Genomic DNA, 72089 nt, shown 5'->3' with positions numbered 1-72089 from the left:
CACACGCTGCCAGCTCCGGGAACCACTGCGTCCGTCTCACAGAGCTTCCCCGGACTCCGCCCCCTCGCGTCATTAATCTACCGCCCCTAAACGTCACTTGTCAGTCACCTTCCAGCAATAACACTGGGCGTGGCCATGTTTTGAACGGGATTGGAACAAGATCTGCGTGACGTCACCCCTATAATTCTATGAATTAAACCACTTTAATGTGTGTGAGTGTAACTTGGTTCCAGCCATTTTGGGCTATTAATTTAAATCCTAGGTAATCCCAGTACAAACTAGCCAAGGTACGGATTTGGACTACTTTTTGGGCCTTTGGCTGTACTTTGGAAACCAGCCCTAATGTGCCAGTGTCTCCTAATGCATGTTGGGTAATGTAGTTTTTTTTAACAGTTTGCAGACTGCCAAGTTTAATGTTTTTAATGTAAGGACTACAATACCCAGCATGCAATGGGACTGACTTGTGTGGAAGTAGGGAGTTACCAACATTTTGGGCTCTGTACCCCAGTCTCCCATCACTCTTAAGCTTTTCTCAATTTCAGACAATTTTGGGGCAAAAATCTACTGGTCACCAAAATGTCTAGAGGTTGACCGGTTAGTTTTACCAATATTTATTGACATTGTATATGTATTAGGACCTTATGGGGCCCCTATACCTCCTGGGCCCCCCTCTGTAGTTATGCCCCTGATGACGGGCGAATCTGTCCCATTTTACATCATGGAAAAATTTGTAGCCGATTTTGGCCGGTTTTGAAAATTAGACCCGGCAACCCTGGTTTGTAGTTATTTGGTTGAATTTTTCTAGGCAGTGGATGCTGTTGTGGTTTTGAGGAGCGCAGTTACATTGTATGACAGGGTCGTGTGGGGAAAGCGATAAAACAGTGGGACTCACGAGTTATGATATTTGTATGTATAACTGTACTTATAAGTAAGGTTGCCACATTTTGGCCCTGTTAAATCCGGGCATGGGGCGGGGCCATGATGCAATGGGAGGCGAGTCATGACGTCAGGGGCTATGACGTATTGCCACGTCAATCATAGGGAATCCTGCCTGGTTTTCCTAATTTGAAAAACCGGGCAGGCAGTTTTAACCCGGGCAGCCCTTGAAAAAACCGGGCTGTCCAGCTCAATTTCGGACTAGTGATGGGCGAATCTGCCCCAGAAAAATTTGCGAAAAGCAATGGGCATTCAAAATAACTTTGATGCACGTCAATTTTGACACAAGCGACAATTTTTATACGCGCGACTATATTGTCCTAATGATGTCCAAATAATTTTGCCGCACGTCAGTTTTTATGCGCATGACAATTTTGACACTGCCCAAATTTTTTTCTTGTCGCTATGTGGGCAGCGAAACAGGGAAATTTGCCGCAAATCCATGACTGGCGAATTTATTCGCCCATCACTAGTGGCAACCCTACTTATAAAGCACTTCATGAAAACACAGTGCTGTACAATTTTGTAGCGTACAAACGTACACAGAGGCAAAGCATAATGATAAGTAACAGCCATTGTAATAATTATATAGTGAATAAAGTACCCCCTCTTTTAAAATATAAGGATATTATAAGTTACCGAGGAGTTTCACGACCATATAAAAACACAAGGCCAAAGACCAAGTGTTTTTATACAGGTCATGGAACTACAAGGTAACTTCTAATATCCTCATATTTTGCAACAGGGGGTACTTTATTTATTATAATTCACAAGTTTCAGTGAGTCATGTGACAGAAATGACATCAGAACTCACCGTTTATAACTGATGACATCAGAACTCACCGTTTATAAGTATATAATTTACAAGATATTCATGGCTTTTGTGTATTATATATATATATATATACATACATATATACAGAAATGACAAGCAGTGTGATAAAAGGCACAGTCGGAGGAAGTTTACTATCCCAAAGAGCTTACAATTGAAGCAGCTGGATAACATACAGACACAAACTGAAGGGAAAAGTGTAGAGAGGCAGTGACATAACTGCGGTCCAGCCTGCAGGGTCTGCTTCCTCTATAGTTACGTCACTGTCAGGGATAGCCTTCTAGAAAAGGGGTTGTTCAAGTTTAAACTAATGTGGGGAGGCCCATTTAGCAACATTCTGATTTAAGTACTTTTTGAGGTTTTAGAAACCATTTAAACTCATTTTCTGTAAAACCAAGAATGCCAAGTCATTTATTAAAACAAACTAATATTAAAAGCATGAAGAATAAATACACAGAACTAATCCGAACACTACTACAAAAACCAAATGCAAACAAAGAAAACTTAAAACCTCTAAAAGCTTGGATTAATATTATCCCCAACCAAAGGTTGAGCCCGCACTTTGGTTAGGGTAACAGTGTTTTTTTTTTTACTTCCCCCCCACCTACCAGCACTAGGCCACTCAATCCGTGAGGGAGCTACTGATACGAGCACCCGTTGTCGCCACTCAATCACCCACCCTCCATTGCCCAGCTGGTAAAATAATTTTCAAAAGTTGATTAAAAAAGTTGCCATTAATAGCGTTACAGGTGGTGGTCCAGCCAGTCCTCTACCAACCTCAAATAAATCACAGACCTATGCAGTATACAGCGGTCCCTCTAGTATTTAAATTTGAGGGAGTCCAGTGTACTATTGTGCAACATATTTAACGCATATGAACCAAACTGGGATCCTTTGTTACTAAGCTGTTGCCTCATATAGCATTTGTGCTAAGGGTGCTGTGGAGAGTGAAACACCCACCATACATGCAATGCTTAGTGGACAGGATTAGAAAAGTAGAATTTGGAATACCTTAAATCCGCTTTCCCTCTCATCTCATCAAAAAATGCACCAACACTCTGTTGTATTCAGTTTCAAACAAAAAAAACCTCTTTATTTCACATACCACTTGTGTCCAACGTTTCAGTCCACATTAGAACCTTTATCAAGAATATGAATACAAATCTTTTGGCCCTGTGGTTTTCCGGATAAGAGATATTTCCATCATTTGGATCACCATTCCTAAAGTTTTCTAAAAATCATTTAACCATATATTGAACCCATTAGGAATGTTTTGTTGCCAATATGGATTTATGCAGCCTAGTTACCATCAATTACAGAGTACTGCTTTTTTATTACAGAGGAAAGGGAAACCATTTTAAAACTTAGAATTAATTGCTTAAAATAGGCTCTATAGGAGATCCCACAATTCACAGATTTCTGCATAACTAGGTTTCACATAAAGGATCCCATATCTGTATGCATTATTTTTAAAATGCTTTTAAATTGGTGAATTAAGTATCAAGAAAGCTTTATCTCAACCCTTTTAATGACAAAGAACATGCACAAACAGGGTGCAATTACAAACCAACTCCTGCTACGTTAAAAGCCTTTGTTATAGTCAAAGGGTATACAGCAAGGCTCATTTATTAACCAAGTACATAAACTTACGTCCATAAGTGCAAGATGAGACAAGGAATGCAAGTAAATTATTTATAAGAATACTTGGCTCCCTTGTGTTTTCATCTATTTGCCTCTTTGTAAAGTGTTGTTGCCAAGCTGGCAAGGTCCGTGTATTGTCAGAATTTATGAAGAAACTCAGACAAAGGTCATAATAAGTAAACATGTCTGCTTCTGTTGTACACAGGGCTGCCATCAGAATCTTGGATCCCTATACAACTAGTGGTTGTTCCCCTCCATGAACACTTTAGTTTAGATGTAACTGCATAAAAAAGCATTGCAATATAGGCTCCCCTAAGCACCCTGCAGAAGTCCCATTTGATGACTTTGTTATAAATATACATGAAAAATAGCTTTTTCATGTACCTCCAGTGCCAGTATTCTCACATTCAGATGTGTTGTGCCCACAGGGGAGAGTGATTTCCTGCAGGGGACAAAATCAATACCCCCACTTAGTTTGCCCTAAAACCCCAACCTGAAGGTAATTTAGGGTGAGGTTTGGGCCTAGCAGATAATTATTGTCCCATATTTTTGTAACAGCGGTATTGTTATAGATCTGTAGCCCTGTTCTTATCTAGAGAAGGAAAGCTACCGAAGCAGTATATTGCCAATAGATTAGCCACAATAGTGTAAGTTATAACACTATATTTATTATGCAGAATGCTTTACCATACCTGAGTAAACAGCTCTAGATGCTCTCTCTGTTTGTTTAGATAACAGTTGCCATATTAGCTTGGTGTGACATCACTTCCTGACAAATACAAATACAATACAATATTTTGTGGTCACACCCTCATTGCACCCCCGCCTAATGATTTTAAAAACTAGTGGTGAGCACAACTTTCCCTTGTTTGTGACATCACTTCCTGCCTGAGTCTCTCCCTGCTCACTCTGGGTTTAGATTACAGCAGGGAGGGGAGGAGGAAGGGGGGAAAAGAGAGAGGGAGAGGAGCAAACTGAGCAGGCTCAAGCCCTAGCCTTGGAGGTTTATGATGAAACAGGAAGCCCATGTGTACACAATAGAAGGAAATAAATTATGTATTTATTTTGACAGAGGACTCGGAGCAACATTACTTTGAGGGTTTACTGGTGTATTTATATAGACCTTTCTGATAAATCTTACTTCATTTTAGCCTTTCCTTCTCCTTTAAACGGCAGCTTGAACCAGAAAAAGTACAAATGCCACATATCTAAGATGCTAGATTCTAGAGCAACTATCTGCAAATAAATAATATCTTGCACTCCCCTGCCTTGCACTTTTGGATTTTGTGATTTTAACGAGTTTCAATAAAGGATTATATTTTATACAGTCACTTTCATATGTCTATCCAAAGGAGTTCACCAACGTGTGCGCACTTACTCTTGAATCTGATATATCCACGTGGCCAGAGTGGAGTGTTTGGGAACCTGGATAGCATGCTCACCTGACCTCAATTGGGACTCCGTTCGTGTACTATTCAGAGCTGTCTGCAAATAAGTAATACATTTACACAGTTTGGCAGTGATACACATGTGATACACACTCACACAATCGCAATAGCATTCTAACATGCTCATACAAAATAGGTTGCATGATAATTATATCAGCCTGCCCACCAGAGCAATGATGAAAAAGGGAATACTTTTACTTCAGTTTTAATGAAACTTGTAAATACATTTTAGCCTATCCAATTTCATAATCTGGTCCTGAGCTGATCCCCAGCAACCCAGCTGTTTTCTGGCATAAACCTAAAAGGAATCAAGGCATGTAATTGGCTAAGTGGTATGTTTATAGGGGGGAGCATGGCAATTTGTGTAAGCAGAAAAGTGGAAAAGATCAGCCACAAGTCAAAATAGTTCCCCCCAAAAGTTTTGAAGAGTTTGTTTTAAAAATTGTTCAACTGATTAAGGGCAGTACCACACATGGATTTTAGCTTTCCAAGTGATTTGACAAACCTGCAGCAATAATTTCTATATGTAGCACATTTCCTTTTTATATGAATGGGATGTGGCTCATGCCTTACTTTTTCCTTATGACTGCAGTGTGTATCCCTTCTAAAACTTAAAAGGTGGCTGTATATTTCAATATATAATGCAAATCCAATTTCTAGTTTAAATTGAATGTGCAAAAAACATTATTGGTTTAGTTAAATACATGTATTTTGCTTTTTTCAGATGGCAAGGAACTCTTTAGTCTCAAAGCAAAGTGACTTACGGTCACCCCTAGAAGCTTCGGGAAAATAAAATTTAGAGGTCAAATGCCAAGGTAACGTTAACTATGAAATAGGACAATAAGCAACTGCAGCATTTTTCATAGCCAAAAACCCTTTGCTTCTCAAAGGAGCAGTATGTACCCATTTACACCTTTGCTTGACAAAAGCACAATGTCTTGAAAATATATTCTGCCTGCTATTTTAATAATGGACTTTTTCAGACAATTTACTATTTTCTCTGAACTCCGCCTCCTCCATCTACTCATCGGCAACCTGGGACTCTGCAGAACCAGGAAGTGAGACAGGAAGTTAAAGTGTTTTTTAATTTAAAGTTGTTAAGTGCATGAAATAATAGAAACATAGATGTTTATTAGCTCAAACAATAAACAAACTTCAGCACAAGCCCTATTCCTTGAGCTTTTGTTGAAAAGTAGAGATAAACTGCCCCTTGGAAAAGGCAAAGACCAGGCAGGCTGGGACACTTCAGTCTCCATGCCTGATATCAAAGCTTCCAGAGGACTGGAAGTAGATATGGCAGAACCTGCTTATCCTATTTACCTCCTTACCCCTTCAGTGGCCATTGGAATGATCTGCATTGGTGAAGGGAGTATAATTGGTAATGAACATTTCAGCCAGTGACAGGAGACTGGTATCTTGGGAGCATACGTTTAATAGTAATACGAAACAACACTCCTGGAAGTGAGGCCTGGTATCCTGTGGCTTGACTTTATCTATTTATAACAACTGCACTTGTTTAGTTCTGTGAGAGGAAAATATCCTGGCTCCTGTCTGAAATGTCAGTATGCCATTCTATTTCTGTTGAGAGATGAGTGCGTTGCCTTTTCATTATGCTATCTTTGTAGACTGAAAATAAAACATGTAGCACATTTATATTTTTTTGCCTGATTTATACACTCAGTCTGCTCTTCTAGACTACTGTCTTTTTGCGGGCAGAGTCACATTATAGTTTAAAGGACAAAGAAAAGCCCAACTCACAGTTTGTTATGCACCCACCCCCAGTGGCTAATCGCACTGTGAAATCCTGGATCATTGCTAGTATTGAAAATCTGAAACTTTAGACTTGTGCAATAAGTTCAGTATATAAAATATGGTAATTTTAACCAAATTCATTTTAGGGTTTAGTTCTCCTTTATGCCTTGTGACATGTAGTATTTAACAGGCACCACCAGGTGTCAAATCGAAAAAGTCGCGGGATTCTGTTTTGTTTTTTTTTCCACTATTTTATCGAGTTTTCCAACGCAAGAAACTTTTGGGAAATTTTAATGATAAATAAGGGGGGCAAAATCCGTGTCGATTTCGTCGGAGTAGTTTTCAGAAAATTTCGACAATTTCAGAGACAGATAAGATAATGGGCTGTGGATTATAAAATGGGGATGTAATTATTAATTTTGGTTCTGTGTCGCTGAGAAATATATTCTGCAATCCACACAATGTTTCTGCATGCTTGTTCCTTCAGTTTAACATAGGCGTAGAACACACCAAAGTGGAACTGGTTGTTAAATGCCAGCACGTTCAGTTTTACCTACAAGGAAAAAACAAACCAAAATATAGGGTTATTAAACTTCAGAATGAGTTAACATTTCTGTCAGAGCAGGAGGCCCTGTTAAAAATGTGTAAGGCAGTGTGCAGCATGCAAAAACAGGTACAAGCTGCAATTTTTTTTGCACTTCGCACCCTCTTTTCCATGCTGTCTGAATTTAAGAATTTCAGAACACACAAACCTGTGACCAATCCCTGACTGCAGCAGGGTCCTGTCCTTAACATGGGGCAGGCAGTAAGGACAGGGCTCTGTTTGCTGCCAGAGCTTTGGGAGTGCTGAATCAGCACAAAAGGGCATTCTTTCAAACTTTTTCCTGGGTCTTTAAATGACCCCAAGATAGAACATATCCAAAAATAGCAATTGTCTGATCAGTCTTCGACAATAAAAAAAGGATGTAAGCAGTCTGCTCTCATATTCATATACAGTATTTAATAGTAGAGGCAGGGGTTATGAGGTTAACCTTTGATTGAGCAGGGTAAAATTTAATAACACAGTAGTCCAGTATTTATTTATTCATAGCATCTCTAACAGAAAAGTTAGGCAGACATAAACCAGATTTGGCACAAATGCAAAGTAGTAATTAAAGGACAGAGGACTTACTTGCTGAGCACAACTACCATATGTTTTTGCCAAAATCCATAATTCTAGCTGCATTGCAGGCGCAATGTGGGTATGAATTGAACACAATTGCATTGCATCTGATTCAAGTGCATTGCATTCAGTTCCTCAAATGAATGCAACTGCTTGTTTGCTTTGATGATAATCAAACAAAGATGCACCAAATATTTTCACAGACTTTAGGAGCAATTATACTAATCATAAAGAATGCTGAGGGAACTTTAAAGCTACTGTCTGGTTGGAGGTGATGGTAGCTCCAAGGTATACACAGCGCTGTGCATCAGTGACTGCATCAGAACTTCATTTGATTCATTTTGCTTTGAAAGAAATGAATTAAAATGAAAATCTTCCCAAGCACATACATATATACATATATATATATATATATATATATATATATATATATATATATATATATATATATATATATATATATATATATATCTCTCATTGCATTAAACTACAGAGAAATGTCTCAGCGCCCTTATAATAGGAACAACTCCATTTCTGTTCCTGAACACCAACTAACCATTCCTAAATTAGAGAGCAATAACCAGATTACAGGAACGGTAGCATAAAAAAAGTGAAAGTGTTTTAAAGTAATGAAAATATCCTCGTACTCTTGCCCTGCACTGGTAAAATTGCTGTGTTTGCTTCAGAAACATAACTATTGTTAATACTGCTGTGGGGGCAGCCATTCAAAGGAGAAAAGGCACAGGTTACACAACAGATAGCAGATAATCCATTTAGAATATAATGGTGTTATCTGTTATCCACTATTTAAAGGGATCCTGTCATCAGAAAACATGTTTTTTTTTTAAAAATGCATCAGTTAATAGTGCTACTCCAGCAGAATTCTGCACTGAAATCCATTTCTCAAAAGAGCAAACAGATTTTTTTATATTCAATTTTGAAATCTGACATGGGGCTAGACATTTTGTCAATTTCCAAGCTGCCCCCAGTCATGTGACTTGTGCCTGCACTTTAGGAGAGAAATGTTTTCTGGCAGGCTGCTGTTTTTCCTTTTCAATGTAACTGAATGTGTCTCAGTGGGACATGGGTTTTTACTATTGAGTGCTGTTCTTAGATCTACCAGGCAGCTGTTATCTTGTGTTAGGGAGCTGCTATCTGGTTACCTTCCCATTGTTTTGTTTTTAGGCTGCTGGGGGGAAAAAGGGAGGGGGGTGATATCACTCTAACTTGCAGTACAGCAGTAAAGAGTGACTGAAGTTTATCAGAGCACAAGTCACATGACTCGGGGCAGCTGGGACATTGACAATATGTCTAGCCCCTTTTGAGAAATGGATTTCAGTTCAGAATTCTGCTGGAGCAGCACTATTAACTGATTCATTTTGAAAATTTTTTTTCCCATGACAGTATCCCTTTAATCTGTGCCATATAGCCTTTTTTCAAATTCCCGCCATTGCTACACAGCAGTTCGTTTATATGAACTATAGTAGTGTTTCTGAAGCAAACATAACAGTTTTGCCAGTGCAGGGCAGCAGAACATGATATTTGCATTACTTTAATAATTTTTTACTTACTTTTTTACTTACTGTTCCTTTAAGTGAGACCACACAAGAGCTCCAGAGTGATCAAGTGTAAATGCACTAAAAAATGTTAATTGCTTTTCTGTAGCCTTTTTATAAATTCTTTCCTTGGTGCTAAGCACACTCTATTTACAAAGTCTCAAGAGTAGCCTATGAACCCATATTGCTTGTTGAAATGCACACTGGAAAGCCAGACCTAGTGCTAGTATCTATTCTGTGCCCTAGGTCCTTGTTTGTTTAAGCATGCTGATAATGAGTTTTCAGCTAACCTTAATAAGATCAATGTGTAATGCCTCTTTGTGCAGAAAGGAGTTATATCTAATTACAATCAATGTACTGCTGCAACTCGTATTAGTAATTACAGGCAAACACAAACACGCAGAAGATTTTGAGCAGGGTTGGGGGCAATGGATAAGTAGGATGCTTATCACTGAATAGATGTAGGGATTGGATTTTTTGTCTATAATGCAGTTACAATAAAACATAGAGGAAGTTAACAAGGTACTTATACAGGTATGGGATTCGTTAAAAAAAAACTACAAATTTGGCGGTCTAAAAACTCCATCTAAAAGCTCTCAAAGTCCTGTATAAGTCAATGGGGAAGGTCCCAGTGTCTGCGCTGATGTCCGTACCGATATCCGATGATTTGGGGGGTTTCTGTGCAAAAAACTCAGAAAACTCTGAAAATATCATAGTTTTTATGGAAAACAAAAAAAAATCTGAACAATTTGGAGTTTTCGTGGAAAGCTCCGAAGTTTGCCCGATTCCTATTTTTTCTGGATTTTTTCTTCATAAATAAGGTCCATTCGGGAATTCAGAGTTGCTCGGATTTCTAACTTAGAAATACTGAGATAAATTCGGACCTTGATAAATAACCCTCTTAAGCTCCCCATAGACGCAACGATTCTTCTTGCCGAACGACCGATTTTAGGGAAGTCCGACCAATCCTTCAAAATTATTGTGCAGTTAGTGGGATTCGAACTAACGATTTTTCGGCCAACATTTGTCAGGAAATTGATAGGTCAGGTCTTTGTCGGTCCCAGTGCAATCTATTTATTTTTACAGGGCCAAGCAGGCAGCTCCCCTTTGTTTTCCTGGCAAATTGGTCTTTTTAGTTGATGGTAAATTCGTACGATCGTTCCGAGAAAATCGTGGTCTCACGATGAGGATCTGATCTTTTAAAAATCTCAACATCTATGGCCAGCTTTAATGTGTAAATGATTTTCTAGTGGACGTAAGGTATGAAGATCCAAATTACGGAAAATCCCAGCGTTCTGGATAACAGGTCCCATACCTGAACTTGAATTGCTATTATACTTTGGCTTTGAGTTAGTTTGAGGAATGTTTCATAGACAGCCAGAGAACAGTACTATCTAGGTGCACATGAAGTCTATGAGGAAAATAATGGCTATGCCAACGCAACCAACATGAAAGCTACAGTTTTGTGTGCACTTAGATATTTCCCACCTAAGTTTCATATTTCTGTACATACACTACATTATTGATGCCCAGCCTAACTTCAGTTGATGGTATACTGATAGATGTAGTCCAACAACAACTGGTTGTGCTTCACAATGGACATTCCTGATTTATATAATATTCACACCCCATCAAATAGGACCCCCGCCTTTCTGCATCGCCACAGGCCCATGCCTGCCTACCTTCAGCCCTGCTAGTTATGACATTGCTGTTCAACTTTTTTCATATAAATTAATTATTTAACTTTATCGGTTTGTGGGGGTGTAAATATCCCTTCAAGTAGTCATATCTGGCCTGCATGCAAGACAGCCCTGAGTTATGGTGCCGGACTTTTATGCATACAAGAACATGTATCCTATAATATAATTACTCTTTTTATATTGTAACGTGTAAAGGTGGTATAGCAATGTCTTTCTGTAAACTGAGAAGTCATTTTTAGTTGTCAAAAAATTTGTCTTCCAGTGTTTTTTCACCCGTTCCAGTTCCAACTCCTTCAAACAGCGCTTTGTACTCCTATAAAATCAAGTTAAAAGTACAGTATGTCATCTTCTGTGCCGATCACAGCTACAAAGGTACTAACTGTAAAGGGACTGTGTTTATACAATAAGCCCCTAATTATTTTAAATCTATTTAATTGAAATACTGTTTTATTAGTTCTAATTATTTTAAATCTATTTAATTGAAATACTGTTTTATTAGTTCTATAGGAACTTGAATTTCAGGAAGGATACTAACATGTCCAAATTGGTCCTTGGACCTCTCCCATAGACTTATACATGATCTCGGCAGGTTTTAGACTGCGAATAGTTGAATTTGAGTTCTTAAAGGGTCAGAGTATGATAAATCTCAAAATTTGAATTAAAACTCGAATCGAGTTTGGATAATTTACAATTCGAATTTGAGAGTTTTGACCATAGAAAATTCTACTTCGTTAATAAATCTGCCCCTTAATGTCTCTTTGTTAAATAAGACAACGTTTCCCTATACAGAAGTAAAGTAAGAAAAAATTTCAGAAAATTATCTGTGCCTTGTACAGTAAGCCCACTTACTTTGGACCCAAACCAGGGTGCTTTTTATTCTGAAGACAGTATCCCTTCAGTACAAAAAGTAATTCACTAATTCACAGTATCCCTTCAGTACAAAAGTAATGTGCAACCTGCAATACTTCATCATTAAATAATTATACTGTAGGTATGGAATCTGTGATCCAAGACTCTTGGGACCTGGGGTTTTCCCAGATAAATGGTCTTTCCATAAATTGAATCTCCATATCTTATGTCTAAAAAGTAATTTAAACATTAATTAAACCAATAGGATTGTTTTGCCACCAATGAGGATTAATTATATTTTAGTACAAGTCACTGTTTTATTGTTAAAGGAATAAATGGAAGCACAACTGAATAATTTGATAAATATAAATTCTGTGAGAACTCATGTAAATCGATGCTTTCTGGAAAAAAAGCTTTCCCATATGGATCCCATATCTGTACTATACCGCAGGATTTTACAAGGAGTTGTAGACATTGAGTTTAGTCTGGAAGTGCCACACATTGTGGGCTTGTTGCCATTGTTACAGCTTGTGCTAGCTTCACAGGCACCTGGCAACTGCAAGGTATTTATGTTCCTTATCTTTATATACTGTCGAACACTGTATAATGTATGGCTTGTTTGCAAAAACACTTCACAGAAAAACTGGATCGATACACACACATAAGTTTTAACGTCCATCTTGCCCATTTATTACAGCCTATTAAAAAAAAATCTCTAACAATCTCTAACTGGATGAACCAGCGCCACCTCAAACTCAACCTAACAAAAACTGAACTGATCATCTTGTGACCTAATACTGATCCTACTCCCCTATTTACTATATCTATTGATGGCATGTTCATTAACCCTGTCAACTCAGCACACTGTCTGGGGGTACTCTTCTCTGATCATATTAACACTACTGTCAAAACCTGTCACTTTTTCTTACACAATATTGCCAAAATCCATTCCTTTCTTTCACCTGCTACAGCCAAGAGGCTCATTAATGCTCTCATCCTATCCAAACTAGATTACTGTAACCTTCTACTGACTGGCCTCCCTAACTCCCATATCTCCCCTCTACAGTTAGGGTTGCCACCTTTTCTGGAAAAAAATACCGGCCTTCCTATATATTTATCTTTTTTTCCATATTAATAACATTGGCATCTCCCATAATTTTTACTGGCCAGGCCGTTAAAATACCGGCCAGGTGGCAACCCTATCTACAGTCTGTATAAAACACTGCTGCCAGAATTCTCCTGCTCCCATCCAAAAGGGTATAGGCCCTCCCCTCCTGAAGTCCATATCATGGCTTCCTATAAAACAAAGAATAACTTACAAACTCCTCCTCATAACCTTCAAAGCCCTTCATTCCTCTGCACCTAACTACATCTCATCTCTTGTTTCTCATTATATTCCTGGCCGAGACTTCTGCTCCTCTCAGAGCAACTTCTTGGTTGTACCCCCCACTACTACTGCTGTTTCCAGTGTCAAGCCCTTCTGACTTGCTGCTCCTTATATTTGGAATGCCATTCTTGAATCTCTCCGGAGAGAATCCTCCTTCAATATCTTTAGAACTAAACTCAAAGACTACATATGGGAGCACCTGGATAACATTTGAACAGGGAACTGGCACTTATATAACAGTGTCACCCACTGTAACCTACAGCTATTTAATACCCCTCCTAATTGTGTCTGTAAGTTACCCTGCCATTTAGACTGTAAGCCCTATGGGGTAGGGTACGCCATTCTTTTGTCTCCTTGACACGGAACACCTAAACTGTATTGTAATTATATTTTCTATTAATGTGAATTGTATTTCTAATAATGCACTTATTGTTACTTATTATTGCAATGACCCCTTGTTTGTTACTACTACTTTATTGTTTTGCTGTAGAGTGCTCTGCCCTCAAGGAACACTATACAAATAAAAATATACTTACATACATAGATACAATTATTTTGAGGATCCTTCCTGATAAAGGGAGGGATATTCTACTAGAAATTCAGTTTTTTCTTATAAATCACATCTGTAGCACCAATAACCTGGCGATGGGCCTTGCTGTATCTTTATACATGTTATGGTGATACACAATTAGGTGGCTAGAGAATCCAAGCACCAAATTACTACATATAAAAGACTGACGGCAGGAGCTCCTACTTCTGATGCACTGAGGACTTCTGCCAAGAGTATAATGCAGCAGGTTAAATTAGCGTTACATACAGCATAATACTCAGCAACGTTTTTCACTTGGTCTTGGTTGTCAGCATTACTAAGCATGCGCAAGCCTTCCACAAATGGAGTACAACTTCTCTCTCTCTTCCTTGTTCAGCTCAGCTCCAAATGAATTTATAGTGATAATAAAGTCACGCCTGTCAGCTCCAAACTGCAATAGACAAAAACATTACATTATTACAGTATATGAAGAGTATTTCACTGGCCTGTTTTCAGCAACTGTGATTAAAACCTGTGTACATTATATTCCATCACCCCCAATGGCATTGTATCTGAATATTTAACAAAATGACTTTATTGCAATGATTTTCCATTTCACATTAGATTCAATACAGAGTGACAGGTTAAATCTTTTATAAAGAAAAAAAAAAGGATAGCCCTATGTGGATTGTTTTGTGAAATTCTGCTGACAAAAAACAGAATAAATATAATCAGTGTTAAATGGATTTTTAAAATGTATTTACAGTTACACTTCAAAAAGTGATTTGGAGGATCAGAACAAAGCACAGAAACTAATTAGATGATGGCCCTGGTCATACAGGCACAACACCATCTGCCAAAAAATAGGGCTGGTCTTGCACAAAATAATGATGACCCAGCAGGATTGTTTTGCCTCAAATAAGGATTAATTCTATATTAGCTGAGATCAAGTACAAGGCACTTTTATATAACGGATCTTGAACCTGTTTCAGAAAACTGAATAAAAACCCCAAGAAGAATAAGGCTTGTCAAGGTCTACTTCACCTTAGAGCTGTTTGAAAACTGGCATTTGTCTGAAGTGCCATTATCATGGAGTTATGATCTTTAATATAAAGGTGTGAAGTACAACAATGCAGCGATACTAGCGATAATATTAGGAGAGATAAAAATACAGTTTGTGTTTTAATTCAGTTCAGGTCAATAACTTCTTTAGATGGGCTTATACTTGCTGCTACTTGGTCAGTTTTTCACTTATAAGTAAATAACATGTAGGTTCATCACAAAACTCTTCAATATTCCAATTTTGTTGAAGACCTTTTTCAATTTCCACATGGTTTTTGGTACTGGGTACAGCTTTAGAAAGTACTTTACACAATATAATTTTTGTCATTCTGTGTCCTACAGTGATCTTGTCTATAGCGTGGTATGAATTAGTATTAGGTACACTAAAGTTTTCACAAAGCTGAGATGTTATGCTTACTGAAGTTGACCAGACCAATTAAATCTAGATTTATTAGTAAAGTATGTGAATTAAGAAAGGAGACATGGGGGGGGGTTATTTATCAAAATTCAAATTTTTCTGATTATTTCATTTAAAGTCAGACCAAACTAGATTAGAACTTATTGATTATTGCACAATTAGAACTTATTGATTATCAAAAAAAAAGGTATTTTTAATCGGATCAGGAAAAAACTCTTGTTTTTTTGGGCTTTTTCATAAAAACCCTGAATTTTTCTGATTTTTGTCTGAAAAGCCTGAAATAGTCAGATTTCGGGCTAATTCCAGTGCAGACCACAGAAACTTCCAAAAATGATAGAGACATAGACATCCCTCGTACGTTCTTTAATACATTAAGATCGATTCTTATTAGATTTATTTGGGGAGGGAAAACAGCAAGGCTTAGTTTTAAGCAATTAACCCAAATAAAAGGAAAAGGAGGAATGGGAGTACCAGATCCCTATCTATATTGTTTAGCAGTACATCTGGTGAGAATGTGGAATTGGACTAGGAGGGTAGGAAGAAAAGAATGGTGTGAGTTAGAAGAAGGCTGGTGCCCCTACCCGTTAGAAAACTCGTTATGGGATGAGAAGTGGGCAGCCCATAAGGCGATGAGTCAACATCCGATAATTAGAGCAACCCTAAAAATATGGCAAAAGAATAAAGTTATATTGAATTTGACGAAAGCACCTTATGTGCTTCAACCCCTAAGAAACAACCCAAATTTCCCACCGGGAATAGAAAAAGGAGTATTTGTAGCCTGGGAGAAGTGGGATGAAAGACCTACGAGGATAAAGGATTTGATTAAAGGGGGAAAAATGAGTCCATTAGAAGAACTACAAAAGAGGTGGGGGAAACACCCAAGAGATATTTGGGGATTTTATCAATTACAATATTTTATAAAAATGAAAAAAGAAAGGGAATGGGACAGACCCCTTACAGAGTGGGAGGAGCTACTTGACCAGAATAAAGAACCGACTAAACCTTTATCTAAAATTTATAAGATTGTATTAAACATAGAGGAATTTAAACTCCCAAGCTTTTGCCCCTCATGGGAAAGCGAACTGGGATATAAATTCTCAGAACAGGAATGGAGTAAGATTTTTAAGCATGGGAACAAGATGACAAGGGCGGAGAGAATTAGAGAAGCAGTGTATAAAATGGTGACAAGATGGCATTACACGCCAGTTAAACTTCATAAGAGGCATCCACAGACTTCTAATGTATGCTGGAGAAGCTATAAAGAAGCGGGTTCACACATACACATTTGGTTAACTTGTCCAAGTTTGAAAGATTTCTGGACTCAGGTACTAGAAAACATTTATAAAATAACTTCAATAAAATTGGAGGTTACAGATCATGCGATAATATTGCTGAATGTATTTCCTGGAAAAAATAAGATGTTAGAGGATCCACTTACCTTTCACTTAATGCAAGCAGCCAAGGTTTTGATTCCTAGGAACTGGAAGAATAAAGAGGCGCCGACATATAATAACTGGGTAAAATCTGTGGAAGAAATAAGATCATTAGAGGAATTAACATATATTTATCACAATAATAGTGGCATTTACTGGAAAATATGGCACCCATGGCATAGGTTCATGGGAGAAATGGCTAAGCCTGGTATTGGGATCTTAAATACAGCATAAGGCGGTGTAAAGTATCCCCCCCCCTTCCCCTTTTTTTTCTGTACCCCTTTGTTTGTTTTCTTTTCTTGTTTCTTTTGGACAATGTTTGTATTTGTATTTACTTTATGTGTTTGGTTTTGTGATTACTTTTTTTCTTTGGAAAATTTTGATTAAATAAAGAAATATAAAAAAAAAAAAAATGATAGAGACAGCAACCATTGACTTATATACAACCTCAGCAGGTCTGAGATGGCGGATTTTCGGATTTTTGCAACCCTGGGTATATTAAATCTCGAAAAATTTAGAGTTTTTTCTTCCACTAACAATTCGGATTTCATAGTAAAAAAAAAAAGCATTTGACTTTAATAATAACCACCCTAGGGACAAATTCCCGAACCGGTGAAAATTCGCCAGCTTCGGCTTCGCAGCCATTGCAACACTTCACCAGGCGTAAATTCACTAGGACAACGGCAATTCACTAAATTGCGTCCAGGGCGCCGAGCGCTGGCGATTTTTCGCTAGTGTTACTTCGGCAATAAAAGAGAAGATGCGCTAGCGTTGCCTAATTTGCATATGGCCGCAAATGATAAAGTTACATGGACGTATATGTTGCAGCAAATACATTACATTATACAAGTCCAGGGAACCTTAATAAATAAAATAGAGTTGTTATAATGCCCTACACGTGAGCCCACTGTATAGTTTATGTTCCATATGTTAGAAAATGGAGGGGGGAACCCGGTTACCCAAAAAAAAAATTTCGGAACTTTGCAGGCTATCAGGAAGACACGCCAGCGTTTTTTGCACTACAAATTGAGGAAGTCCTGTAAACAGTTGGCCAAAGTTAACAGCACGTGACCCTGTTATTTCGAATTCATTGTATTATCTTGAACAAATAGAATTAATGTAAATCACAAAACTGTTTAGAAGAGCACACTGAGCATTTCTACACATTCATTTGCTTTGAGCGTTTATATTTTCTTAAAACTGAACAGATTGTCCACATACGTTTATAAATTACCTCGAGAATCGGACACATGATTTCTTCCGTAGTGCCACCCACTTTTTGACAAAATGTATAGAATTCTTCTAGGTACGACTGTAAAAAAAAAAATCAGGGGAAATATAGTAAGTAACACAGAAAATAATAACTTTATAAAAAATATACATGAAAGTTGTAATTCATGAAAGCAAGTTCTTTATTGTTGTAGGTAAATGCTCTTATGAGTAACATTTATCCAGAAATTGCAAGGACACAGCACCCTCAAAATGTATAATGGGAAAATGAAAATTTAAAATTTCAGAAAGCTTTTACAATGCTATAACTTTCAGCATAAATATTATTCAAATGTAGGAGTAGCAAAGCTACAAGCCATTATAGTTTTATAAGTCTATGGGGCAAATTCACTAAGCAGCGAAATGCTACAGCGACGCCTTTGCCGCACTTCGCCAGGCGAATTTTTCGCCAGGGTGCCGCTAGTTCACTAAAATCCGAAGTTGCACTCAGGGAGGCGAATGGTAGCGAAGTTGCGCTAGCGTTAATTTGTCAAGCAAAGCGAAGTTATGCTAGCGATGCCTAATTTGCATATGGCGCAAAGTTAAAGTTGAATGGAAGTATATGTAGCAGCAAATACATTACACTACACAAGCCTGGGAAAGCTTCATAAAATAAAATAGAGTTGATATTTTGCCCTATACATGTGCCCACTGTATAGTTTAGGTGCCATATGTTAGGAAATGTAGGGGGGAAGGAGGGTACCCCCAAAAAAATGTATGATCTTTTTCAGCCCATCACCCTTAAAAAAGGAAAAGACACCAGCGTTTTTCAACTATTTTTGATGCAAGCCCTATCTACTCTATTCTACTCACTTCACCTGGTCTGAGATGGCAAAGATAAGTCTGGCGCAAGACGTAACGTTCAGTAAAATGCGCAAGTTAGTGAATTAGCGCAGTTATGTCGTTCCTTTCGCCATAGCGCAACTTCGTCTGGCGTAAGGGTGCGAAGTAGCGCTAGAGTAGGACCACTTTGCTAGCGAATTTGCGTATTTGCGCTAACGTTAGGTGCTTCGCGCTTTAGTGAATTTTCCCTATATGTGCCCAGTACAGTGTAATATTCTTTTGAGATCTCATCTGTACCATTATAAACATGCAAGTAAGTATTTGTTTGGCCCTGTAATATGTTTATATTTAATTCATTTATTTGATGTGTGGCATGGAGGTTGTGATTGTGACAATTTTAGTATGTGGTATCCCAAACCATGGACAGTTGCTGACTGTAATAAGCTTATGAAAAATTGTTCTTTGCTTAAAAACAAATATACGGCTGAGTTTTCACATAGGTATCTATGCCTGCATTCTTGCCTTTATGAAATAGAAGTTAAACCCTAGTTCCAAATTGGTCAATTTTCAACGTAACAAGGCAGCGCAAAAGCACAAAGCAATTACCTTATACAACTTACTACGCATTATTTCTATATTCATATTATCCATGTCGTTTTCAGACAAGAGTCTTGGAAGAAATCAGCTGTGGGGTGGGAAAAATATTTGTTACCCAGAGAATTAAATCAGAAAACATGTTTTCTGTGATGTCAAAGCCAAATAAAGAAACAACATATCTATCTATCTTAGGGATGCAGGATCCTTCACGACAGATTCGGCTGAATACCGAAACAAATTCGAATCTTAATTTGCATGTGCAAATTAGGGGTGGGAAGGGGAAAACATTTTTACTTTGTTGTTTTGTGACAAAAAGTCACGCAATTTCCCTCCCCACCCCTAATTTGTAAATGCAATTTAGGATTGGGATTCTGTCCAGCAGGATTCGGCCGAATTCGAAACCTACTGAAAAAGGCTGACTCCTGCTCGAATCCCATTCCGAATCCTGATTTCGGTGCATCCCTAATCTATCTGGCTGTCTATCTATGAGTTTTGCTTGTTTATGTTTAAATCTTTAGCCCACTTTGCAATGTTACCTGGATATTGTGATTAATTAAATTCCTTCTACCTACTGGAAGGCAATTCCATTGATTTATCACTTTCTTTGAAGAAATCTTTTGTAGTTAGCCTTTTTTCCTCAACTGTTTTCATTCTTCAATTTGAATGTTTCTATTAGACTCCCGCAATACCTTTTTCAAAGATGCATATGGCACTGGCATCTAGTTGCAGTATTTCCTAGTGCTGCCTGTTTTCATGGCTTTGTAATGTTGAAATATCTCTATGACTTGCTAGGTTTGATGCAATTTCTTAGTTTACAGCTCAAAGTCCCATTTATCAGGTTGAATTTCGAATTCATGTGAATTTGTTTAAATTCGAATGTACCGTATATACTCGAGTATAAGCCGACCCGAGTATAAGCCGAGGTACCTAATTTTACCTACGAAAACTGGGAAAACTTATTGACTCTAGTATAAGCCTAGACACAACTACATCCCTGTCTCCCAGCAGCGCACATTCTGCCAAAGCGACCCCCCCAGCGATCAACCGGACTTCTTTGCAAAGTTGATGGTGACAGAGAATTGCCAAACGGATTACTGTGTGCATTGTCCCACTGTCCCACTACCATGTGCAGAGGGTGCTGTGTGATATTGCCATCACTGTTAATCTTTCGTATAACCAACAGAGGGCGCTGTGTGATATTGCCATCACTGTTAATCCTTCATATAACCAACAGAGGGCGCTGTGTGATATTGCAGTCACTGTTATTCTTTAATATAACCAACAGAGGGCGCTGTGTGATACTGCAGTCAGTTATTCTTTCATATAACCAACAGAGGGCGCTGTGTGATATTGCAGTCACTGTTAATCTTTCATATAACCAACAGATGGCGCTGTGTGATATTGCAGTCACTGTTATTCTTTCATATAACCAACAGAGGGCACACTGTTATTATTTCATATAACCAACAGAGGGTGCTGTGTGATATTGCAGTCACTGTTATTCTTTCATATAACCAACAGAGGGTGCTGTGTGATATTGCAGTCACTGTTATTCTTTCATATAACCAACAGAGGGTGCACTGTTATTGTTTCATATAACCAACAGATGGCACTGTGTGATTTTGCAGTCACTGATATTCTTTCATATAACCAACAGAGGGCACACTGTTATTCTTTCATATAACCAACACAGGGTGCTGTGTGATATTGCAGTCACTGTTATTCTTTCATATAACCAACAGAGGGCGCACTGTTATTCTTTCATATAACCAACAGAGGGCACACTGTTATTCTTTCATATAACCAACAGAGGGCGCACTGTTATTCTTTCATATAACCAACAGAGGGCATTGTGGGAGATTGCAGTCTCTCCCCAAGTGAACTGTTGGCATAGGAATGATTAAAAGTGACTGCAATCTCAGCTAATGCCCGCTGGCCCGAGTATAAGCCGAGGTAGACTTTTTCAGCACATTTTGGATGCTTAAAAACTCGGCTTATACTCGAGTATATACGGTATTCACATTTCAACTGAGAGGTTATTTAAGAAAAATTTGAATTCGATCAAATGGTTCCGACCCGAAAATTCGAATAGTTTAGATTTGTACTCGATTCGTACGAAGCGAGTTTTTCTTAGAAAAAAAAACCTTGAATGTCAGGAAGGCTATTAACATCTACAAATGGCTCAACGGACCTCTACCATTGACTTGTAAATTAACTCGGCAGGTTTAAATTGGTGAATGTTCGAATTAGGATATGGTCGAAGTGTGATAAATCTCACATTTTCATTTGAATAGGGGGATTAAATTTCAAATGTTTTAAACATAATTTGACACAAATTCGAATTTAAATTCGAATTTACTATTCGACCCTTGATAAATCTGCCCCTTGGGGTAGATTTATCAAGGGTCGAGTTTCGGATTGAAAAAACTTCGAAATTCTATTTCAAAAAGACCAACCAAAGTGAGGTCAAAGTTTTTTTTGGGTCGAAGAGGTCCGTATTTGGCCGAATTCTAATCGTACATATCGAAGGAATAGCGCATTGGATCGAATTCGATTCAAAGTTTTTCCCCAAAAAACTTTGATTTCTCAAAGTCCACCAATTGACTAAATATAGGTTCTAGGAGGTCCCCCATAGGCTAAAACAGCACTTCGGCAGGTTTTAGATGGCGAATGGTTGAAGTTTTAAAGAGACAGTACATGATACATTTCAATATTTGAATTTCAAAGTTTTTTTCAAATTAGAATCGAAGTTGGACTATTCCCAAGCTAAAATAGCTCAAAATTTGAAGTTTTTAACTTCGAAAACTCACTTCGACCCTTGATAAACCTGCCCCTTAGTGTAGGGAGTTTGTCTAGTGGTGGAGCTACCATGGGTGTACCTGGGTGTAGTTGTTCCCCTAGCTCCTATGGGGCCCACTGTGTGTCAGATATAGGTACAGATGGGGAAAGTGTCGATTTGAGTTTAGTCAAATTTAATTTGAGTTTTCAGGTTGGTAATATTTGTTCGAGTTTCAGATATTCAATTTTTTTATTAAAGGGGTTGTTCACCTTCCTAAAACTTTTTTCAATTCAGTTGTTTTTAGATTGTTCCCCAGAAATAAAGAATTTTTCCAATTACTTTCCATTATTTATTTTTTACTGTTTTTCCAAAATCGAAGTTTAAAGTTGAATGTTCGTATCTCTGGCGTTTGAGTCTGGCAGCTCAGTAATTCAGGTGCAGATTCTGAACTGTTACAATTTTGCAACATTTAGTTGATACATTTCACAGCAGCATCTCTGGAGTATTAGCAACTATTGTTTCAATTCTAACAGCTGCCTGTAATGAAACTTGATTCTGCTCAGCAGGGACAAAAATAAGAATGTTATCTATTTAGAACAGTTTACAGGGTCAGCGACCCCCCCCCTCCCATAGCTGCTCCAGAAGGTGAAAATAGAAAGTCATTGGAAAAAGTCTTTATTTCTGGTGATCTATCTGAAAACAACTAGTTGTTTGAAGGTGAACCACCCCTTTAAACAACCCCCCATTCAAATTTATTAGAGTTAAAACAATTCACATGAATTCGAAATTCGACCTTTGATAAATGTGCTTCTAGATGTAACATTCAAAAGTAATTTAAGAGCACTGCCCCTATGATATCATCATATAACTGAATTGTCCAACTGGAGGCGTGGGTAAGGGAGTTGTGGAATGAGGCCTATTATGTTAGACTTTATATTAACGTATGATAAATGTGGTTTTATTTTGTTACCACGGTGTGTCCACTATAATCGCGTTGAACAGTTCAGCAGGGGTCTGAGCAATGTTGATAGCTTCCATCTGTTCAAAGCTGCCCAAAGGGTGACACTAGGCACCAGTTCAGAAATTGGTCTTTGGTGTAAAGTCCCCGTTATCAGCAGGATTATGTTATCAATCATGTAGCTGTACCTGAGGTAAGAACAATAAACATATAATGATTAATGTGCTGAAAAAAAACAGACCAAGGGAAAAAAATGGATTATAGTTTGAACAACAAATGTGCTCAGCAAACAAAGGTAGCAAGGGAAGAAATGAACAACAACTGTATGGCATTCTTATACAGGCTGAATATGGAGACCATAATTATTATATACATATAGGGGGTTATTTATCAAAATCCGAATTTATCTCATTATTTTCTGAAATATACTCTCACCAAATCCGCACGGGTTATTTCCCCTTATTTATCAATACATTTTCCCGAAATATTCCAGTGCAGGAAAAAAAATGTACGAAAATTCGAATCATACGAATTTTTCGGATCTTCCCCCTAAAATGTTTTTGTTTTTTTTTTAGATTTGTGCCCGAAACCACTAAATCTTCAGATTATTGTTTGAAACCCAGTGCAGATCAGGATATCTTCAGGACTTCTCCCTGAAGATATCGTTACAACTTTGCCAGGTTGGATTCAGACTTTTCCCATTCTTGGGGTATTATAAATCCCGAAAATGTAGGTTTTTTTCACAAAAAATTAGTATTTTATAGAATAGTATTATACGGCATTCGGACTGTAATAAATACCCCCTTAGACAGATATTTGAAAAAGTTATTTCCATTGAACAAAAACGCTTCCTTACGTTATAAAATCTTGAAAAGTGTCGAGTGGCTCAAACGCATGGTTTCTGAAATAATGGAATTCCGTCATCAGCTTCTTTGATCAATGGTGGAGACTGTGAGCTGTCTGGTTTCGTTGGCCAAGAAGCTTCCATAGTCGGTGGACTGGAGGAGCAACTTCAATCTAAACATAAAAAAAGTTAGAATTCAGGTCAGTATATGTATATAGTTTTTGGACTATTAAAGGAGAAGGAAAGCTACCGAAACAGTTTATTGAAAATAGATCAGCCACAATAGTGCAAGCTATAACACTACATTTATTCTGCAGAATGCTTTACCATACCTGAGTAAACAGCTATAGAAGCTCTCTCTGTTTGTTTAGGATAGCAGCTGCCATTTTAGCTTGGTGTGACATCACTTCCTGCCTGAGTCTCTACCTGCTCACTCATAGATCTGGGCTCAGATTAAAGCAGGGAGGGGAGGAGGGAAGCAAACTGAGCATGCTCAAACCCTAGTCCTGGAGGTTTAAGCTGAAAACAGGAAGTCTGATACAGAAGCCCATGTGTACACAATAGAAGATAAGAAAAGCTTTGTTTTTTTTGACAAAGGACTCAGAGCAGCATTACTTTGAGGGTTTACTGGTGTATTTATATAGACCTTTCTGATAAAGCTTACTTAATTTTAGCCTTTCCTTCTCCTTTAAAGAGATACTGACACCAGAAAATACATTTTTTAACATCTATCATAACATTATCTTTGAATGCTATTTAAAATTTTGCCATAAAAGTATCTGCCTGATGCTTTTACATTACCTTTCTTACCTCCTTTTTTCCCTATGAGGGGGCTGCCATATCTGTGCAGCAGTAGTTTGTTAGCATTAAAATCTCTAACTGACCAGTTGAGAAGGGACAGTCAGGTTGGCAAAACAGGTCAGGTTTAGGAACTTCAAGGGGCAGATTTATCAAGGGTCAAGTTTCGAAGTAAAAAATACTTTGAAATTCGACCATCGAATTAAAATACTTTGAATTCGAATATCAAGTTCGAACTTTTTTCATTGAATTTGTGTATTCTGCGGTCTAAGTAAATTTGTTCTATCGAACGATTAAATTGGCTTTTAATTTGGCAAAGTATTGAAGTCAAAGTTTTTTTAAAGAGACAGTACTTTGATTATCGAATGGTCGAATATTCTAACGATTTCATTTCAAATCTAATTTCGAAGTCATAGTATCCTATTTGATGGTCGAAGTATCTAAATAATTACTTCGAATTTCAAAATTTTTTACTTCGAAAATTACCTCGAATTCACTTCGACCTTGACAAATCTGCCCCAGTAATAATTACTTACAAAAGCAGAACTATTAGCGCAAAAACGATCAACAAGACCTATAGGTAACTTTTCATGTAGATTAATATTTTGAAATAAACATTTTTGTGTCAGTATCACTTTAAGAATGAAGGACTGTTTTGTACCTTAGTAATGTAATGGTGCAGTCCCATATATAGCAAACAAAATATTAATAATGTTGGGATAAAGTAAAAAGCGAAGCTACATTGGTATATTTGATTCTGGATTATTATTTTTCAGTTACACCTTTAACCTTATGGGGCAGATTTATCAAGCTATTTTTGTGTACTTCGACTATCGAATAGGCCAAAATTCTATTTGAATTTGAAAAAAATTAGACTCTTTGAATATGGAGATGGATCATGTACTGTCTCTTTAAAACTTCGACTTTCGACCATTCACCATCTAAAACCTGCCAAATTGCAGTTTGAACCCCTGGGGGACCTCCTAGAACCTATTTGGAGTCATTCGTTGGACTTTGAAAATCAAAGTTTTTTGGGGCAAATACTTTGTTTTGAATCTGATCAAATGTGGTAAAACTTAGATTCAAACTATTCGAATACAGCCTATTCACCCAAAGTTAAAAACGTATATTTTTTTAATAAATTTTGGTTGGTCTTTTTTTATTCGAATTTCTAAGTTATAGGAGTTCAAAAAAACTCGTTGAAAATTCGATCTTTGATAAATCTGCCCCTACAAGTTGAGTTTTTCTTGTCACTTGTTTTTTTTTAATTTAATATCTTAGCAGTAAATAAAGGCCAAGTCATGTTATCTCAGTTGCTGTTTTGGAAAGATGTTGTGGTTCGGCAGAAGGAATTGAGTGCCATAATAGTAGTTATCAGGTTTCTGCATATCAGAAGCCAATAAGGGCCTCTACTGCTACACTACGGGGCATATTTATCAAGGGTCGAATTTTGAATTGAAAAAACGTCGAAATTCTAATTCAAAAAGACCAACCGAAATTAAGTCAAAGTTTTTTTTGGTCGAATAGGTCCATTTTTGATTGAATAGGTCCGTATTCGGGCGAATTAGAATAGTAGGAAACAAAGTAATATCACATTCAATCGAATTCGATTCTTAGTTTTTCCCCAAAAAAACTTTGATTTTTCAAAGTCCACCAATTGACTCCAGATAGGTTCTAGGAGGTCCCCCATAGGCTAAAACAGCAATTTAGCAGGTTTTAGATGCAGAATGGTCGAATTTTTAAAGAAACAGTACATGATAAATTTCGATATTTGAATTTTTGATTTTTTTTCAAATTCAAGTCGAATTCCTTTTATAATCCAGAGTATTAAAAACAGAAATATGCAAGAACTGTCTTGAAAGTTTTCCATGCATAACCAGCTCAGCGATGTAGTTACTAAACAGCTCCATCTGCTGGTAATCCTCTAAGTAGGTTTTTTGCAAATTTTTCTGACCCTGTATAATAAGCTTCATCTCCTCCCATCAGTTATTGAATACAGATATCCCGACTCATGATTTTAGTAAAGTGCACAGAGGGATTTTGGCTTCATAGGATTGTCCCATGCACCCCAAAATCATATGTAGAACATTGTACCCGCTAGCTTTGGGTACACATAAATTCCAAGAAAGGCAAACCCTGTTACTAGGTTATGTAGTACTCATAGCTACATTAGATGGTAATAGTGGCTAGGTAAACTGTACTAGTGAATATGTTGTATTGTACTTGCTGGTAAAGGCCCACTTTAGGTGGTCTATGTAAGTGGCCTGCTGAATGGTTCCACCTCATACATACCCCTGCCACTCTCTGAGTGTGACTAAGGGTGCAGGGTTTTTGTAGGTTGTTGGGTCCCAGAAATGTTTTTCTGGGGGAACCTAGCTGAGAGACAGTATCCCATTGCTCATTTTTCAGCTGGCCACACACATAAAATTGTATTAACACATTCTTTTGTGTCCATCTGCAACTACCCCTGCTGAATTTGTTTATCAGCATGAGATGCTTACAGGTGAACTACTATTTATCAACATCCGAGTTTTTTCTGAGTATTTGAATAAAAAAAACCAGACCAAACTAGAATCCACGAATGAGCCTTTTATTTATTATTAAAAAAATCACAATTTAATTGGATTGGGGACAAACTCGATAAAATAGAGCGAAAACCCAAATTGTGTTTTTTTTGGGCTTTTCCTCTGATAAATCTGAATTTTTTGGATTTTTGCCTGAAAAGTCTGAAATAGACGGATTTTCAGGCTAATTTCAGTGCAGACCACAAGAACAAATAGGATAGGGACCTCTCCCACTGACTTATATACAACCTCAGCAAGCCTGAGATGCTGGATTTATGGATTCAGTCTTTTTCTATCCTTTGAGTATGATATGTCTCAAAAAATGTGAGGTTTTTTTCACAAAAAGATTTTATAGTTTAAAAAACAAAATTTTTTCTAGTTTTTGGCATCCGGACTTTAATAAATAACCCCCTAAGTATCTTGTAGCTTACCTTATGGCTGCAGCCAGATAGGTGAGTTGCACCAGAAATATTATCCAGGGGACACTACAGGTAGGAATTTTCAATTGGGAAATAATAGTGCTTTACTAAACATGAAAATTTCTAGGTATCCAGTTATCCACTAGAAGTGTCAGCTAAATATGATCAGCGCTATCCAACCTTCTATATGTAGCGGGGGCAATTACTCAGATGCTAAAGTCAGCAAATTTATAAAATAATAATGCTATTTGAGTATATCTATAGAGCCCTTTCAGCAGGCCCATTAAATTCACTTGCGATCTGCATCCAACATGAGATCCTATGTGGATGGTTCTAATGTAAATGAACCAGTTAAAATTATCCATGTGACTGGAGATGCACTGGCAATACTGACCCATTCTGGATAGTATCCGTGTGAACTGCTTTGACGGAGATAGATGTTTGTCCTGTAATAAAGACACAGCCCAGCTTCAGTCTGTTTCCAAAACACTGTAAAGGTCATGCTGGCTTCAGATGCCTGGGAGTAATGACAGTGCGAATGCACAACGTTCCGTGTCATTAAACAGGAGCTTCAGCTGAGAAACAGAGATCACTTGGGAACGTGAATATGTGAAACACAAGGATAATATGTGTCCCTGCTTGTATAACAGCTGTGCCTGCTGCAAGGAGGACTGGAAAAAACTGCATTGCATAACAACGAAAATTCCCATGGACGTAGTTAGTCTTTGTAAGCAAAGTGAGAATTGAAGCAAGAGAATTGTCCTTTGGGCCCATCGGGATGGACAAAGTCTAATCTTCTGTTCTTCTGGGGTCAACAGTCCAAACTATTGGAGTCTTTGTTTAAAAACTGATTATTCTGACGGACCAGATTATGTTGGACTATAGGACAGAGCTGTGTCATTTTATCCAGCATCAGCACATTGATATCTTCTCCAGACATGTCTCCCTAGGCCCCCCTGGCAGATCATTACAGCTTGACCAAATGCATTAGTGGCCAAACTGGGTAAAGTTGCCTCTGGAGGGCACTTCACTAGGGAGGCAAAAATCCTTCAACTCAGTTCCAACCTTTAGGTTGTTCTGTTCATCTACCAAACATTTTCAGTTGAGTTGTTTTCAGATTGTTCACCAGAAATAAAAACTTTTTTTCTATTGTTTTTCATCTTTTATTTTGTACTGTTTGAAGTTTACAGTTTAATGTTCCTGTTCCTGTGATTTTTCAGGAGTATCTTTGGAATATTAGCAACGATTGTATCAATTTGTAACGCAGAGATTCAGCTCTGCAGTAGTGATGTGCAGATCGAGAAAAACACGCCCTATACCTGATTCCAGCCTGCACGCACCCTCTCCGCCAGGTCCAGATTTGTGGCGAGGCCACAAAGGCCCAGACCTAGGGCAGCAAAATTTTCTGGGCGGCTGGGGACTCCAAGCTCCCCAGTGTTCTGCTGCTTGAGATCGTGCTCACGCACACGCATGGGAAGGTTTCACCACCTACAGGCTGACGCTATGACAATGAAGGCACGGGAGTGGCGGTACACGTGAGCGTGCTCTTTAAGCATCCGCTGTGGGACATGTGGTCTCGGGACGCTGTTACTTCAAATCCGGCCCTGCTCCCTGCACCCGGCTTCCCCCCTCCATTTATAGACCCGTGACGACCCAATGCAGATGATGTCACAAAAGGGGTGGGGCAGGCATAGGCCTATAAAGTCGGAAGCTGGCAGTGTAAGATCGTGGGCGGGGAGAGCAGGCAAAAGAGCTTAACCCAAACCCACCCGTGACCTGCATATAGTGCAGCATCATTTATTACAGGTCTTGTGACAGAAAATGCACAGTTCCCGTCCATGCAAATGTCAGTGTCCAAAGCACTTTTGTGCATTTGTGCACGACATTGTACAAAAGTTTGACCTATGCGACCATTTTAGCGCTACAATGCTCCGATAATGCACTCAAGACTAATTTATAAAGACTAATTTATAAACACTGGACAAATGTGCTCCTGGGCAGTAACCCTTGACAACCAATCAAATGATTGCTTTATGTGTTCAACAGCTGCTGACTGATAAAAGCTAAGCACTGATTGGTTGCTAACGGTTACTGCCCAGGTGCAATTTTGCCCAGTGTTTATAAATGACCCCCAGGGAGTCCTGTACTCTGGGCAATTTTTTTGTGCATGAATTTGATTAAATTGTATGATTGTACATGTACAACCACACCTCAAGCCTTGGCCCAAGAATGGAGACATTGGCCAAACAAAAAATGAATGGCTCAGTAATTGTAACTGACTCACGGCTGAGAATTGGTGAGGGGGTACAGTTAGGGTTGCCACCTGGCTGGTATTTTACCGGCCTGGCTGGTAAAAATGATGGTTGATCTCAATGTTATTAATAGGGAAAAAAGATAAATATATAGGAAGGCCGGTATTATTTTCCAGAAAAGGTGGCAACCCTAGGTACAGTTAATGCAGGAAGGAAAGGCTTATGTTAGGGATGTGCTGAATACCTAGTTTTGGGATTCAGCCAAACCCCAGATCTTTCAGAAAGGATTTGGCCAAATTGTAACCATAATCTGTATATGCAAATACCAGGCTCTTGTATTCTGAAAAAGGCTCAAATTCTGCCAAACTGAATCCAGGATTTGGTGCATCCTTGGTTAACATCAGCTAAACCTGCGGAAACGGAACTGCCACCTTTCTTTGCTAAACAATATGAGTCTCCACGAGTATCTAAGGGTTAAATGTACTTCTGCCTCCATTCATATTATTCACGCTCCTATTTCTTCCAGTATGTCATTTAGGGAAGTGAGAATGATCCGTAAAGTAAATCTTTATTATAAAAACACTGGTCCCTTTGTACTTGTCTAACAACCAATGTTTAATAGGTGGGCTATGTATTATAATCATTCTAAAGTGCCAGTCAAAAGAAAATTCCCCTGAGACTTGTCGAATTCCTTGAATAAATTGAATTGAAGTAAAATTAACATTTATTATAGCTCATTGTAAGAAGCCTCACTGTGTAAAAAAGGATCATGCAGACCCACCATAAACAGCAAGGGGTCCCACTTTTGGGACCTAACACATACAGTAAATCCCTGATCAAGACAAATAGGCTCTGCACTCTCTGGATATGTTAGGGTTTATTATATTGTGACTGTCATATTTATTTCTGCAAGCTAAACAAGTATTTGGCCTCATTTCCCTGCTGTGCGTAGGGCACCTATCAGACATCTGTCATCCGCTAAATCCTCCCGGAGTTTGTTTCATAAACAGCTGGTTGGGCAGCTCTGTACTGGATGCTTGTGGCTCCACTCTGTGTTTAGGAATGATTTGCTTTCTGTGACCCCCTGTGTGTCCTTGAGAGTTGCACTTCCCAGTGGAGCATAGCAGGATAAAAGAAGGCCCTGTCTCTTGGGTCTGCAGGGGACATCAACTATCTCCATATCAGCGATCATTCACTTCTGCTAATGGAACGATTCCTTTTCCGAAGTTGCCTGACGAGGAAACTTCGGGTGACTTTGGAAAATGACTTTGGAAAACGAATCGCTCCGAGGTCCCGATCTCATTTACACACAGACACACTAGAGTCAGCTTCATTAGGTACAATGCTGCTCATTAATGCACAAGTCCACAAATATGAATGGGAACTGCCATACTGCTACTGCTCAAAGCAACCTGTCAAGGTTAGTCACAGTCTCCAGTGAAACAGCGGCCTCTGGTGGCCAGTCAGTTTACCATGAAATTGGTACAATTCTTGCTTTTACCATACAATTGCCAGTGACACACTCCTCTAGATTGAAATTCCTCCACTCTCCATTCATTTCTATGGGATTTTGAAAGGCGTATTTATCAAAAGATCAGTCTTTCACCAATTGATAAATACTCTTTTAAAAATCCCATGGAAATGAATGGAGAGTGGTGGAATTGCACTCTAGAAGACTGGGGCGATCTCTAACTTCACTCTTTGATAAATATATCCCAAGAATTTTGTACATTAATAGGGAATTGGTTCATTATGTCTATATATTTCTTGACAAAAAGTCCTATTTTGTATAACAAATTAATTTCATTGTATTCTACACAGGATATCTATTACCTGATTTGCATCATGAGTCTTATGGCAAAGGGACACAATTAGTGCTTTTAGGCCCAAACACTAACAGCAAAACGCCCAAAATTACTCTCCATTGCCCTTTGTGAGAACCTCCTGTAAGGGTTAATACCAGATGTTTTCAGACAATTCCTGTAGAGGGCAATGAAGAAAGATTTTGGGCATTTTGGTTCTGTGATTTAAGTTGTAAATTGCCTGCAGTACCTGCATGGCTATTGTGTGTGCTACAAAGTAGCTTTTATTATACATGGGGGTAAATTTACTAAACTGTGAAAATTTCCTAGGGAAGGCTTTGCTCCCATCGCAACACTTTGCCAGGCGAAAAATTCACTGGGACAACGCTAATTTACTGAAATGCAAAGTTTCCGCATGGCTGACGGACGATGGCGAATTTTTGCTACTGTTAGTTCGGCAATGCAAACAAATCAAAGCAAATTAAAATAATAGAGTTGTTTTAATTCCCTACACATGAGCCCACTGTATAGTTGGGGGCCGATTCACTAACTTCGAGTGAAGCATTCGAAGTAAAAAAACTTCCCAGCTGCCCCAAGTCATGTGACTTGTGCTCTGATAAACTTCAATCACTCTTTACTGCTGTACTGCAAGTTGGAGTGATATCACCCCCTCCCTTTTTCCCCCAGCAGCCAAACAAAAGAACAATGGGAAGGTAACCAGATAACAGCTCCCTAACACAAGATAACAGCTGCCTGGTAGATCTAAGAACAACACTCAATAGTAAAAACCCATGTCCCACTGAGACACATTCAGTTACATTGAGAAAGAAAAACAGCAGCCTGCCAAAAAGCATTTCTCTCCTAAAGTGCAGGCACAAGTCACATGACTGGGGGCAGCTGGGAAATTGACAAAATGTCTAGCCGCATGTCAGATTTCAAAATTGAATATAAAAAAATCTGTTTGCTCTTTTGAGAAATGGATTTCAGTGCAGAATTCTGCTGGAGTGGCACTATTAACTGATGCGTTTTGAAAAAAAATGTTTTCCGATGACAGGATCCCTTTAACTTTCCCCCAATTGTTGCCTTGCTGGACACCGTAGAATCCAGAAGGCTCAAAAGAAAAGTTTAGGAGTAAGAGATAGGATTACCTTTTAGGGTTTCACACTGTGCCAAGTTGAGGTAGTCAGTCGATTTCAGGATCCCCCCTTTAAACCCCCGCACAAGCCCCTCCAGGTAGCCGCTATCCATGTTGAAGTAGAACTCGGTGCCAGACATGATAGACTGGGTCTGATCTCTGTGTCAGCTGCTGTGATACAGTTGGCAGTGGAACTTGCCTTCAGCAGCAAATTCATTCCTGTATGTTTGGGGTTGGAATTGATTGGTCACTTGGTTCCTGTTTCTGTGCTTTTTGTTCTGTTCCTCTTTGTTTATTATGCAAACAGGAATCCTACAACTGCAACCAGTCTGACAAGCTTGCATGGGTGCTGGAGAGGTCCCATCACTGTGTTATTGGCACCTCTGGGATTAATAGGTAATGCAAAGCATTTGCATCAGTCTGTCTGTTGCTAGTTCACTGCTGGTCATGACTACTAGTACATGTACAAGTGTAAGCTCCTCTGCAGCCAAGGCTGCAATCCCACAATTCCCTGCACACTTCTGTCATTCACAGGCCTGTGTCAGAACACACAACGGGGAGGCCCAATTATCAAAAGGTCAAATTTCGAATTCATGTGAAATTTTTTTAACTCTAATAAATTCGAATATACTCGAAATTCAACTGGGAGGTTATTTAGGAAATAATATCGAATATCTAAAAATTTAACGAATATTACCGACCCGAAAACTCGAATCAAATTCGACTAAACACGTACCGAGTTTTTTCTTGGAAAGAAACTCGAATGTCAGGAAGGCTTTTAACATCTTCAAATGGGTCACTGGACCTCTCCCATGACTTATACATGAACTCAGCAGTTCATAGAATTCGAATTATTCCCAGGGTATAGGATTGAAAAATCTGGAAATTCGAACTAAAATTCAACTCGAGTTTGGATAATTCACAATTCAAATTTAAGAGTTTTGACCAAAAAAAGGTTTTGAAAATTCAAATTTGAATTTACTATTCGACCCTTCAAAAATCTGCCCCTTAAAGAATTCAACCTTTCACTATAAAAAACACTACGCCCCTACCCTACGTAGAATCTGCACCGAGGTGTAAGTAAAAAGTTAGGGGCATTTCCCCGGGGGGGGGGTCTATATAGGGTAGGGTTTTTTTTTAGTTAAGGGTTGAATTCTCCTTTAAGGTGGCAATACACTATAATATCCGCTCATTTGGCGACCTTGCGAAACAAGCTAATCTTTCTTCCAATAGGCCCACCAAAGATAGGGAAATCGAATTAAAACAATATTATTGGGGGCTGATGGTACAAAGACCTCATCAACTAACGATTCGGTCCTCAATTGCTGGGAAAATCAAATTTTTAACCAGAAGGTGGTGATGTTTCAAAGCTTTGCATTTAGAATATGTCAGCCTGTACAGCAGCCCTTAATAATATGTATTAAATGGGTACTATTATGACCATATTTTCCTCTTATTTTTATGCCAACATTTCTGTTTATTTTGATCAACTTATTTTTTGAGTTAACACAAATAACTATAACTATAGCGCGGTAAAAATATGCGCTCAAAATATATATGTATATATATAGCTGAATATGTTTTCGCCAGTTTAAATATAAATATATAAATTTGTTAATTTCTATGGCGCGAGTTACAGCAAGTGATCACAATGACTTCTGAGCGCATCACTGTTTAGTAAACTTAGTCACCGCGAATATTTTGACGGAAAAATATTTGAAGCGATAATATGCGGAGACATATAGTCAAATTTACTGCGCTTTAGTAAACGGACCCATGGAAAGAAAACAGAGTCCAAGTTGTAGTTATTGTATCTGTTATTAGTAATTGGCTACTGTGCAGGTGAGATGAAGGGGCCGCACTTTCACCAGTGTCCAGCATATGAATGCTATGGAATTACCTGTTTGTATCACAAAATAAAGATCTAGTATGTATGTATATTTTTATTTGTATTTGTATAGTGCTGCTTGAGGGCAAAGCACTGTACAGCAAAACAATTAATTAGTAGCAACAAACAAGGGATCACTGCATTAATAAGTGCATTATTAGAAATACAATCCACATAAATATAAAATATAATTAAAATACAGATTAACTGCTCAGTGCCAAGGAGACAAAAGAAATGAGGACCCTACCCCGTTGGGCTTTCAGTCTAAATGGGAGGGTAACTTACAGACACAATATCCTGCAATGGGTAATAGGTACAGTGCACATATATAGGATGTTTGACACTGCCCCCTCTCCAGTGAAATACAAGCATTTTGCATGAACTAGTAGTTTTTTTTTCTATTTTTTCCCAGCATGCCAGCTGGTTCATATGGCATATTCAGCTGTAAGATAGTAACTGGGACTCTCTATGTTTCCAGTCTTGTTATAGTTCAAAAACAGACAAAGCAAAATATTCACACATTGGGGCCCTGCAAAGTCTGTTTTCCCTGGACCCCGATGTTACTAGGGGCAAACAAGCTAGTGAGCTAACAAATTTGCAAACCAAGAGGCTGATCCTGAGACCGTGATGTAGGGAAGGAAGATGAAACCACAATCTTGAGCTCACAAGAGGAAATGACAACTTCCCAATGTAAAGACAAACAAGCCCAACTCATTTACAATTCTGAGAAAAAAGGACTGAGCCCTGTATCCTGAGTGTGACACTGAAACTAAAGCGCACCCTTAGAACAGGCTACTGAATCTCAGCTTGCTGCCAACAAACTCTGCCTGGATCTCACCAAGAAAACTACACACAAGGGAAGCACCTAATGTAATTCTGAACCTTTTGGCCCGTCATAGTCAGGTTTCAGTGCAGAGCTAGGCTTGCCTGTCACTTTCAAAATATCTTATCAGGGCCAGATTTTATTTTTATTAATGCACCATTATTTGAAGACCCTTTAAGAAATTATTAAATACAAAAAACAGAATGTTTTTTTAAGAAAATAGCTGTCCCAATATTGCAATACATATTTTACAGTTTAAAAAGTGTTGCTTATTTTCAATATATGCCAATATATGATCATCCTTCAATCCTTCATCTGAACTGTAACTCCTGGCATCCCACTGACAGCTGAGGAATGATGGGGGAATGGAAGTTCAACACTTTCTTGATGTACAGGCTGAACATCAGTGCTATGGGTAATTATTTTCCCCTTCAGATTGGACTCTTAGTTTTGCTTGGACCACCCAGTATTGGGCTTGAACATTTGTCCAATTGTCATGTCATCTGCACCCCTGTTTCCTATCTCACTGACACTTAGGGACAGATTTATTAAGTGTTGAAGTGAAAATTAAAATTTTCAGTTTTATTTTTTTGCTCAAAACTCTCAAATTTCGAATTTAGATTTCAATATTTATCATACTCTGGCCCTTTAAGAACTCGACTATTCGCCACCTTAAACCTGCCAAATTGCTGTATAAGTCAATGAGAGAGGTCCAGGGATCAATTTGGTGATGTCTGCAGCCTTCCTGACATTCAAGTTTTTTTTGGACAAAAAACTCGAATCAAGTTTTTTTAATTAGATTCGAGTTTTTCGAATCCAAATTCGATTTGACTTTTTCTAATCCGAATTTGATTAGAGTTTTTCTAATCCGAAACAAATCTGATTCAAGTTTTCGAGTCAATTAAATTTATCCAAGCTGAGAAAATTCGATTTTATTAATAAATTTAGGTTGAATTTCAGGTTTGTGGGAGTTTTAAATAACTCACATAAATTTGAAATTCGACCATTGATAAATGTGCCCCTAAATCTGTCATTCACCCCAACTCTCTTTTAGGATGGCAGAGATTCAGGAGAACTACAATTCCCATAATCCCCTGAAAACCAACAGGTTAGGATGAAGGTCCTCATGTCTATTTTGTGCATTCTGCAGTACTAGTCATATCAATATATAGATAGGGGGTGGCAAGACCACAGACAATAGAGGACATGGTATGGATATGGAACATTATTAGCACACATCCATAGTATGACAGGGCAGATATATCTGCTATTTAAATTATTATTCTGAATGTAATTCATAGTGCATGTCATCCCTTTAAAAAGGGCAGTTCTATTTGGTTCAAAGGGTAGACATAAGTATTCTAACACAATACTAATTTGTTCTTTATTTTATATGAATTCATTTTGATAAATGACTGGTTGTTAGGGTGCCACTGACTCCAGAAAGGAGACAAAGACCCTTTCCTTACTAAATTTGTTCCTCCGGATAAAAACTGGAACATTACTGATTCATTATCGAAATAAAAGGGCAATTTGGGGGCGTATTGCTGATAAACTGTTTCAGAGCCCAAAACACACTGGGGCTCATTTATCAACACTGGGCAAATTGGCCCATGGGAAGTTACCAATAGCAACCAATCAGTGATTAGCTTTTTAAAACCAGCTGCAAGTAGAACCATGAATGCACCAATTTGATTGGTTGCCATGGGTTACTGCCCATGGGCAAATTTGCCTGGTGTTGATAAAGTACCCCCACTGTGCCTCTGGGTTTAAATTGTAATGAGGGAGGTCACATTTCTCATGGCATGGTTAAAGCCCAAAGTTGGCCGTAAGTGCAAAAGGGTGCTGTTTGCATTAGCTGATTAGATTATCAGTGCAGAGTTGCAGAACCCACAGCTGTTTGTTAGCAATGTCAATGTTACAGAGGAAGCTGCAGTACTTTGTGCAATGTGGCACCCTGGTGTCGGACCCCCATTCTCTGTGCATGTCACTCATGAGCAAATAAGCAGAAAGAAGCAGATGCTGAGACCTGTTGCACTGGGCAGTCCCCCCCCCCTGCTGCTTACATCACATCACAGGCAGTTATACAGCAAGTCCCAGCTCTCAGCCTCTCACTAGTTCTGGCCAGTGGGCAGGAAGGATTTCTATCCACTCTCAGCTTTGGACCCCTGCCTGGGATGGATCCTTGTGCCCTGTCTGTGCTCTCTGGGAACCCATCCTCCTGAGTCCTGACATGGGCTGTGGAGTCAGCAGCAAGGTGCTCCCGGAGCCCATGGAGCCCCCTCTAAAGAAGAAGAATCCCTATTATGTGAAGCTGATTCAAGCCATGGTACCTGTGCAGTTTAGCAGCCAGCCAACCCAGTGCAAGGAGGAGTTCTGGGGTCTGCAAGAGGAACCCTGCCGGGCACAGGACCAGGAACACAAATTACAATCAAAGAAGAGCCAAGTGGCCCGATACCGTGCCAAGTTTGATCCTAGAGTTACTGCAAGGTGAGCCCACCATGCTCATTATATGATTGGAATCTTTCATTATTTTTTTAGAAGGAAGGCTAGGGCCAACATGATGTAGAATGGTTAAAGGTGGACCCCAACAAACAGCTGGAGGGTCACAGGTAGGGTTGCCACCTGGCCGGTATTTTACCGGCCTGGCTGGTAAAAATGATGGTTGATCCCAATGTTATTAATAGGGAAATAAGATAAATATATAGGCCAGTATTTTTTTTTTTTAAGAAAAGGTGGCAACCCTAGCCACAGGATCAACTTCCAGAGCTACAGTATAGGCAATATCAAGCACTTTTTTATGAAATTACATTTACTGGAAAAGGGGTGTCCTTAGTTGCCGGGCACATGACCTCTTTACCCTATCTTAACAATCAGCCCTGGCAATGCTGAAAGTTGTAATGTACTATGCAGTTCTATAATCAATTGTAGTTTCATAATGTATTAGTTTCATAACACTAATACACATAACACTAATGATGCAGAAGCAGTGCCATAACTATAATATACTGGACCTGATTGCTAAATAAAACCCAAAAATCCTTAATAAATCTCATACATATTCATATGGATTTCTGCCTGGCTGTATATGTCCAGGCCACCCCATTAGATGTAGAATCTGTTGTTTGGTAGTAAGTACATTGCTGATGCTTGAGTTATGGCACTTAGAAATGATACGGGTGGTAATACCACGCTAGGTAACTGGGTAATTTAATAAAGGTGCGATGTTGCCCAGGTTAAGTAATACAGAGCAACTAACAAGAAATGCTAAATGCTGACTGCTGGCTGGTTGCTTAAGTTTAGGTGAATAAACCAATGTCAACATTGTACCTTTTAATACATTTGATATACATAGAATAATCAACCTCAAAAATGAAATGGCATTACATAATTGTTACTCATCACAGCTTGGCAATGGTCTAGTTCCCCCTCCCCTAATAAATACATCACTTGACAATGAGAGTCAGATGAGTATCCCAGGCTTATACCTAACTGCTTGTATTAGCTATTTCTATTAAATAAGCCATTACTCAGCGTTAAGAGGCATAAAACTGGACTATTCCATCCAGTAAGAGTGATGTAATAATTGTGGAATAAAATGCAGTAAGCTTGCCCATGTGCCCCAATCGGAGCCACCAATCAGCAGGTAGAATGTATTGGTCACCTGTTTGAAAGCAAACATCTTATTGGTTGTTATGGGTTACTGCTACTGGGCAAACTTAATGCCTTTTATTACATATGGAAGTTTATGTATTAAATATTGTAGCAGATCTAGCAACAAATCCGCAGGTAGCTTTTGCTTGTTACCTGTTTGGAACAACTGATAACTCCTATGGGTTACTAGACTTGGTAAAAACTTATGACTTTTGTTACATAATACAAAAAGGAAAAATTGTGAGAGCACTCCATGGCTTAAAAAAATGTACTAAAATACATTGGAAGTGCTTTTGTTACATTGCTCCTCCATTACTGAAAACAATGTTTCAAGAAGGCAAACTGGCACTCTAATTACATATAACGATGGGTTGCTTAACCTTAGTGATTTTTGCCAATAAGACCCACGACTCGAACAGCATTGTTTATACCCCCGGACTAGTCAGAGGATAGTTGCCTGAAAAAGCATCTTTAATTCTATTAGACATATATTGCATGAGATAAACTTGTATTAGGGCTTGTCAGGGGATTGCCATTGAGCTTGAACGCCGCTTTTTTTTTTGGGCTAATTAAACATGCTGTGCTCCAAAAATATACAGAAAGGTTAACTGGCTCCTGAGGATAATGAGCATAATATAAGAATAGGAGAGGAACCTTAGATTGTAAGCTCCACTGCAGCGCTGATTTACTGATGTGAATGATGTATAATGTCTGTAAAGTGTTGTGGAATATGTCAGCGATATATAAATACCAGAAAATAAATATAAATATAAAAATGCCCCAAACAGCTCAGTGTGCATTGATGTTTCCCCCATACTGCCTGAACGTCTTTGGCCTGTATTGTAAATACAAATATGGTGACTATGGGGCAGATTTACTAAAGTGTGAAGTGGCTAACGCTAGCAATAATTCACTAGCATTGCCGCCCGCAGGGACATTGGCAATTCACTAACTGCCGCAAGCGGCAGGCTTATATTTGCTCTGGGTGATACTCCGCAAATTCACTAAACTGCAGATTTTACCGAAAGTTACCTCTTTCCTCAGAGTTGATTTCGCCATCTCAGACCAGATGTAGTGCTAAAAAGAAGCTAGATCTTCCTCAATCATCTATCACTTTCATCATATTCTGTGAGCCGAAAATGCATTTAAGTTCCAAAAAAGCTGGCGACTTTTCGTTTTTTGAAGCGGAATTGCCTGCAAAAATCCTGACAACCTTTTTTTGGGGAACCGGTTTTCTCCATACATTTCATAACATGGAACATATGAAACATTCATTTTACAGTGGGCTCATGTGTAGGGCATAATATTAACGCTCTTGTCTTTATTAAGGTTCCCTGGACATTTGTAGGAAAAAGTGGCCACGTCAAGCATTTGCACCAACATTTATAATAAAGACCTCCATACAACTTACCCACCGCATGCAAATTGACCTAAGCGCAAAATAGAGAATTTTTGCTAGGCACAAACAAACGCTAGCGCATCTTTGCTATGAAATGCTCGCACTGCCGAATTAACGCTAGCGAAAAGTCAACAGCGTTCGACACCCAGGCCGCAACTTGCATATTAGTGAATTAGCGTAGTGGTAGCGAATTTGCGCCTGGTGAAGTGGTGTGATGTATGTGAACCGGTTGCTGACGACAATTCGCCCTTTAGTGAATTTGCCCCTATAAGTCCTACTTCATACTAACAAAGTCTCTGACTTGTGATCCCGCGATAGTAATGGTCCTTTTTGGTCTTTGGATCCAGGTTTCCTTTTGTGCAACAGCATTTAATCAGGGCCTCTTTAGCTAAAAGTAGTTTGTTATGGTTCACACCACAAAACTATTTGTAAGCAACCTGTAGAGCTTATAGTTTTAAACCTTAGTCTATTCACTTTTATACATTCCCTGAGAAAATCAGGGGATTATCAATTTACCATACTCTTCTCTCAGCCTCATCAACATAGAACATAAAGATTTTTCAGGTCATTTAACTCAGACCTATTTTTTACCCCTTTGAAAATCACGGAGCCATGAAGGGACTTGACTAATGACAGTAGAAATATTTGATCTACTTATTGGGCACACAAGCCTAGGCTTGCACATGTTTCCAATTTCTAAACCTGGGCTTCAGTTAGTTACTTTTCGTTGCGAATTTTGTTCATATTAAGATTTTCCTAGCTTGTCTATGTTTTATTTAGAGCTTAGCTGAATAAAAGAAGCAGGGGGCACATGGGCTTAAACCTGAATTTTTTGTTCTGTAGCAAACACCCTGCTGTACATGTTCTGCACACAGTGTTCAATTATGATTCCCAGTTGATGAATCCCAAGTTTCATATGAGTAATCTTGGGGTTTCTATTGTGATATAAAGTAGATATCTTCAACATTAAGGCCAACTTCTCCAGAAGCTGACCAGCCTGCCTATTAAATATTATTTAGATATACTATCTTTCAAGACTGTTATCAATAGAGACTGTTAGGCTTTGCTCACTTGAGGTCCATGCAAGGGCAAATTCCTTGGTATAGTGAATGTTTTTTCCAGACCAGTAACCAGTGTTCTTTCTCTTTCAGATATGATATCAAGGCTCTCATAGGTAGGGGTAGTTTCAGTAGAGTTGTGAGAGTGGAGCACAGAGCCACGAGGCAGCCATTTGCAATCAAGATGATCGAAACGGGTGCCAAAGAAGGCAGAGAAGTTTGCGAGTCAGAACTCAACATCCTCCGTAGGGTCAGTCACCACTACATCATTCAGCTCATCGAAGTGTTTGAAGCTCGTGACCGAGTCTACATGGTAATGGAACTGGCTACCGGAGGAGAACTGTTTGACAGGATAATTGCCAAAGGATCTTTTACTGAGCGAGATGCCACAAAGGTTCTGCAGATGGTTTTGGATGGAATAAGCTACCTCCACGGACTGGGCATTACGCACAGGGATCTTAAGCCAGAAAACCTCCTTTATTACCATCCAGGAGCAGACTCAAAGATATTGGTCACTGACTTTGGTTTGGCAAACTCTGGTAACAAGGGAGGAGACTGGTCAATGAGGACCATTTGCGGAACCCCAGAATATATTGCCCCTGAAATTATTTTAAGGAGACCATACAGCAATGGAGTGGACATGTGGGCCCTTGGGGTAATCACCTATATATTACTGAGTGGATCCATGCCCTTCGAAGATGAGAATCGCACAAGACTTTACCGCTTGATCCTTAAAGGCAAATATAGCTATATGGGTGATGTAAGTATCCAACTGGGAACGTGGGAATAGATATGTCATCCATTTGTTTGTTTACTTCAGTAAATAAGTGTTAGTGCATTGCTTATACACTATTCCAACAGGCATTATCTGTTTATATGCATTTATACATACCGGTATGACTTATCGCTTGAGTTCTCACTGACATACTCTAGTTATATATCCCCATGATATAGGTATATATAAGGCAAAGTAATTTTATTGACTTCAATGTGAAAAGTTGCAGTCACAAGCTAAAGGAAATGCACAGCATACCCCACTCAGGCCAGAATGCCAAAAACTTCTTGGGTACAATTGCCATAGAATGGCCTGATAATCAAATTGTTCCGCTATATACTGTAGATAATAATAAAAATATATTGGGCTCTGTTTGTTACTGCTTGGGCTCTAATGAGATAAATATTTTGACAAGACAGAAAGAGCCATGCACAACATCTGCTCCAGGGCTCTTAACCTTCTGTCCCATAGAATTTTATGGACATAAGACATGGGCATAGTGTGATGATGATTACTATATGAAGTTAGTTTCCATATTGTTAAGGAAATATATTTTTCTCTGTCTTGCAACTTATTAGTCTTACAATAATCTTTTTTCAGTGCCTTCCTGCATGTGCATCAAGTGTTTTTCTTATTTTATGACTCTTCTCCCCAGCTGTCTCTTTCATCTGCTTTATCCCATATTTCCCCTCCACCCTGTGTATTTGCCCTCAGTCACCCATCATACACCCATTTTTGCTTCTGCATTCTGAATGAGGTAGGAGAGTTGGGTATAAATTAGATAATACTGTATATCCTTCATCCAAAATACATATGTTTTCAGCGTCATTTATTTATTGTTGGCATCAGTATATCCTTTTTTCCTGTGATTTTTTTGGCTCAGCTTTAGCACCAGAATGTCGGCATACATCTGCTATTTGCCTGCTGCAGATCTGATTCGTTATTATAGTATGTGCATTTCCAAGGTGCATAAAAAGACAAAATATATAATTGTGTAGGATATATATGATACATATGACACTATATGGACAAAAGTATCCAGACAGATTTGTAGCTATAAGTATCTTGATCTAGCTCTATCTAAAATGACATTTTCTCAGTTGGAACACTCACTGCCAAGTCATAGACTGTCTCTAGAAGCAATGTCAGCACAAGCAGCGCTATTCCAGAAAATGTGGGGTTTCAGGAGATCAGGAGCAAAAAAACCTCCCAATGTGCAATGGCAAGTGCCAGCTACAGTGGTGTTAAGTTACTGCTATTGGATTTTGAAGCAGTGGAAGTGCTTTCTCTGACTAATTAATTACAATTTATCAGGCAGTAATGTGGGTTGGTAGATGCTAGAAGAACAGTTACCTGCCTGAATGAAATACATTATACTATGGAAAAGTTCAATTGAAAGCAAACCTCAAGGTACAAAGACATTCATGACAATTCAGTGCTTCAGTTCAGAGTTTATAATAATGTCCCTTCTGCAAAGTGAAGGTTACACAGAATGGGTTTGCTAAGATAACAGTGGAAGATGACTTGCACAGAACCCTGACCTCAACCCAATTGAACTTCTGTGGAAAGAATTGGAAATCTGACTGTAAACCAGTCCTTCAACATCAGTGCCTCACTAATGCTCTGGTGGTTGAATGGAAGCAAATCCCTCCAACAAGGTCCTACAAGGAATGACCAACTTCCTATTTCAAACCCTATGTTGGACAGGAAGGTGTTTAAATAGTTTTGACTATATAGTGTCTGCAATGTCAAGAAATACAAAAAAACTGTATAATTTGCATTAGTTTTACTAAGTCTCTCAGTACTTTGGTATCTGATGAAACTGGCACTAGTGTGTGTGATAGGGACCTTAGATTGTAAGCTTCTCTGGAGAAGTGGCTGATGTAAATAATGAAAGGGTTGGATAAATGTGTAGGTGATGTATAAATAACAGATGAATGTGCTGGTGACATATAAATAACTGATAAATGTGTTAGTGACGTATAAATAAAGGATAAATGTGTTAGTGACGTATAAATAAAGGATAAATGTGTTAGTGACGTATAAATAACTGATAAATGTGTTGGTGACGTATAAATAACAAATAAATGTGTTGGTGACGTATAAATAAAGGATAAATGTGTTGGTGACGTATAAATAAAGGATAAATGTGATGGTGACGTATAAATAACGAATAAATGTGTTGGTGACGTATAAATAAAGGATAAATGTGTTGGTGACATATAAATAAAGGATAAATGTGTTAGTGACGTATAAATAACTGATAAATGTGTTGGTGACGTATAAATAACGAATAAATGTGTTGGTGACGTATAAATAAAGGATAAATGTGTTGGTGACATATAAATAAAGGATAAATGTGTTGGTGACGTATAAATAACGGATGCCTTGCTTGTCAATTAGATTTCTAGTTGATGTTTAGCCTGCAAGGACTGTAGGTAATTGATTTAGATTTAGGGCATATTGTGAGGCATTGCTTGTTTCTTTGCCCATTAATCACAACTGAATAGGAAAAATCTTACCACACATTTATGGGTAATTCTGCCAATAAAGGTGGGAAAAATCTGGCCAAGATTTCTAGTAAATGTTGAGATTTCCATGGACAGTTGGACACTTCAGTGCCGGTCACATGTTTATTGGTTTGAACTGGTTACTTGAACCACTTGGGCGATGGGGTAGAACCAACTTGATCTTTTGCAGCGGAAGAACAGCGCTAATAATAACTCACTGGCTGAATGAGACACATGGAAACGTTAGGAGGAGCAGATGCATGGAAACTATAAATTATGCATTGCAAGATGGAGAAAGGTCAAATGTTTATTATTTTACAAATAGTCATCCATGGGTGAGCATAGCTGTAACAAACAATTATAATAAATCATTGGGAAAAATTCCAAATAGGTATCATTGGTGCTTTGTCTTATCGTTCCATATTTATATATAAGTTGATGCTAACCGCATATATTCAAACAGGTGTGTATGAACAGCATATACTCACCTACATACATCCAAAAAGATTTTATTTTCTCAGTCTATCTGCTCCAGCCAGTGTTGGACTGGCCCCTCGGCATACCAGGAAAACTCCCAGTGGGCCCAGGTGTCCGTGGGCCCTCATGCTGCTAAACATTTGGCCTATTTCATGGCCATTCCTTTTTCTATTAGGACAAAGAGTCTAAATAGATGGAAGAATAGATTATATTATGTAAAGAAAAGAGACTAGGAGAATAGAGGTTGAGTGAGGAGAGGAAAAATAATAGTACTGAGATTGGGCCCCTGGTCTAAGGTTTTTGGGTGGGCCCCTGGCTCCAGCAGTTGGGACAAAGTGAAGCACATACAGTATGTGGTTTTCACCTTCTTATAATACACATGCGGTATGATTCTCAAGCCGTTTCTGGAACATCTTGACCTAACATTGTCACCTGCTAAATTTAAAATTTACAGATTTGTTTTTTACCAGAAACATATTGGTAATTGGGTCTGAAATGATTTCAAAACAGAAGTTGAGTTTGCCTTTGGGTATTCCCTATTTGGGAATATTTGGGTATTGTTATTTATCAAAATCCAAATCTTTCTGATTATTTAATTTAAAAAAATCCAACCAAACTAGAACCCACGATTTGACCTTATTCATTATTAAAAAAGCTTAATTAAATTGGATTGGGGAAAAACTCAATAAAATGGAGCAAAAACCCAAATCGGACGTTTTTTTCTCCATTTTTTAATTCCAGAGAAGACCACAGAAACAAATAGGATAGAGCTCTCCAATTGACTTATATACAACTTTGGCAGGTCTACGATGGCATATTTTGAATTCTGACTTTTTGCAGCTTTGGGGTATAATACATCTTGAAAAATTTGATTTACTTTTCCCCACTAAAAATTCGAATTTTTTGAGTTTTTAGCATTCAGACTTTAAAAAATTACCCCCAGAGTATACAGTGTCTGTTAATGAACCGGTCTGAAGTCATGCAAAAATCAAGACATCCCCATTGGCAATTATAGGGCCACTATTCCATCAATTTGTCTTTGTTTTTGTTTGAATGGAGATGTTGCATGGAACAATGCTCTAATATTATTATTATTACATTATTTATATATTCTCCTGTTTTGTTCTTTTTTAGCCTTGGCCTAACGTTTCCAACCTTGCAAAGGACTTCATAGACCGCTTACTTACTGTAGATTCCAGTGACCGTTTGTCAGCATCTGATGCTCTGAAACACTCTTGGATTAAGACCATGGCTGCATCTTCATCCATGAAGAACCTTCACCGCTCCATCTCTCAGAACATGAAACTTCGGGTCTCTTCTCGCTGCCACAGTTCTAAGTCGGAACATTCGTCCAAATCGGGTCAGTCAAACAAGTCCCGGCGCATACGGGAGAGAGAAATGGCAGAGCGCAATCTACGTTATCAGGCTCATACAGTGAACAATGATCTGCTCTGAACATAATCTCTTATCTCTGCCTCCTAAACAAATATCTGGACATTGCTCTTCATTTGTCAAAATATTTATCCAGATTTCCTCTAGGAATCCTGCAGTTTGATGGAATTGATCCAACTTTCTAGATATACTAAGTTAGATCAATTCAATAAATGTTGATCAAAATCAATATTTATCCAAGCCTATGAGTTTTATCAAAGACTTGTTAAAGGACATGTAAAGCCTACATTTTTCTACCATTTATATAAGTTGGTAATATCTTCCCCACTCAAGCCACATCATTTGTACTCCATATACCCCCACCATTTGCCAGCGTCATCATATTTCTCTAAAACAAATAGCATTTTTCACCCGGCGGCCATTTTCCCTCTGACACATCATCAGTAACATCGACATGTGCAAAAAGGAGATGTATGCTGTAAAGTTCATGCAATGCAGAATGAAGGTTTACACAGCCACAAAATACTTTGATAAAAAGTTCTGCTGGGGTAGAGCACTGTAATAATTTAAGCTGAGCTCAGGAGAGGTGGTTAGGAGAAACAAAATAGGATCAGACAGCTAGAGTTTCTATGGGAACCAGCAATGCCATCTCTTCATTGGCTGTTAGATTGGAGGGTGTGTTTAGTAATCTGAGCTGAGAAGAACTGAGCATGCTCAGTAGCCAACAGCCAAAGCAAATTCCTGAGTGTGGGACAGAGTGGGTTAGAGGAGGAGAAGGATTTCTAAGTGGAGATGCTGCAGCCTTACTGTTAACCTTTTAACAACCAGAGTGGCAATTATCTAAAGATTTCAAAGAGGCCGTTCACTAATTAAATTTTTGTTGTGGGGAGGGTTAACATGTCTTGTCTGAGTATGACTTGTCCGAGATGTTGAATCCCATAGAAGGCTTGGAGCAGTGATCAAATGAAAAAAAACTAAATTCACTTTCCTGCACTTTCCAAGGTAAAATGTGCTATGAATAGGTCTTAAGTGACAATAATTATAATGGATCAAGTGGAGCTGATCATTCCATAACAATCACTGATATTCAGCACGGCTAATATTTTAATTTGACATTATTAAATAGAAAAAAATCCTTATGGTAATTTAAAGGAACATACAGTATGTGATAGTATTGTATGGGTTTCCTTTTTATATTTAACATAATATATAATGGGTCACATTTTTATGACTTTGGTCAAATTTTTTAAAAAAACATATAAACACTAAAAACAAATTATTGTAAACATACCCAGAGCGCTTGTCTAAATGCTTTTTCAATTTAATTATATTTTATTTGATTTATTTTCTGCTTTTCGCTACATTAGCAGTTTTTAAGCATAATATAATGTATTTAAAACAACAGCGTCACCTGTTGTCCATTTAGGCCAACTGGCTGCAGTTGCTGGAAATTAAAGGGCAAGTGAAACCCAAAATAAAAATTTGCCTAAAACTTTTTGGCTTATTGATATTATTTGCCTAATTATCTAGCTTCCTTGCTTCCTTGGAAGGAATATATAAATAATAGAAGACCAGCTCTAGACATTTTGAATTAATTGCATTAATGCTATTTCAGGAATAGTAATTTTTTTTCTGTACTCATTATAATTAGACTGTTTAGGTACAGGTATGGGACCTGTTATCCAGAATGCTTGGGACCTGGGGTTTTCTGGATGATGGATCTTTCCTTAATTTGGACCTACATACCTTAAATCTACTAGAAAATCATGTAAACATTAAATAACCCCAATAGGCTGGTTTTGCTTCCAATAAGGATTAATTATATCTTAGTTGGGATCAAGTAGAAGGAACTGTTTTATTATTACAGAGAAAAAGGAAATCATTTTTAAAGGAGATGTTCATTCCGTAATTCGGAACTTTCTGGATAACGGGTTTCCGGATAACGGATCTCAAACCTGTACAGATATTTCAGGTCAGCTTTCATAACAGATATGGTCTACTTGTTATCTACATGTTATAGGTTTTTTGTTGTTTCAGTAACCAAAAATGTTACTTAAAGGGCATGTAAAGTCTAAAATAGAATAAGGCTAGAAATGCTGTATTTTGTATACTAAACATAAGCATGAACTTACTGCACCACAAGCCTAATCAAACAAATAATTTATGCTTTCAACGTTGGCTACAGGGGGTCACCATCTTGTAACTTTATTAAACATCTTTGCAAGACTAAGACTGTGCACATGCTCAGTGTGGTCTGGGCTGCTTAGGGATCGTCATAAACAAAGCTGCTTGAGTTCTGCATGGCTGGGAAGTAAGGTTGGGGCTCCCCCTGCTGTTCATAAGTATGATTGTTTCCCTGCTCAGCAGTTAGGGACCATCTGACAATTCCTATCCACAGCAGTAAATGAAGGGAGAATTTCACTGCATACAGTCAGGTTTCTTATAAAATGGTACACATTTTTTAATTAAAGTATAAAAATGGTATTTTATTTTTTTGCCTTTAAATGCCCTTTAACATGATTATTTTTGAAATCCTCCATGGTGTTTATATTGAAATGTATGTTTCTTGTACATGCCTTGAGATTTTACCAAAATCTAGAATAGAAAAAAATTCCCTAATAAAAGAAAACACCATTCTAAGCAACTTTCCAAAATGCATTTTTTAAAAAACTTTCAGTACTTTTAAAGCAGCATTTGCTGGTTGTTAGTTTTTAAACAATGTTGCAAAAGTCTTGGTCTCTTAGCAATGACAGGTCTGTTGTTCAACTGCCTTGTCTTACATTGTATCAACAGTCTTAGACATCAGGGTGGAGAATAACAAGGGAAAAACGCTGCTTTCAATAGCAATAATTATACAAATAACTTAAATATCATTGCATATTTGTAATAAAGTTGCTTAGAATTATCTTTTCTTTTATTAGACAAAAAATATTTTTTGGGTTGACATTCCCCTTTCATTTTGGAAAAGGAAAATGACAGCTTGTGATGCTGTTCTACTAAGAACTGACCAAAGACACATTCATTGGTAAACTGTTTTGTGTACAGAGGATAAGTTATTTTTGTATAAAGTAGAGAAATTCTAACTTTGTTTTGCTCATTTGGTATTGGTTTCATTTTGCCTTTATTGTTGTTACAAAGCAACTGTCGATTTCTTTGAATGGAGCATAAGGGGCAGATATATCAAGGGTCGAATTTCGAGGGTTAAAAAAACCCAGGATCTGACCTTTGAAGTAAAAATCCTTCGAATTCGAATCGAATATTTACCGCAAAAGCTTTGATCGAATAAAAATAGTTTGTTCGAACGCTTCGAACGATTTTAATCGATTGATCGAAGGATTTTTATTCGATCAAAAAAAACTTGAAAGTGCTGGGGAAGGTCCCCGTAGGCTAACATTGCACCTCGGTAGGTTTAAAGTGGCGAAGTATGAAGTCGAAGTATTTTTTAAAGAGACAGTACTTCGATTATCGAATGGTCGAATAGTCGAACGATTTTTACTTCGAATCGTTCGAATCATTCGATTTGATCAAATTCGATCGAATATGACCAATTCGATGGTTGAAGTACCCAAAAAAAATACTTCTCCATTCGAATATTTCTCTATTCGAATTATTCACTCGAGCTTAGTAAATCTGCCCCTAAGTGTCCGGCATTGTCTGGGATTCATAACGCACCGATCTAGAATATATGCAATTGTAATATACCAATAAACAACGGATTTCGTTATGTGTTTAATTATTTGTATTTCAGAATAAAGGTTTATTTTACTTCTTTACTTCTTTTTCTTGTTTGGGTTTGTAATTGGCTTGGGCCCTTCCACAGCCTGGACTGCTGAATCTTCTCATAGAGACTGGAATAAAGGTATCTGAGTGTTACTGTTATCAGCTATTTGGCCCTTTCCTTTATAATTAGTTTGTCAATAACCTGGAGGTGGACATTGAAAGTCTCTGTCGTGGCTGATGATATTAAATTGTGCAGAACTATAAGTTAAATGCAGGATGCTGCCACTTTGCAGAACAATTTGACTAAATTGAAAAACTGGGCAGCAAATTGGCGAATGAGGATCAATGTTGATAAATGCAATATTATGCACTAGAAATAACATAAAATTGAGTTATACACTAAATAGTAGTTTGTTGGCGGATCTAAATTAAGAAGGATCTCTAGACATTGCCATTAAGTGGCTACTAAAGCAAATAAAGTTCTGTCTTGCATAAAAAAGGGCATTAACTCAAGGGATGAAAACATAATTATGCCTCTTTATAGGTCCCTGGTGAGGACTCATCTGGAGTATGCAGTGCAGTTTTGGACTCCAGTCCTTAAGGGTAAGGCCACACTAAGCGATAGCGCGGCGATTTGACTCGCCGCGACTATTCGCCGCGACTTTTAATCCTCAATCGCTGGCGAAACTTTGGCGCTGGCGTCTATGGGAAATCGCGCAAAATCGCCAGCGTAAAAACACACGCGGCGATCTTTTTTCTATTGTCGCTCGAAATCGCCTAGCGAGGCGATTTCGAGCGACAATAGAAAAAAGATCGCCGCGTGTGTTTTTACGCAGCGATTCCCCATAGACGCCAGCGCCAAAGTTTCGCCAGCGATTGAGGATTAAAAGTCGCGGCGAATAGTCGCGGCGAGTCAAATCGCCGCGCTATCGCTTAGTGTGGCCTTACCCTAAGAGGGATATAAATGAGCTGGAGAGAGTGCAGAGACTAAGTGCAACTAAACTGGTTAGAGGGAATGAAGACTAAGGGGGTTATTTACTAAACTCCGAATGCCAAAAATTCTAAAAATTATTGGTTTTATAGCATGAAATACAAATTTTTATTGGCAAAAAAAATCACACATTTTTCAGAATTTATTATACCCCAAGGATGGGAAAAGTCAGAATTTAAAAATCCAGCATCTCAGACAAAAAACTTGTATTTTTCAAATCTGAAAAATTTGAACAATCCAAAAAAGTTGCGGTTATCGGGCGACAATCCAAAAAAGTTGTGGTTTATGTCGATCCGATTTTTTTTTAATGATAAATTAGGGTAAATTGTGGATTCTAGTTTGGTCAGGCTTTTTTTATTTAAAATATCAGAAAAATTCGGCTTTTGATAAATAACCCCCTTAGTAATACATTTCTCAGCAGTATCTGTTAGTAATGTGTGAGCCGGGTCGATACCTGCCAGACCCACGGTTTGGGCAGGTTCAGGCCGACCTTGCGCCCCCCTTTCCGGGTCGTGGACACATGCGGGTTGAGTTCTTCTGACTGCTCGGGCTGGCGCGGGTGGAGGGAGGGCTGGTGGAGGATGCGGGTCGGGAAAAACCTGACCCGCACTAGTATCTGTGGTATACTGTTTTATTATTACAGAGAAAAAGGAAATTGTTTTTAAAAATTTGGATTATTTGGGTAAAATGGAATCTATGGGAGATGAGCTTTCCATAATTCGGAGCTTTCTGGATAATGGTTGTCTGGGTAATGGATCCCATACTTTACCTGTATTCCTTGGTAGAATGTTGTGCAAAGAAAATGGTGAGAATACCACTTAATATCACAATCTCGCTTGGATACCTTATAGGAACTCTGTAATGCAACTGTGGGTTTTATTCTAAGTAATAGATTTCTTATTTGTGTTTGTGTCTCATAAGCCTGCATCGTTAAATGCAAAAGGTACTGGCCATCCAAGGCAATGTTATGATAGAAGTATAAAAGAGTTTAATTTCTGGTGTCAGTATCTCTTTAAAGCATATGTAAACCTTTGAAAGAGGAGTGTACAATTGCTCAGGGTGCTCATTGACTTTTGAAATTTACACAAATTATGTTTTTTTTAATTCAGATATTACGCTTTTTTTTAATTAAGATATTATGCTATTTATCATCTGCTAGTGTGATACATTTTGTAAGCATCACATATTCCTATGTTATATAGGCAACAAAGATGATACACACAGAGTTAAAAACGACTCCTCAGGGACACTAATAAGCAAATGTTTTTGTTTTTAAAATTCGAATTTCTATATGTTAGCTAGAAGAGCACTACCTGATATTAGCCACTAGGTGGGGTACAAGGACAGTATATGTCTCAGAGATGCAGCATGAAGAGAGTGGGATGAAGAGAACAATAGCCTGTTACAGTGGTTGCAGATCCTGTGATGGCTGCCAGAATGTTAATGCACTGGCCGGGACAGAGGGAGTATTGTATATGTATTCCCACAGCTCTGAACCCAGGACTCTCACCCATCCTTGCTACATAAACAGAAGCCACATGAACTTTCCCTTACTAAAAACCCCATGTTACAGGGCAACCCTTTTGAAATAAAAAATAACAAACATTCAGCTCACAGGTCAAATGACCAACAAAAAGGAATATAAATTTGTGTGTAGGGTGTTAAAGTCATTTACGAAAATAAATAAATAAATAAATAAATAAATGACTTTAACACCTTACACAATATAGTTAGTATAACACTGATAGTACTAGGGGTTGCACTTGTGGGGGGCTCATTGGTATTCTATACCTCCCAACATTTTGAATGGACAAATTTTTTTTGGACTACCCCAGTTTTATGGCCACACCCCCTAATTACCAAGTCCATTTTGCAAAATTTGGCAGGTTATGGAAAGTTTGAATACATTTCTGGTGGTTTTAGATTCAGGTTTTATGTGGTATTACAGTTTTACTAATGAAGGCAAATTGCCCTTTAAGCTGCAAGTCCCAGTTTCCCCAAGAGACTTTCTTATCTAAGGATGCCATTCTCATACCTCCCAATATTCTGGAAATAGAAAGAGGGACAAAAAAAGATTAGAATTTTTGACCATGCCCATTTTTGTGCGCACACCCCCTAATTACCATGTTAATTTACCATGTAAATTTGGCAAGTTATGAAAGTTTGAACACATTTCTGTGGTTTTTATGTGCTATTTCAACTTTGCTAATGAAGGCAGTTTCCCCAAGAGACGTGCTTATCTTAAATAGTTACAATTGTTTCTTTGCTTATCTTAAATTGTTACAAATGTATCTAAGTGCACCTGCCACATATTCTTGTATTCTTGGCTTTCTGGCAAAAACCAAATTAAGTTTTAGAAACTTTTTATCTTTTTCTGACTGTTCAGTGCAGGAGATCAAGGAGAAAGTGGCGACATTTCATTAAAGGGGAACTTCAAATTTTGAAAAGTAAACATAATTTCAAGCAACTTTGAAATATATATGAATTAAAAAATATGCAGATTTTTCATGATTTTTAATGGTAATGATTTTTAATGGTTTGGAACAATTCCCTAAGCCTAGCCCCCTGCTCTCCTGCTGATCTGTCTGACTACTTTGCTGAGCTGACTGACTACTTTGTATCAACAGCCATCTGTCCTCGCCTGCATCCTCCAAACCCCACAATTCCCTGCACAAGTGATATTTCAATAAGGAACGGAACATTACAGTGCAAGGCATTGTGGGTTATGTAGTTCTTGCATGCTGTATGTAAGCTGTGGAGAAGTTGTTACAATTTGTAACATCAGTGTTTTAGTCCCTCCTTCCCTGCCAGGATTTCAAATGATGTAGAAAGAGAAGAACTGTTAAACAGCTGGATTTCAGCCTAGAAAATTGTATTTATTCATTCTTTTTGAAGAAACAGGTATCTATAATGGGTATATTAGGGGTTTCTGTGTTATGTGAGCCTCTTTATCAAATTTTGGTTCAGAACCCCGAGTTCTCTCTTTAACAATCCCAGGACTGTGGGTTGAGCTGTCAAAATCGTAACTGTGCAGCCAAAAACAGTTTTGAGGTATGCATTCTTAATATGGATAGGGTTTATGTAGGTGCAAAGTACACGTTTAATGCAGGGGCTCTGCACCAATAAGGCTCCTCAGGCAGGAGCACCCAGGGCCAGAACTAGGGGTAGGCAGAAGAGGCACCTGCCTAGGGCGCAAAGATGTGGTGGCGCTGGGTAAGTACCTATTCAAAAGTTTTCTGCTTACCCCTAGTGCAGGTGACTCGCTCCACTGCTGCTTTTGCCCTCCTCTGCCCTCCTACCCTCTAGCACTCCCCCCTCCATCACTCCCTCCCCTCCATCACTCCCTTCTCTGGCCTTCCCCTTCGTTACTGTGCCTAGTCTTCTGTCAATGTGTGCAGTTGCTAGTGCGCCCTTGCACACAGAGAGGGGTATCCAACTGGTGCCTAGGGCGCCCTGTCGCCACGGCCCGGCCCTGGCAGCACCCCACTAGGTACCAAGGGCGGCAAAATTCAGCTCCTGGTACTTTAGAGCTGAATTTCCGGGTTGAAAACCAGAAATTTGGCTCTTCTACCGCAGAGATCACAATTTTGCTCTCAGGGCTAGCGTCCTGGCCCTGTCTGCCACCCTCGTGGACCCCCCCGGACCCCCTCCGGTGCAAAAAGGTGATCACACAGGGGAGGGGGGGGGGCGGCCGCAACAGGAAGGGGCCAGGATCGCCCCTGGTTCAATGGATGGAAGGTAGGCCAGAAATAAGCATCTGCCTTATGGAGGCTATACTTCCAGGAATGCCTTGAACCTAAGGAATCACATGGCCGATGCTACTGGTGTTGTATGGATGACTGTAAGTTGGGCTATTTGTGCAAGAGAACTTTAAAAAGAGCTAATTCGTTTTCAGTATATGTTACTCTTAATATTACCACCATTAAATTACTTTTCTAGTAAAGCAGTTTTATTGTCAAAGATATTGTTGGTGTTGTGTAGAACTAACTGAAACTGAAAGAAAATATAGCTTCTATGAAGCTGCTGATCTCTCAAACTCTTTTGTCACATACTTAGCAATCACTTCCCATAGTACCAGTCCAGATGACACCAATGTGCTTCCCACTTACTGTGCTCTCTGCAGGCAGATCTGCATTAACAGTAAGGCAGAGCTCTTTGTCCACCAGGGGGCAGTAAATGGGAGGAACATGGGTTTACCCGGTGGAGAAGACAACAGGCACTCAGTACAGTGCTCTCTTCTGCCCAATTGCGCTCTGCGTTACATCTTGTGCTGGATTTTTAATCAATGAGATAAATATGCCCCCAAATATGAAAACTGGCACAAAGTTATAGCAGCATTTTAGGAATAGGGGGATATGCAAATCAAGATGGAATTGATATGTATCAAACACTGAAAATTGTTATATCACATTATATATGAGCTCTAAATAGAGAAACCCCTTCCTCCTTCATCTGCTGCATGTGTCTCAGATTTACAGATAAGGGTCTATTTGTTGTTCAGGAAGTTTCATTGCGAAGAGCATTTTGTTTTCTGCTCTATTTTATTTGTGATATACTCTTCTCTTATGATGCACCCAATTAGATTAAGTCCTTTTCTGATCAATTAGTGTCCCTTCCAGACAGCCAATGCTTTAGTGACCTATCATACTGCCCCACAGACAAGAAGGTTTTGCTATAATGCCATCACATTTTTCCAGCAGGTTATTGATTTCAACCCAGCAATATAAATGTTTAACATTCCAGCGCTCCAACCCTTGGGAATTAAGATTTCTTGGTCTGCTTCTTTTTCTAATATAGGCAGAAGCCTCTGTCAGTCCCTGGATTGCGTTTCAGGAAAACCACTGGATTTTATAAGGCCACATTCCTTGAAATATTAAGAAGATTTATATCCAGAGATTAGGACGTCACCTCTGCATGTAAGCACTGCTGCACCATCTGTGGCATGGGGTAAACACAATTATCTTATTATCGTATCTATCTGGAAAGAAGACTAAATAAGCTCCGTTTGTTGGGAAAAACAGCACATCTAAGCACTTTTACTTTTTATATTTATATAAGTGATATATCTCTCTGGGAATGAGATGAATAAAGAGAAGTAGAAGAATAAAAGTGACATTATTTACAAACTAAATACTATACTGCTGCCAGCACTGCCAATATTGATATACTGTATATTACACTTGATGCATTTGTCAATATCTCTATAAGAGAGCACTATGCATACATGGAAAAGGAATCGTGGTAGCTTTTTAAAGGAACAGTTCAGTGTAAAAATAAAAACTGGGTAAATAATATATATATATATATAGTTAGTTATCCAAAAATGTAATGTATAAAGGCTGGAGTGACTGGATGTCTAACCTAATAGCCAGAACACTACTTCCTGCTTTTCAGCTCTCTTGGTTTCCACTGATTGGTTACCAGGCAGTAACCAATCAGTGACTTGAGGGGGTCATGGGTCATAACTGGTGCTTTTGAATCTGAGCTGAATGCTGAGGATCAATTACAAACTCACTGAACAGAAATGTACCATGTGGCCCCCCTTTAAGTCGCTGACTAACTCAGAGTTAGAGAGCTGAAAAGCAGGGACTTGTGTTCTGGCTATTATGTTACACATCCAGTCACTCCAGCCTTTATACATTACATTTTTGGCTAACTAACTTCATTGAAAACATTTTTTATTTTGCACAGCCTATCTATTTACACAGTGTTTATTTTTACACTGAGCTGTTCCTTTAAGATCCTCTAAAATTGTGGAATATTAAGGTGTATCTGCTTTTTGGCAATTTTAGGGCCATTCAGTTATACAGGTCAGGCAAGCTTGTTATTTAACAATGTCTATCTAATATAGACTTACTGTTTTACGATATACTACATGATTTATGTAAGTAAAAAGCCCGTATTCCAATCTTTGTACTGTACAAATGCTTCCAATCCAGACAATTATACATAATGTAATTATGTGACTGTGTTCTACCATATAGAAGCCTTAAAGGAACAGTAATGCCAAAAAAGAAAATAGTTTTTAAGGAATGACAATATAATGTACTATTGCCCTGCACTGGTAAAACTGTTTTTGCTTCAGAAACTCTACTATAGTTCATATAAACAAGCTGATGTGCAGCCATGAGCGCAGCCATTCAAACACAGGAAACACAGAAGATAACAGTTCTGAAGAATCCCATTGTATACTACAGAGCTTATCTGTTATCTGCTGTGTATCCTGTGCCTTCTCCCTTTTCAGCTTTGAATGACTGCCCCCATGGCTACACAGCAGCTTGTTATATAAACTATAGTAGAGTTTCTGAAGCAAACACACCAGTTTTACCAGTGTAGCACAAAAGTACATTATATTTTCTTTACTTTAAAACACTTTCATTTTTTTGGTGTTACTGTTCCTTTAAAGCTTAGCTACTTAGAAAATCGATGCAGGACTGTATAGTATAGTAGTAACATTTGTGAGTAAATCACACATATCATAATTCTACAGTTATGGAAAGAGGATCAGTCAGAATTTTAACATTAAGGAATTGACTATTCCAAGCCCTGTATTCATATTGATATAAATGATGGAAACACCAGTACAAAATGGTTTTGCCCACTGCAGCCCACCTATAGTTTCCGACTCTCTGTAGTCCTTATTGCATCACACCAATGGCTTGCATGTAATAAATGGCCTTTTTGTGTTTCTGATAGAAACCATGGTTTCCATAAGCATCTTTCACCAAACCCCACCTGCATGGAATTCCCAATAATGCCCCCCTTAGGCAGCACAACCCACTTGGGGAACGATGTCGTAGCCTAGACCAACATCTAGGTTACCTGATTCAGAGGAGATCATTAGCTTTGCCCCACATGTTGGACTTTACTTCATGGGTAGTGATGGGAGAATTTCTCCTGTTTCGCTTTGCCGAAAAATCGGCGAAATTCACGAAATGCTGAAAAATTAGCGAAACGCGAATTTTGACGCAGGCGTCCAAATATTTTTGACGCCGGCAACAATTCTGACGCTGGCGACAATTCTCACACCCATTACAGTCAATGACAATATTTTGACACCAGCAAATTTTTGCTGCGATTTTGCGAATTTATATGCTGGCTGCGAAACTTGGAAATTCCCTGTGAATTCACGCCTTCCGAATAAATTAGCCCATCACTATTCATGGGAAAAAAATAGAAAATACTATTTCATCCAGCCTTACATGACATCATCACCCTAACTTTCCACCAATATTTCTCACTGTGGTCCTGTCCTCCTGCTGAGTTAGTGAGCCTTCCAATTCTATACTTCTACACTTCTTACTTAGAAATCACCTGCCCAGGGAACCTGTTTTTTTTTTATATATATATTTAGACATGATTCTATAGTGTTTTTATTTGAGCAAGAAAATCAGTGCATTCCATATATGACCCATTTATTGTACAGGTTTCATATCTGTTCTTTACTGGATCTTTTCCATTAACTACTTAACTTAAACTACTGCTTCCAAAGTCTGTCCATCAATGAACGTTACAATATTCTCCCTGCAGCAAAGGTGAATCAATACATCAATGGATAATAAATCTTTGTTGCATATGAGGCTCAATGAAGCTGGGACAACTAAAGCTTGTGTAGAGACCCTGATGTTGAGGTATGTTTCCCCTGTATTAGGACACCTCAAAGGTCCTTTGATTCTCCCAGGCAGCTATGTCCCTTTTCCTGGAGGTGCATCTATATCTGAGGATCTCCACATTAATGTCATAAAGTGCTGGCTCTGAAATACTGTGATGTTACCTGACATGTATGTGATAAACCTCATGAATTGTGAGTATGGAAATCTTGATTAGTGCTTTAAAGGACAAGGAAAGTCTAAACTAGAATAAGGCTAGAAATGCTGTATTTTGTATACTAAACATAAGCATGAACTTACTGCACTACAAAACCTAATCAAAGAAATGATTTATGCTTTCAAAGTTGGCCACAGGGGGCTGTCATCTTGTAACTTTGTTAAACATCTTTGCCTGACCCTGACCCTGCAAATGCTCAGTGTGTTTGGGCTGCTTAGGGATCGTCATAAACAAAGCTGCTTGAGTTCTGCATGGCTGGGAAGTAAGGCGGGGGCTCCCCCTGCTGTTCATAAGTATGATTGTTTCCCTGCTCAGCAGTTAGGGACCGTCTGACAATTCCTATCCACAGCAGTAAATGAAGGGAGAATTTCACTGCATACAGTCAGGTTTCTTATAAAAACGGTACACATTTTTTAATTAAAGTATATTGGAGATAGGTTTCTATTTCATTAAAGAAAGTAAAAATGGGCTTTTATTTTTTTGCCTTTCCTTGTCCTTTAAGAGAATAAAGCCTGTTGCTGTTTGTTTTGTTCAAGAACCTTCTGGCGTCCAATTCTGTTATTTAGTTACACACAACATGAGTGAGGTGTAGTTGCACAACACCATTCCTTCACCCTTTCATGTAGCAAAGGCCCATCATGTGGAGAGAGGGTCAACAGTAACCAGTGCTCTGCCCTAGATTGGGTTACACAGGTATGGAATGCTTTCTCTGGAAACCCATAATCCAGAAAGCTCTGAAATATAGGACTCAATTTTAATAAAATAATTAATATTTCAAAAAAATTATTTCCATTTTCTCTGTAATAATAAGTCAGTACTGATGGGCAAATCAATTGGCCAGACAAGAATTTGCGGCAAGCGAATTTAATTAAAAAATTAAATAAAAATTGTCGTGACGCCCATTGACTTCAATGCATTTCGGTAAATTCTTCTTTTTGGGAGAAGCGAAACGTCACCGATTCGCCATCACTACTAATCAATACTTTGTGCTTGGTCCCAATGAATTTATAATTAATCTTTATTGGAGGCAATCCAATCCATTTGGGTTTATTTAATGTTTAAATGATATTACATAAGGTATAGAGATCCAAATTGAGGAAAGATCCCTTATTCAGAAGCCCCCAGGTCTCGAGCATTCTGGATAACAGGTCCGATACCTGTACTGTATTTTGAATGTTCATCCCTAACACTAATTTCCTTGTTGCATTTACAACCAACTGTATGTTTTTTGCCTCCTCTCATGCAAAGAAAAGAGCAACATTTTAAAGAGCAAGGTGGAAAAAAAAATCCTGTAACATTGATATGTTCCCTTCTGTTTTTAGCAATAACTGTACAAGAATTTTCCGCTTGTCCCTCTCCCGAGAGAGTGCTTAATAAAATCAAACGTTCTAAATCAATTTGTCCCTTTGTACAGAAGGTGTTCGATGAGCCCATTAGGAAGAATTAATCACACCTGCACAGTTATCCCATCAGTGTAAAACCGTGGCCTTTGTACATGATAAATGAGTTTGTTGTTTTAATTAGGCAGAATGCTGCGTGAGTTGGAAAGTGTGTAATTAAGTGTAAGGCAGAAGATATCCAAGCAATGTTTTGATTTTTTACAGAGCTAGAAAGGGCTGAGCAAATAAAATCAATTTACGCTGTTATAATAAAATAAATATAATTAGCGTACGAGGCTCAGGTGTTTGCTAAATTTCCTATTCATTTGTTCTGATGGCACAATATAATGAAAGGCTAAAATAAACAAGCTTTGTGGGAATTACTAGGCAAGCTGCACTGGAAGGAGTATTAAAACACATTTAAAATTAATTAATGGAATGAATGGAATCTACTGATATTATTGCAGCTGCCCCATAACTTATCAACAGGGAAATCAGTAGCACAAAAGAGAAAAAGATTAACCCTTAAAGTTGCACCACCCCATCTTTAAATCCGAGGACTCAAGGAACAATAAAACTTAACTTTTAATAAATAAATTAAAACCGTAAGTCCAGAGGAGCGTTTAAAATAAGGTTAGGGACAGGGAGGCAAAGAACCTGAATTCAAATGGGCAAAAAAGTACACAGCATACAGTGGGTGTTTGGGATGTCAAAGAGTAACCCACGAGCCTACAAATGTAAATACTGGTAAGTCACATACAATCATTTAACAGCCATAAGTCGGGGTAAACCTTGTATGATGGCTTTTAGGCCTTAAAATATCCACCACCCCTTCACCCTCAAGCACACCCTCCCATAGCCAAAGAGAGAGAAGCCAGTGTATTATGGCTGTATGTCGATTAACCCTGAATTAAATCAGGTAAACTAAATACATAAACTGCCAACCCTGGCATGTGAGTGCTGGTAGGCAGCACCCCTTCACCCTCAAGCGCCCCTCCCCTTTTCCAAAGTAAACAACCAAAGTAGCCGTATTCAATTAGTTTTAGATTAAATAGAGGTAAAAATTCTATCCCAGCCACAAAATCACCGTCGAGAACCCACCCCTTCACCCACAGAGCTTCCCACCCGTTTCTGCTGTGAAGTGGTAGCCCAAAGATAAACAACGAAAGTAGCCATATTCAATTAGTTTTAGATTTAAATGGAGGTTAAGATTCTATCCCAGCCACAAAATCACAGTCGAGAACCCACCCCTTCACCCACAGAGCTTCCCACCCATTTCTGCTGTGAAGTGGTAGCCCAAAGATTCTTTGTAGATTCAGCCCCCCTGCCTAACAATTCTAAAATGCGCCTGACGCGCGTTTCACCTGCATATCACAGGCTTTGTCAAAGGCATCTCGCTGCTGCCGGTTCACCCCTCTAAATAGACACACAAACAGCCGTTAGTATTCAAACCGGCCAATGACGTGATGACACGTCAGAAAGGGGGCGGGTCCAAAGTGTCAGATATTCAGTACATACTCAGCAATAGATTCTGCAGTTATCCAAAACTACCTGTAATACCCTATTAAGTGAGCGATCGCGTTACCACATCTCCTTACTTGGTGCGGCTGTCAAAATTAGCATGTCATCAGCGCCGCTTAGTAGTTATAATGCGTGATCAAATTGTCACAGTTCCTTGCACCATAAAATCAAGGATAGGTGCGGTGATTAGTTTAACCAAGATTGATAATGCTGAGTGATATATTACACATATGGAACCCCCCTTATTCAAAAATAAAATTAAATAGTGTCTAATCTTTAACAAGTTAGCCACTTGTCTGGTGAACCTTATATAGACGTATGTGTAGATGTAATCCTAAAAAGATATTGGAAAATAAGCAGTTCGAAACAAAGTTATAGATTAGACCAGAAACTAGGTATCCCTTCAGATACTTTCAATAGCTAATGCCAGCAGTCATAGTAAGTACTGCAACATTATAGCCATATCAGATAGGGCTGATTGACACAAAGGAATAGTTGATACTTTATATCACCCCATCGCAAATAGGGTAGGATTATTACACTAAGGAATTGGTTGTATATAATTCTCTTTTCCCTAGGGAAATAGCAAATCAGATGAAAATATTCATCGTGATGCTTTCATTGAGCCCCATTGGACCCAATGCATTCATTCTAAAAATCCATTCGCTTTCCTTAGATAATAGTGCCGTCTCAATATCGCCTCCTCTAATCCCAAGAGAAACTCTCTGGAGACCCATAACTCTAAGATTTTTACTGGAGTTATTATGGCATTCCAGGAAGTGGCGGCTAACCGGTGGCAATTTCCTATGACACTTTAGCCAATCTGGTGCATTTTCAATGCTAGCCACATGTTCCAAAATGCGTTTTTTGAAAGAGATCGAGAAAAATGGGCGTATCGCCGGCAGAATCATTGGGAACGGGGCCAGTACAGGAGGAGAAGGAGTCAGAGATACTGAATATTATTAATCTCAGTGACCATACCCTTACCCCAATTCAGAATAAAGTACTGACAAAGGGTTTATCCTTCTCTCCCACGTACGATATTAATATCTTCTCCCTATATAAAGACCTCTTTCTATTTTGCCGCAAACTTCTGTTGAAGAAACACTTCCACAGGGATAGTGACTCTGTTGGACAGGATCTAGTCAATCCTCTAATGGCCGTTGGTGACTCACACAATCCATATTATCTAGCCTATTCGTCTGTAACCCCCACTCAGGAACAGATAACACTAGATCAGGCAATTAACGATCTACAAGATCTGTTATTAGAGCAAACAGAAACAATACAAACATTTAAACCTAAAAGCAGATTTATGCCCCCCAAGAATACCAGTTCTGCTGTAACTACGTTTGGGGAACTAGTGATGAGGGAATTCATGCACATGCCTGTTAACAACAGTGATAATTTGAATAAGGCTGAAAGGCTAGCGTTACAACAGATTGCCTCTTGGGAAGATGTTATCATTAAACCTTCAGATAAAGGAGGGAATATTGTTATATGGCCCAGGGTTATGTACCTTACAGAGGCCCTTAAGCAACTTAATGACACATCTTGTTACAGGAAACTTCCCTCAGATCCTTCTGTGAAATTTAGATCACTGTATAATGATCTCATTAATGATGGTTACCAAACTGGGTTAATCACGAAGAATGAGTACAAAGCACTACACAATGCAACTTCTGTTACCCCAACCTTCTACATGCTGCCGAAAGTACACAAAAATATACAGAAACCACCTGGTCGTCCAATCATCTCTGGTAATGGTAATCTCTGTGAAAAAGCGAGTCAGTATATAGATATCAAGCTACGACAATTTGTTGTTACATTACCATCATACATCCGAGATACCGGAGATCTACTCAATAAACTCTCAGAAGTAAGAGTAGAGAAAGGGACTCTCCTGGTGGGTTGTGATGTTGAATCACTTTACTCGTCTATTTCACACAGACAGGGGATTCAAGCCATCCGTTACTTTATGGAGACAGAAAGTGATTGGGGTGGCCAGTACAGAGATTTTTTGGCAGACCTTACTGATTTTTGTCTGAATCATAATTTCTTTATATTTCATGAGAAATTTTATTTACAGATTAGGGGTGTTGCAATGGGTGCTGCCTTCGCACCGACATATGCAAACTTGTTCATGGGTTGGTGGGAGGCAAACTGTGTATTCGATGATCAAATGGCCCCATATATCCAACATATAACACACTGGTTCCGCTACATAGACGATTTGGTATTTCTGTGGACGGGTGACACAACAACCCTAACTGAATTTTTGAATCTCCTTAACTGTAATAATTTGAATATCAGACTTACCTATACAATTAGTGACAGAAGTTTGGATTTTCTGGACGTAACATTGAATATCCATGAAGATGGAACTATCAATACAGATCTATTCCGCAAAGCTACTGCGACTAATTCAATTCTACACTTTGATAGCCATCACCCAATTTCCACTAAAAGGGGTATTCCTGTTGGTGAGTTTTTGCGTCTTAGACGTAACTGCTCAGATATATCAAACTTTAAACTAAGGGCATCTGAATTGACTGAGCGCTTAAAAGAAAGGGGTTATTCCTCATCAGTCATCAGAAGGGCATACTCTAGAGCCATAAAAACTCCCAGAAATTCTCTACTTGAGAGTCATAAAAGATCAACAACTAATGTGGACCAGCCTGTCCGTTTTATCAGTACTTACTGTAAACAATGGTCCACCATTGATAATATATTACAGAAACATTGGCACATCCTACACACCGATCCCATACTAGACAAAATACTAGGTCCGAGGCCCTTGACCTGCTGCCGCAGGGCACCCAATCTAAGAGATCGATTAGTTAAAAGTCATTTCAACAGACCAGTAAGCAAACCCATACGGGTAGGTACATTTGCCTGCGGTAAGTGCAGGGCTTGTGCCTTTATGCACAATCAGAATACGGTGACTGATAGGTTTGGCAAGATATCGAGGATCACACAGACATTTACCTGTACTACGGAGAATGTTATCTACATGTTAATCTGCCCATGTAACAAGATCTATATCGGCAAAACCAATAGGCCTTTCAAAAAACGCATTTTGGAACATGTGGCTAGCATTGAAAATACACCAGATTGGCTAAAGTGTCATAGGAAATTGCCACCGGTTAGCCGCCACTTCCTGGAATGCCATAATAACTCCAGTAAAAATCTTAGAGTTATGGGTCTCCAGAGAGTTTCTCTTGGGATTAGAGGAGGCGATATTGAGACGGCACTATTATCTAAGGAAAGCGAATGGATTTTTAGAATGAATGCATTGGGTCCAATGGGGCTCAATGAAAGCATCACGATGAATATTTTCATCTGATTTGCTATTTCCCTAGGGAAAAGAGAATTATATACAACCAATTCCTTAGTGTAATAATCCTACCCTATTTGCGATGGGGTGATATAAAGTATCAACTATTCCTTTGTGTCAATCAGCCCTATCTGATATGGCTATAATGTTGCAGTACTTACTATGACTGCTGGCATTAGCTATTGAAAGTATCTGAAGGGATACCTAGTTTCTGGTCTAATCTATAACTTTGTTTCGAACTGCTTATTTTCCAATATCTTTTTAGGATTACATCTACACATACGTCTATATAAGGTTCACCAGACAAGTGGCTAACTTGTTAAAGATTAGACACTATTTAATTTTATTTTTGAATAAGGGGGGTTCCATATGTCTTATATATCACTCAGCATTATCAATCTTGGTTAAACTAATCACCGCACCTATCCTTGATTTTATGGTGCAAGGAACTGTGACAATTTGATCACGCATTATAACTACTAAGCGGCGCTGATGACATGCTAATTTTGACAGCCGCACCAAGTAAGGAGATGTGGTAACACGATCGCTCACTTAATATGAGAAGGGTATTACAGGTAGTTTTGGATAACTGCAGAATCTATTGCTGAGTATGTACTGAATATCTGACACTTTGGACCCGCCCCCTTTCTGACGTGTCATCACGTCATTGGCCGGTTTGAATACTAACGGCTGTTTGTGTGTCTATTTAGAGGGGTGAACCGGCAGCAGCGAGATGCCTTTGACAAAGCCTGTGATATGCAGGTGAAACGCGCGTCAGGTGCATTTTAGAATTGTTAGGCAGGGGGGCTGAATCTACAAAGAATCTTTGGGCTACCGCTTCACAGCAGAAACGGGTGGGAAGCTCTGTGGGTGAAGGGGTGGGTTCTCGACGGTGATTTTGTGGCTGGGATAGAATTTTTACCTCCATTTAATCTAAAACTAATTGAATACGGCTACTTTGGTTGTTTACTTTGGAAAAGGGGAGGGGCGCTTGAGGGTGAAGGGGTGGTGCACCAGACCTGATTGCGCTTTGTGTTAATCCCTATCTCAGTCTATGGCTTATTAACTGAACTCTGCTGCCTACCAGCACTCGCATGCCAGGGTTGGCAGTTTATGTATTTAGTTTACCTGATTTAATTCAGGGTTAATCGACATACAGCCATAATACACTGGCTTCTCTCTCTTTGGCTATGGGAGGGTGTGCTTGAGGGTGAAGGGGTGGTGGATATTTTAAGGCCTAAAAGCCATCATACAAGGTTTACCCCGACTTATGGCTGTTAAATGATTGTATGTGACTTACCAGTATTTACATTTGTAGGCTCGTGGGTTACTCTTTGACATCCCAAACACCCACTGTATGCTGTGTACTTTTTTGCCCATTTGAATTCGGGTTCTTTGCCTCCCTGTCCCTAACCTTATTTTAAACGCTCCTCTGGACTTACGGTTTTAATTTATTTATTAAAAGTTAAGTTTTATTGTTCCTTGAGTCCTCGGATTTAAAGATGGGGTGGTGCAACTTTAAGGGTTAATCTTTTTCTCTTTTGTGCTACTATTTATCCATATAACCCTGCACACCATTTGTCTGTTTCTCTTTGATTTAGGGGTGGTGCTCCCTTATTCAGGCTTACTTACACAACAGGGAAATCATCATCCTCATTTATTTATAGATAGTGCCAGCAACTTACACAGCGATTTATATTCAACTATAATGGACAGGGTTGGTCTTACAATACTTTAACACACAAGGGTTACAGAGTAAACAATAGGATCAGAGGGCCGTACCCGCAAGAGTTTACAATCTAAAGGGTTACGGTACATTTGGAACATAAGGAATAGGAAAAAAAGTTGATTTATGATAAGTTGAGTTCTGATAAATCAAGATACACTGAACCCTAAAGAGATGGGTCTTTAGAGTGTTTGAAAGTCTAGAAGGAAGGCGAGAGTCTGATAGCTGGAGGCAGAGAGTTTCAGAGTCAGTCAGAACCCAGGGGCAAATTTACTAAAGTGGCTAATGCTAGCGAAAATTCGCCAGCGTGACGTCATTGCGTTACTTCACCGATTTACTAACGGGTGCTGACGTAAATTCGCTAGCGAAGTGGACCTACTCTAGCGCTACTTCACACCCTTACACCAGGCGAAGTTGCGCTATGGTGAAGGGACGTAACTACGCTAATTCACTAACTTGTGGATTTTACTGAACGTTACCTCTTGCGCCAGACTTGCCTTCGTGTACTTTTTTAAGGGTGATAGGCTGAAAAAGATTGTTCATTTTTTTGGGGGTACCTGCCTTCCCCCCTACATTTCCTAACATATGGCACTTAAACTATACAGTGGGCACATGTTTAATGCAATATAACAACTCTATTTTATTTCATGAAGCTTTCCCAGGCTTGTGTAGTGTAATGTATTTGCTGCAACATATACGTCCATTGTACTTAAAGGGATACTGTCATGGGAAAAAAAAACTTTTTCAAAATGAATCAGTTAATAGTGCTGTTCCAGCAGAATTCTGCACTGAAATCCATTTCTCAAAAGAGCAAACAGATTTTTTTATATTCAATTTTGAAATCTGACATGGGGCTAGACATATTGTCAATTTCCCAGCTGCCCCAAGTCATGTGACTTGTGCTCTGATAAACTTCAATCACTCTTTACTGCTGTACTGCAAGTTGAAGTGATATCACCTCCCTTTTCCCCCCAGCAGCCAAACAAAAGAACAATGGGAAGGTAACCAGATAGCAGCTCACTAACACAAGATAACAGCTGCCTGGTAGATCTAAGAACAACACTCAATAGTAAAAACCCATGTCCCACTGAGACACATTCAGTTACATTGAGAAGGAAAAACAGCAGCCTGCCAGAAAGCATTTCTCTCCTGAAGTGCAGGCACAAGTCACATGACCAGGGGCAGCTGGGTAATTGACAAAATGTCTAGCCCCATGTCAAATTTCAAAATTGAATATAAAAAAATCTGTTTGCTCTTTTGAGAAATGGATTTCAGTGCAGAATTCTGCTGGAGCAGCGCTATTAACTGATTCATCTTGAAAAAAATGTTTTTTCCCATGACAGTATCCCTTTAAACTTGGCGCCGTATGCAAATTAGGTATCGCTAGCGTAACTTTCCTTTGCTTGACGAAGTAATGCTAGCGCAACTTCGCTAACTTTCGCCTCCCTGAGCGCAACATCGGATTTTAGTGAATTAGAGGCACCATGGCGAACTGCGGCGAAGCCAACGCTGGCTCAACTTCGGAGGTAAGTAAATTTGCAGAGAGAAGTCTTGCAGTCGGGAATGGGATGAAGTGATGAGAGGAGAAAAGCATAGGCTGTGTGAAGGAGGGTTTGTTCAGATCAGAGAGGATTTTAAAAGAGGAGATTGAAAGTCAGTGAAGGGATGTGCATAGGGGAGCAGCTGATGTGGAGAGATGAAAATGAATCTAACAGCAGAATTCAGAGTAGATTGGAGTAGTGAAAGGTGATATGTTGGAACACCTGCAAGGAGTAATTTGCAGTAGTCAAGATGGAAAATAAGAAGAGACTAAATATATGTTTTAGTTGTATGTAAGTTGAAGTAAGGTCATAAGTAAGGACAATGCTGGGCAGATGAATAGGATAATATCTAGCAAGTGTTTGGATGGGAGTCTAAGATAATTCCTGGGCAGCATGCCTGTGAGGTTGATTGAAAGGTGATGCAGAGGTGCAGGTGAAGAGTTTGGGGAAATACAATGAATTCTGTTTAAGAAATTCAGTTATGTGGTGCTGTGACATACAGGTGGAGATAGCAGAGAACTAGTCTGCATCTTTGGAAAGGACAGAAGGAGGACAGGAATAGACAAGTAGAGTTGGGTGTCATCAACATGACGGTGGTACTGAAGTGCAAATAACTGAATTTGTTTCCCTAGAGCTACTAATCTATGTAACTTCTCCCTCTGGAATGAGAGCAGACTTTAATTTCTCTTGAGCTGTTGATGGTGCACATTACTTATGCCCAGTCCAATTATATGCTGCCTAGGCCAATCTTTTTATGAAGCCACTTCTACAGAGAAGATCATATCCTACCTTCCATACATACAACTGTATATACAATGGACAGAAGTGCGCTTGCATGTTTTTAGCGCTTGTAGCTGGTATTGGCAGGCCTGCAACTTCTCCCATTCACTGAATGTGAAGATTCTAGGGGAGGAAGGGCAGGTAGTGGCATTTTGATCATTTTTACAAGGGCTCATGTATAAGTGCAAAGTGCTACAATGGATGCAAAACAGAGCACACAGTAACTCCTTGAGAAATGGAGCCTTCTTGCTTGCCGTAGCCCTAAGACTACCCAGTCCTGCTTGGGGTGTCTTCATATCATCTCAAATATCAAATAAAATTGCTGCCATTGATATTACAAGTTCAAATTCAATATTTCCTCAGCATTTACATATGGAATATACCAAAGTAACATGTTACTGGGCAGGTATACACTTTCCTTTCCAATCAGAGCTGTAGATCCCCCCCGAGCCTGCAGCATATATCCAACCCTCCAACACTGAAAGCACTTACTGCACTTACTGCCTGTGCCACATGCTAAGTCCAAAATAACTCCAGAGGTGCAGAACCATCAGAAAACATGCGTCACACTTCCACTTCAAGGGATTTTATAAGGTCACAACAGGACCATACTGCCTATTGTAGCACCCAAAGCAAGAGCCGGTTCATCACAAAAGACACACCCAAGTGGAGAGGTGATTCCACATGTAAGTGGGGAGAGTTATTAATCAATTGGCTTAATTAAGTTAAGATTTCAGCAAACAGGGCTTCTCGAGGTTATGGTGACATTTATTGCATATAAAGAAGGAAAGGTCAGAAATGGGACAAGAACCTGCACCAATATGTCATTGGCCTTAACCCACAGCCAGAGATTCCCAGAAAGTGCTGTTTAAGATAAAATTCTATTTGTATTTGGGGCAGTTATTTATAGCTTTTCAATTATTACATATATTTCTACATCAAAAGATCATCCATCATTTTTACTTTTCTTATTTTTTCTATGTTTTCTATGTTTTTTCTATGTTTTCTATGTTTATTATCTATTTTTATTTCATGTTTTTTCCCTTTCTAATTTTTCTCTTGTTCTTTCTTTTTGAAAAATGATGAGTATTTCTCTTTTTAATAGCCACCAAAATGTAAATATTCCAAAAAGTCAAAATGAACATAATAAACCTTTTCAGAGGCAAAAGACTGTTATGCTGGTTCAATCACAGCCTTCCAGATTTTTGTATGAGCAGAAATTGTATTTTCTCTCGGTATTTGGAATGTTTATTTAAGCAGTATGTCAGCTCCCACATATATGGATAAATGGAAATATGCACAAAAATAATGCCTTCGATGTGGAATAACCTATAGCCTTGTATCAGTTATTGGTTCATCTTTGCATGGAATCTGTATGTTCAGTGTACACACACAGTTTATTATACAGTGATGCTTTCTAAATAAATACTAGGGGTCTATGCACTTACTGCATGTCTAGGTAAGGAATCCAAAGTTCCCGATAGCAAGGTGCTCTTTTCCTTGTGCACCATTTTACATTTAGAACAGTGTATAAAATACAGTGGCAGCACTGGAACCACTACACCCGACTCCTTTATGAGACTCTAAGGAGTGGTGACTTTGTGTCCCTTAATGCTCCCACAGCTGTGCATAGCCTTTCTAAAATAGACCCAATAGGTAACAAATAATAACCCATCTTTCCAGAATCAATTCTCCATTTAACTGTCAAAATAAATATTAAATTAGAATATTGAAGATGATTGATGGTCATATTAAGGATTACATCAGCCACAGTAGCCTTGAGACTCTTGGGAATGCCATGGGGAGAACTGGATATTAGCTAAAGATATTATAAAGTCTCCCTGTAAACAGATTCAGCCTCTGAGCTATTTGTCTTCCCATCTCTCCCAGGCTTATTTACCCTGTCTATCTTAATTATCCTCACAATTAATCTCCTTGTACTAAAACCAGATTGAAAGCACAGAGTGGCGCTCGCTTGCACACAGTACTCAAAAGATTATTGAGAGGGGGGCAAGACCCAGCGGTCTTGGTGCACATAGGTACCAATGACAAAGTTAGAGGAGGTGGCGAAGTCGATGAAGTGGTGAACGATCTTAAAAAAACTAGGAGTAAAGTTGAGGGCGAGGACTTCCAAGGTAATTTTGAGAGATATTACCTGTGCCACAAGCAATGCTAAGAAGATAGCAGGAGCGTAGGGAGATTAATGCGTGGCTGAGAGATTGGTGTAGGGAGGAGGGTTTTGGGTTTTTAGAGAACTGGGCTGATTTCTTAGTCGGGTACAGTCTTTGCTAGGGATGGGCTGCACCTCAATGAGGATGTTGCAGCTGTTTTGGGAGAGAAGATGGCTAGAGGGTTGGAGAAGATTTTAAACTATGCGTGGGGGGGG

General features: G+C 38.7%; 2 protein-coding genes and 1 pseudogene across 9 annotated transcripts in view; 1 reads left to right on the top strand and 2 right to left on the bottom strand.

The window, feature by feature from the left end:
• The window catches only part of wwp1.S (WW domain containing E3 ubiquitin protein ligase 1 S homeolog), a 91831-nt gene extending 91664 nt beyond the window's left edge, over nt 1-167 (bottom strand). For 6 of the 8 annotated variants that reach the window (XM_018223841.2, XM_018223839.2, XM_018223840.2 and 3 more), the window contains exon 1: nt 1-166. This exon is cut by the window's left edge. The gene's annotated coding sequence lies outside the window, so the exon portion shown is untranslated. The other 2 variants (XR_001932130.2, XM_018223844.2) reach the window with 1 other exon arrangement.
• Nucleotides 168-13684: 13517 nt separating this feature from the next.
• LOC108719742 lies at nt 13685-33339 on the bottom strand (annotated as a pseudogene).
• A 4058-nt stretch (nt 33340-37397) lies between these two features.
• On the top strand, nt 37398-47477 carry pskh2.S (protein serine kinase H2 S homeolog). Its single transcript, XM_018223836.2, has 3 exons — nt 37398-38106; nt 41821-42487; nt 46624-47477. Exons 1-3 carry the CDS (start codon nt 37850-37852, stop codon nt 46942-46944), a joined length of 1245 nt encoding a protein of 414 aa, XP_018079325.1. The 5' UTR covers nt 37398-37849; the 3' UTR covers nt 46945-47477.
• The last annotated feature ends 24612 nt before the right edge of the window (nt 47478-72089 follow it).

Source organism: Xenopus laevis, chromosome 6S (assembly GCF_017654675.1).
Source record: "Xenopus laevis strain J_2021 chromosome 6S, Xenopus_laevis_v10.1, whole genome shotgun sequence".
Classification (NCBI taxonomy): Eukaryota; Metazoa; Chordata; class Amphibia; order Anura; family Pipidae; genus Xenopus; species Xenopus laevis.
The sequence above is the reverse complement of the archived record's forward strand: the minus strand, read 5'-3'. Positions and strand labels throughout refer to the sequence as shown.

Bases quoted from the DNA above. Each gene is read 5' to 3' on its own strand.
- pskh2.S (XM_018223836.2), top strand. From the start codon at position 37,850: ATGGGCTGTGGAGTCAGCAGCAAGGTGCTCCCGGAGCCCATGGAGCCC. The intron at 38,107-41,820 runs GTGAGCCCACCA...TTTCTCTTTCAG, and splicing joins GATCCTAGAGTTACTGCAAG to ATATGATATCAAGGCTCTCA. The intron at 42,488-46,623 runs GTAAGTATCCAA...GTTCTTTTTTAG, and splicing joins AATATAGCTATATGGGTGAT to CCTTGGCCTAACGTTTCCAA.